At 40.7% G+C, this 72,089-nt stretch overlaps 1 protein-coding gene across 2 annotated transcripts; it reads left to right on the forward strand.

Moving 5' to 3' along the window:
- Positions 1–1,905: 1,905 nt before the first annotated feature.
- On the forward strand, positions 1,906–57,050 carry SENP1 (SUMO specific peptidase 1). 2 transcript variants are annotated; one of them, XM_045829426.1, is made up of 18 exons: positions 1,906–2,435; positions 6,063–6,110; positions 8,550–8,680; positions 9,681–9,765; positions 15,892–16,051; positions 20,238–20,409; positions 27,216–27,319; positions 27,401–27,684; positions 30,468–30,522; positions 34,064–34,102; positions 34,942–35,026; positions 35,259–35,414; positions 36,984–37,115; positions 50,926–51,129; positions 52,279–52,358; positions 53,273–53,357; positions 53,882–53,977; positions 55,014–57,050. In XM_045829426.1, the coding sequence occupies exons 2-18, from the start codon at positions 6,107–6,109 to the stop codon at positions 55,074–55,076; spliced, it is 1,935 nt and encodes a 644-aa protein (XP_045685382.1). In that variant the 5' UTR covers positions 1,906–2,435; positions 6,063–6,106; the 3' UTR covers positions 55,077–57,050. The 2 variants fall into 2 exon arrangements, with proteins under 2 accessions (XP_045685382.1, XP_045685383.1); XM_045829427.1 differs by lacking the exon at positions 1,906–2,435 and adding an exon at positions 2,439–2,490.
- Positions 57,051–72,089: the final 15,039 nt, after the last annotated feature.

Below are 72,089 nucleotides of genomic sequence, written 5' to 3' on the forward strand. Positions count from 1 at the left end.
TGAGACTGGGGTAGAAGAGAAAGCCAGTTTTCTTTGGAACTCTTTATTTGACAGGTTTGGGGATATCCATTACAATGGCAATGAGGACTCCCATAGATGAGCCCAGAAAGGTTGAAATAATTCATAAAGGACAAGAAATCAACTACTGGCTCATGTACTATAAATCTCATTTTCCCTCAATTCGCAAGTCCTCCTTATCTGCCCAGGGCTTATCCCCCACATATCAGGCCAAAATCTCACCTGATACTTGTACCAGGAAAAAAATGACTGAGTGATACATATTTTATCATCGTGAGGGTGAAATAAACAAGGTCAGTTGACACCTAAAGCCTGCGTTTAACTAGTAAGTCTCACATCCTGTATTGAAACTCTCTTCAAGAGAACCCATTCTGTCACTAGGATGATCAGGAGACAATGGTACCTGTTCTCTGAGGAGTCCTGACTAACTGGCGAGATTGAATCACACACATGAAAAATTTCAGATGCAATTCCTCTTTACGCATGGCTATCTCCTAGAAACAGAGAGAGTTTAATCCAAATGAACAGAGTTGTGAAATGATTAAGATGGACATAAGTGTCACAAACCAGGTATGCTCAAACCTAACAGCCTTTACAACCTGACAGTCTAAAACTCAGCATATGAAGTGTTACAAATAATCTATAAGCATACTTTTCAACATGCAAAATCCACTGAATTCAGCAAACATCTCCTTTTCCCAGCTACTAAGAGCAGCTAAAAGGCTGGGGGCCTCCAGAGGCTGCCATTCTTCAAGTCTGAGCTCAGACTGTGGTTCTCATCTGGGTCTAGAGTGCGGGATGAAACATTTCTTTCTCCTAGACATCTAGACAGGGTCTGGGTCAGAGGCCCAATGAGTTGAGAGGCTTGGTTAAAAGTCTGAATGAACAAACATATTTCTTCCGATTATTTTCTCTTAAAAAGTAGGGCACGGATTACAAGTTAATCAATTCGGTCACAGGGACAACATCAGGGTCATTTAGTTCTTCAGTGGGCAGACCCCCTTGGTCCTTTCCTCTCATTACTCTGAAAAGCAGATCTCTGGTGGACCCCCCAATAGCTTTCCTCACACCTACGCTTGAGTTTTAAACTCCTCCAGAGTTCTGCAAGGTTCTACAGGTTTAAAGTCTAACCAATGCCAATCCCGAGCTTTTATTTGTTTTCCTTTTCCCAAACGGCCAATCGAGCATGGTGTGGTGCAAATAGTGCAGGACTACAAGTTAAAGAAACTTGTTTTCTAATCCCAGATCTTCCATGCACTTTTTAACTTTGGGAAATGACTTCACTTTTCTGAAACTATTAGACTAAATAAACTATCTCCCAAAACCTGTACAAGCCCTAACATTCTGTGATTTTTAATAATACACAGTATAGCCTGAGCTCGATTTAGCTTTCAGGTCTTCTATCTGCCAAGGTGGCCACAGGTGCCCGCGGATAAAAGGCCAAGGAGAGCTGCCACGGAAACCCGAGCTGTAAGCAAAAATCGCCCAGCGGAACCAGAAAACGACGGGTAAGGGAGTGAGGGGAACCGAGAAAAGCGAAGGACTAAAGGCTCACTAACAGTATGTTCCGAGAACAAGAAAAAGCCCAACGGAAAGGGGAACAGGGAAATTATGACTAAAGCCTTAGATGCTTCCTTGGTTTCTGAGGCCTCGCCATACTGCGCAGGCGTTCCGCGGGCCCTTAACTGTGCTCTTTGACCTTCCGCCCAACCCCCTTCCTCCACAGCCACCGAGCGGCTCTTCCGGTGTAGTGGAGGCGATTCCGGTTCGCGGCCGTTCCCGGGTTTTGCGTTTCGCGCCCGGCCGGAAACCCCTTCGTATAGCAGCCGGTTCCGGTTCGGTGAGTGGCGGCGGGAAGCTGGGGGAGGGGTGAGGATGGAGGGATCCTTGGCCGGGAGGCAGTGCAGCTCCGAGCCCCGCAACCTGGGCTGGGCTAGGCGGAAGCGGGGACGGCAGTGGGGACGGGGTTTTTTCCTCTGCCCCGCCCCCTGGGACCACCTCCCCTCCCTCCTGATGTCCTCTGGCGGAGGTCTGGCTGGTGGTGGTTAGTTAAGCTCCCCGAGGCCGTTTCTTCAGGCCTTTTACTCCCGGGCGGCGGGGAGACGGTCTCCCTGCCATTACGGCATCCCCCATCTCAGCGTCCAGTTCTCCTCCTGGGGGAACGGGCCGATTGGGATTTCGGGGCTTTCCCGCCAGAGCAGGGTCATCTCTCAGGGGAAGGCTCTTTTCACCGGGAAGCTCAGCTTTCTGTTACACCTGCTTCATCTCCTGCCTTCCTTCAGACCTGAATGATTTGTCTCTACTACTTCTGCGTCTCCGCAAACATTTCTCCAACTCTTTCACTCTGTGGTATCTCCCTGAGATGTGATACTGCTAGTGCCACCACCAGAAAGAAACGTCTGGACCCTCCTGCCCAGGTTATGAAAATCCCCTTAACTGCCACAGTTTACTTACCTAGCTCATCGCCTTCTGGTAATTCCCTTGAACTGTCTCTTGCTTGGTGTACCCTAACGTGGTCTCTCTGGATGTATGCCCAGTTTCTCTTGAGCTTGGTGATTTCTGCTTATCAGTGCCTCTGCAGTATTTGCACTTATCTTCTTGGCAATAACTTGCTCCTTTATCACTTTCAAGTCAGCCTTGTTAAAGTCATTTCATTTCACGTTTGGTACACTTCTTATATTTGGGGTGGTGGTGATTCTTACAAAATTTATGTAAAACCTTTTACAGGCTACCAACTATTTGACTTAGGGTCCTTGTTCTAATTGGATATTCTGGATGGAAAAGACAGGATCATCGCCTAAATCTTTATTCTTTATAAAGATAATTTGTGTTAAGGACATATATTGAAAGGTAAATTACAGTAAACTTGAAATTACAGTTACAGTTACAGTAAGCACCTCTTTAAGCATGGTTCCTGAACTTTTCTCCAATTTAGAGATTCCTGCCCTTTCCCCTAGCCTCTAGTTCCATTGTGGAAGCCTCATTCATTTCATCTTCTGAAGCCTCATTCATTCTTACCTGATTCCAGTTAATTATCCCAGCTGCAAAGAAGGTCTTCATATCACCCATCGGATGAGTTAAGTCTAGAGGGAGGAAAAGGATTTAAAAAAACAGGTTCTGCTACTTCAGGCTAAGGTGATGTAATTCTTAACGACTGCTTTGGAAGTCTTTTCTTTACCTGACTCCCACACCTACCAATTGTACCAGCTTTATTTTCTTGCTGTAAGTATCCATTTATGGATCTGACTTCCTCCAGCAGACAGTAAGCTTCTCGGCAGCAGGGACCAATTCTTATTCTTTTAATCCCCAGTACTTGGTATGTAATTGTTCTTCAGTAAATGTTTGTGTGTGAAAGAAGTTGAATGCTTAGTGTTTAAGGTGCTAGAGTGTTAAAGTGTTTCAGGTATTTAAGTCTAATTGGGAGAGTTACATATAAAAATGTCAAAAGCAGAAACATGGTGATAGGGTATAAACTGTATCCCATACAGAGTTTTCCCAAGTTCAGAGTAGGGTGATTCAAATGCTCACCTCCACACCCTTTTCATATCATAAATTGTTCAAACCACATCTTGGTTCTGGATAAAGCTAATTGTACAGTAGTTCTCTACAGTATGCATTTTCTAGTAACTTTATACCTCTCAACATTCTCTTTTATAATCACCTCTTTGCATGCATGTGAGCTTCTAGATGTTTTACCATACTAGTTACATTCTGTTACTGTCAGGAAGTTGCCATTTTTTTCTTTCAGATTTCCTATTATCTTCTGTTCAGTTACTAACTTCACTTCACCTGAATATATGTAACTGCCTATGTTCTTTCAGTAAAATAAATGACCAATGTGAACTAGGAAATGAGTTACTAGAATACTTTCCTTTTTTAAAAAAGATTTTACTTATTTATTTTTAGAGAGAGAGGGGAAGGGAGAGGGAATTAAACATCAGTGTGTGAGAGAAACATTGATCAGTTGCCTCTTGCACACCCCAGCTGGGGACCTGACCCACAACCCAGGCATGTGCCCTGATTGGGAATCGAACCAGCAACCTTTTGGTTCACAGGCTGGCTCTCGATCCACTGAGTCACACCAGCCAGGGCTAGAATACTTTTCTTAAAAGAAAACAATTTTGATGCTTGCAAGAATGTGGTGGCATCAAAGGTTCCAGATCCAGCATTTCATGTTGAATCTTGGGATTAAATATTCCTTCTCCCAATGTAACTACAAAGTGGCAAAAAGAAGGTATCATAGGCACACTGAAGCTGTTTATATTAAAATGTAAATTTGGGGCTTTAATTATTAAAATGATGAAACAGCAGGGATTTCCCAGAGTTAGCTAGAGATTACTTTTATCTTGCTAAAGTGTATGAATCCTTAAACAGGATATGTTTAAGAATGTGAAGTTTTGTAATGTTGAAAGTGCATTTTCTTGGAAATCAAGATACCTAGATTTTTTAATATATATATTTTAAGATTTTATTTATTTTATAGAAAGGGAAAGGGAGAGAGAAAGAGGGAGAGAATCATCAGTGTGTGGTTGCCTCTCATGTGGGCTCCACTGGGGACCTGGCCTATAACCCAGGCATGTGCCCTAACTGGGAATCAAACTGGTGACCCTTTGGTTTGCAGCCCACACTCAATCCACTGAGCTGCACCAGCCAGGGCCCTAGATTTTTGCTTTCCCTTCTCCATCTGTGTAATTTTAGGCAAGTCATTTAACCTCTCTGGATATAATCTCTAAAATTCCTCAATTTCTTGTTTGCTTCACTTTTTACATCTAGCTCAGTAGTGCAAAAGAAGTTCAAATAGGTATTCTGCTGGACAATAGGCTTTTAAATTGGCATTCTTAATACGACAGAAAGGCTAGTGATGACAATTATGAAATGGTCTGATACAGTGAAATGTGGAAAAGCTACTGCTAGTTTATTAACTGATGGGATTTTTTTCCCCTTAATCTGAGACCCATGGAATTCTGCTTTATTAAAAAAGAAAGAAGGCGTGAAGAGCAACAGGGAGGATTTCCAGGTAGAAGCTTTATGCTAAGTAAGCATTTGCAAACATATATAAAGCCTAAATAAATCTAAGGCTCAAATTCTTTGGGAATCCTCCCTGGCAAGACTAGGTAATCAGATGATTACTCTGCTTAGTCTGTAGCTGTGCTAAAAACAGCTGAAGCAGCCTTTCTTTGTGTGTGCACTTTGTTATTGTGACCATTAAAAATGCGTGTTATCATCCACCAGTCTCCTTAGTAGATCGAAGCTCTGATATTGCTATGTGGTCGTTGAAGTACTCAGTCTTTAAAAAAATATGGTGATAAGATTATGAGTAGTATAAGTGTGCCTATCATCATCCCTACTCTCCTCTTGGAAATCTGCCAAGAAGCATGTGTACCACTGGGATGTTTATTAACCTAATTCCAAGGAGTTAGGCTTTTAACTTCCTTTTTCTGGAAAATTAGATCCATCAGAGGAGAAAGTAATTTCATATGGGCAAAGGGGCTTTGGTTTTTAGCACTGTGATTAATGATGGGGGAGAAAGGACTTAGTACAACTGCAAAGTATTCCTTGACTGTCCTCAGAATATCAGTAACTTTATGGTTGGCTACTGAGTGAGACGTGCATGGAAGACAAGTCAGTAGGACCACCACTAGAGCTGTGACTTGTTTATGAAATGTTTCAGCATGAGGTAATGGCAAGAGCAATGGATTGGGGATGATTTCTTGGTTGTAATTTCAGTGTAGTCACTAATCAACTTGACCATATGCAAGTTAATCTCCAAAGGGTTGGCTTTCCCAACTTGCCTCTTGCTATAGTGTTTTGTGATTCTGTGGGTAATCCATAATTGCTGTTTAGTATAGCACAGATTGCAGAACTGTTTAAAACTACTTCAGGCCAGTTTTAGTTCTCCTGCTTCCCATCAAGTCAAATCTTACCACTTTATGTTTTCCTCCACTAGAAACAAAAACATCACTTCTGACTGACTTCCTATTATGTAACTAAATGAAGGAGATATTTCAGTGTGTAACATTTCTGTTTTCTGTCTTCTTTTATAGGACTTTGTATCTCTGCTAAAGTCAGTGATGTGAAAAGACCTGACATGGGTAAGACTATGAAGTAGTCATTCAGTCCTTCTAGTTACTCTGGTTAGTTAACCTGGCGTGAAAGAATGGTTTTTCCTAACATTTTTTTTGTTTGGATTTTCGTGCTTAATAATTTTAAAGCAGATTTCATACTAATTATGTAATACAGCATACCAGACAATTTTCTTTTGCCTGATACATTGTTTATAGCATTGTTTGTAAGTATTTTCTCATTCATTTTATTGAAAAAGCCGAATACATGCTAGCAGACATTTACTATGTACCAGGCCTTGTTCTAGGCACTTAAAATATATTCATTTAGTTTTTTTGCAGTCGCCGTACAAGGGTATCTGTAACACCTACAAAATAGGTACTGCTATTATCTTCATTATATCAATGAGGAAACTGAGACAGAGGTTAGTAAACTTGCCTAAACTTGTCACACAACTAGAACTGTCAGAGCCAGAATTTAAACTCAGGTAGCCTGGTTCTGGAGTCCTTGTCCTTTAGTACTGTGTTATATTGGGTTGGCCAAAAGCCTCATTTATTTTTTTTTCTGTATGGCTATAGTAGTCCTTAGTTGTCTTTAATGTTATTTGAAAAAATTTGGTTAGATTGTCTTGTGATATCAACACGCATTTTTAAAAAAAAATTATCAAAGTTGGTGAATTTTTGTGTAGCCATTTTAATATTGAAGGTGGAAAAAATACACAACATTTTTGGCATAATTTGCTCTATTCAAGAAAGATAAAAATGCTACTGAAACACAAAAAAAAGATTTGTGAGGTATGTGAAGAAGGTGTTGTGACTAATCGAACATGTCAAAAGTGATTTGCAAAGTTTCTTGGTACTGTTGACATTTTGGCCAAATAATTCTTTGCTGTGGGGTTGTGTTATACATTGGAGGATGTTTAACAGCACCCCTGGCCTCTACCCACTAGAAGCCAATCATGGGAGATAGCTGTCACTAAGAATATCCAGATCAATAGAGTTACTGGTGAAAATGAAAAATGTGTCTTTTACTTTACGGAGAAAACCAAATGGACTTTTTGGGCAACCCACTACTTCCTTCTATATGATAAATAATTTGACTAAGAAAAATATTAAACTTTATTTAGCTAGTGGCACTGACTGGAACATTTTGCACTGTTCTTTAGTGCCTCATGTTTGTAAAGAGGATCAGTATAAGGTCAGTAGTCAAAGTAAGAATAGGTTGAAAATCTATACTGTTAGATCTTAAAACATTCTCTCTGTCCCTTGTAAATTCACATTAGTCTTAATCCCTAGGTTTTGTTTTTTCCTCTTGCTTTGTCTACCTTTTCCCTCTCTTGGTCCTTTGTTTACCATTTTTCTCATTGATGATATGTCATTGAGTTCCCTTACTCTCATTTCTTCCTGTGTTCTACCTCTTTTATAACAAATTAACAAAGGTCTCAAAAAATGGCTAACCAGTAAGATTCTGCCATAATATTACAGTGCTTGAGCTGATGTCTTTTAAGAGCCATATGAATAAATGTTGCTTTTTGCAGAAAAAATTTTTTGATTAATTTTTATTTTTTAAATGTTTAAAAAAATACTTTTAAAATTTATTTATTTATTTATTTATATTTAGAGAGAGGGGGAGGGAGGGAGAAAGAAATGGAGAGAAATGTTGATGTGTGAGAGATACATTGTTGGGTTACTTTTTGCACGCCCTCAGCTGGGTGGTACCTGTTTTGCAACCCAGGCTCGTGCCCTGACTGGAAATTGAACCTGCAACCTTTTAGTTTGCAGGCGGGTTCTCAATTCACTGAGCCAAACCAGCCAGGGCTGATTAAATTTTAAAGCACTTTTTTGAGTTAAGACAGAAGAAAAACTAATGTTAATAAGTGTTTTTTTTTTTAAGATTTTATTTATTTATTTTTAGAGAGGGAAGGGAAGGAGAAAGAGAGAGATAGAAACATCAATGTGCGGTCGCTGGGGGCCGTGGCCCGCAACCCAGGCATGTGCCCTGACTGGAAATTGAACCTGCGACACTTTGGTTCGCAGCCTGCGCTCAATCCACTGAGCTACACCAGCCAGGGCTAAGTGTTTGTGTTTTGAATGATGAAATTTTCCCCTCATTTTTTTATACTTAACATTTATATGTAGCTACAACATTAAAACTTTTTTGGGGGGGGGAAATTTCATTATTTTTAAAACTTTGAATTTAGCTGTTATACTTGTACAAGTTTTGAACTATTTGGTAGATGATCTCAATTAATTTTAAATGAGCCAGGTTCTGCACATGGGCCTCTTTTTTTTTTTGACAGTTTTGAGATTTTTTTTTTACCAATGTTTATTTATGAAGGGGATGTTTTATTTAACTATAGGGCTGGTCTTTGGGAATCATTTTCATTAGGTGAAGAGATTGGTTTATAGGAAAGTCGTTATTAAAGACCTGTGTGACCTGAACTAATCTTAATCTGACTCTTTCCCCAGATGATATTGCTGATGGGATGAGGATGGATGCTGGAGAAGTAACTTTAGTGAACCACAACTCCGTATTCAAAACCCATCTCCTGTCACAAGCAGGTTTTCCAGAGGACCAGCTTTCACTTTCTGACCATCAGGTTAGGAATATTTTCTTCCCTTAATCAATGAGTTATTTTGGCTTAAGTTTTCATTTGATGTAGTTTACATGCCAAACTCTAAAAGTACAAGCACATATATAAACTTTTTAGAATCAGTGATTCTAATGTTTGGAGCACTGTTGACATATTGCAGTTAAGACAAGAACCAGGCTATGCACGAGCTCTTTAACAGGAGTGCCTTTGAGAGAACGGTTGTTTCTCTGAGCATTATAATCACAGGCACCGAGGTCTGTGTTGTTTTAAACTAGTATCTTAAAATTGCTGGCCATTAAGTGGGGTGTGTATATTTGTAAATATACAGCAGCTCTGAGGTTTCTCTGTGCTAGAAAGCTACGTTCTCAAGGAACCACTATTAGAAATGCAGAATTTCAGGCTTTATCCCATATCTACTGAATAGGAATCTACATTTTAAAAAATCTCCACTGAATTATATGTACATTAAAGTTTGAGGAGCATATTAATAAAGCAGTCTTTCTCAGTAGGAAAGACATTACTAATTTGTATGAGGTGATTCTTTGCTGTGTAAATCTGGCCTAAGCATAGCAGAATATTTAGCATCCTTGGCCTCTGTATACTAAATACCTGTAGCATCTGCCCGCAATAATTATTTTAATAACTGAATATACATGCACACATTTCCAGATTTATACTGAGGTGCAGCACTATCCCTGATTGAAAACTCACTTTTCAAAAGAATCAAAACCAGGTTGATTTTGTCTGCCTTTCAATATATGATACAACTGGCTTTCAGAACAGGATATACCAAATGCATATTTACCTTCTAATGCCTATTTTTACCTCTTGAAGCCTCAGTCATTTCATCAGATTGTGTGTTTCCCTTTCTTATTAGTATGTTGTTTAATTTATAATATATAAAAATATAATTAATTAGATTAAATTCCGATATGTGTCATAATCTTGTTTAATGATACATTCTCTCTCAAAATGTGATTTAAGAAAAATCTTCTGCTTTGTTTAGATATTACCTTCCAGGCAAGGAAATTTGGGCCGATCTTATACATGTTCTACAAGAAGTACAGCTTATAGTCAAAATTATTATTCAGGTATGACACATTACTTGGAGTCAAGACATTTATACCTTTCAGATTTCCTCCTAGCATATCATTTGTGTTTACCATCTCTAAAAGTATGAAAGCATTGTCAAAAACAGCATAGCATTTTCTCCACTAAAATGTCATTTTAATTAGCTATGTGTGCATCTGTGTGTGTGTGGTTGCTATGATACTTTACTGTTCTAGTCTCAACTATATTTTAATGAAAAAGTTTTTTTAAATCTACTCCCCCTTTTGTTCATAATGCCATTGTAAAAAGTACTACAGCTTTTTGTTTTAGATATGCTTATGTGATATAAAAGGTACTTGTTTTATATTGATTTAAAGCTCAGAGCTCGCCTATTTCTGTTCTGCTCGAAACCATGAATTCTGAAATTTTAATTCTGCCCAAGTTTATCCCTCCATCAGGGCAGGAAGTGTTAACTACATGTCTTTATCTAGCACCTGCCACAGCCATGCTTGCATATTCAAGGGCTTGCCTGTTTAACTTGTGACCCATGACAGAAGTCAGCATTCTGTAGGCTGTTCTAGCCCTGGTCTGCCTGACTTTCATCCTCCCTTCCTAAGTTTGGATTTCCAAAGATCTTCTGGCTCTGTCTTGGGGAAATGAAGAGTTGTTCATTAGCCTCCTGGCTGTGTGACCCAGGAAGATTATAGTGTCTTCCCATGTCTTTCACTCCTCCTGCTTCACTCTCCTCATCTTACCACAAATATGGGAATACTAGTAATACTGCTGAACCTGCCTCAGTGGGATTTTTGTAAGGATAAACAGATGATAAATATGAAATGCAAATAATAATTATTGTTGTTATTTGGCTTCCTCAGGATTCTTTGTCAGCAAGATGACATCTCCTCCCCTAAAAAGATGTTAGTATGATGCTCTTTTAGATTTATATTGTATTTAAATGTCATTTAGGTGGGTAGTAACTTATCTGGGCACTAGATTTCCTTTCCTGAGATGGGAGATGGTCCCCACATAGTATGTGCATAATTTATATAGTATGTACATAGTATGTGCAGTTAATTTGATTCAAAAGTAACTTTGCCTTTATTACTGAAAAATCCTGGCCCTGGCTGGTGTGGCTTAATGGGTTGAGTGCTGGCCTGTGACCTGAAAGGTTGCTGGTTTGGGGCACATGCCTGGATTGTCAGCCTGGCCCCCGGTTGGGAACATGTGAGAGGCAAATAAATAAGAAAAATCCTTCCTGATGAGCAGAGAGCCTGAAGTCTGGCTTGATAGCTCATTATTAATCCTAAGGGAAGAACAATTGAGTGGATAATGAAATCAGATCATTAATATTTCCATTCGAACTCATGTTGTGTTTCCTTATAATTTCATATGCTAACTTACCACTGGACAAAATATTGGCTTTTAGTTAAAAATAATTGCTCAATAATAAACAATTATATGAGAAATTATACCCAAAATCTGTTGACCATAATTCAGCTCTTCCTTAACTCTGTTGCCTTTTCTTATATTTAGCTCTGTGTACAGGCATAGTATACATTGTATGATTTGATACATATAATCTTCTGTTAGCCCAATATTTTTATTTTTCATTTGTTTACATGCGATTCTTCATATTTAGCTTTTTCTATTGATTTCTAATAATCCATGGAATTGATATGCACATTCACAATTCTTTATATGCAATTCCAAATCTAAAGGCTCTGAAAACTTAAAATTGTTTTTCGTAATTATTTGGCATCTAAACTTGACCTTAGTTCATTCTTTGGCAAAACCTACATGAACTAACATGAAACTATATATATTTTGTCTTTTACCTATCTCTGTAACTATGAGTATTTACATATTTTATACATATGTATCAATATGCTTGATTATATCATGCTGCTTTAGATTATCCTTGGAAGTGCTATGTAGTATATTCCAGGTTATCTTTCTAAAATTCCAAAATTTTTAACTCAGAAATAACTGAACCCAAAGGGCTACGATTTAGGATAATGGGCCTGGACTTCATTTGCTTTATTGCTTTCTCTATAGCTTAGGTCTCTTCTACCCTTGCCATTTTCAGCTGTTATAAATCACATGATTTAAAAACATTTGTATGTATAGCATTTTTTCTTTTTCTTTTAAATTTCAGTAGACCTGTGATACTCATAAAGGTCTATCTGAGGTCATCTCAAATCATCATATTCTTGTCTATGGTGATAGTTGATCAGATTTTTGGCTTTCTTCTCAGTTATGTGATTCTTGAGAGTTACATTTTTCCTATGTTTGTCCTTATACCACAAGTTGACTCCATACTAAAATCTAACACTGATGGCCCTGGCCAGTGTGTGGCTCAGTTGGTAGAAGCGTTGTCGTGTAATCAAAAGGTTGTGAGTGTGATTCCTAATCCCTGTTCCTGGTGTATACTATCCCTGCTCTGGACTCATGTGGGAGGCATCCAATCAATGTTCTCTCACATCGATGTTTCTCTCTTTCCCTTCTATTCTCTCTAAAAGCAATAAAAAATGTTCTTGGGTAAGGATAAAAAAAATTTACACCTATGTTTCATATCTTCTTTAAAGGCCATCTTTTTAGGAAGAGAAACTATATTCAGGATGATGACTAAAGAATAAGGACAGTGAATTGAATTTGACGGTAAAGCCTAGTTGAATGTTGATGCTGAGCTATTGGATTTATTCACTAAACCACTGCCTGAAGCAGTTTGCCTCTACCAGATCTCATCTAGTCCCTGACAAAACAGTCACAGACCTCTAAGGTCACTCCCTAACAATCAGAATTTTAAATCTTGAATGCCAAGGGTCTGTATACCTTTTGTAATATCTTTAATTCGAATCTACTTTTTACTGTATACTTTTTAAAACTTTCTTTGCCATACCCATTCTAACTCATTGCACGTCCTACAGAATTTTGTCTGTGCTATCTCCTTTGGATGTATTCTTTTCTGATAATTCCCACATTGATTTCTATGGTCAGTCACTTCAACCTTACTTCTTTTTTTTTAGATTTTACGTATTTGGTTTTAGAGAGGGGAAGGGAAGGAGAACGAGAGGAAGAGAAACATCAGTGTGTGGTTGCTTTTCATGCACCCCATACTGGGGACCTGGCTCACAACCCAGGCATGTGCCCTAACTGGGAATCCAACCAGCGACTCTTTGGTTTGCAGGCTGGCACTCAGTCCACTGAGCCACACGAACCCGGGCTGACCTTACCTCTTGATTGGTTAGACATGGGTCCCAAGTTTACCTGCCTTAGTTTTCTCATTCTGACTTTATTGGTATTTGTCTCCTTTCTCACCTTGCTATTCTTTCTCCACCAAAATGAAAAGAAACACAGAAAAGCCCCAAACTTTAGAATGTAGGGTCCAGAGCTTCCTGCTTCCTGCTTTACTGGATCTCCTTGATACAGAGTAGCCTTCTCAATGGCATGTGACAGAGAGGCATGCCAACCTTTTAAAAAACCTTCTTCTTAATCCATTTAAGATCAGACTATTAAAAACATTGATTTAAAAAAAATTGGAAAGCAGAGAATATGCAGTACTTCAAATATGCAATATTAACTTATTAATAATTTAGTGCTGGTCAGACTTCAAGACCTCTTGATTTTATTAAGAGTGCAATTGAAAAGAAAATAAAACATTTTAAACCCTAAACAAAAAAGTAGAGTAAAATGATTTTGCTCATGCTTAGAATCTTTATCAGTGTCTTCTCTTTGGAAAATAAGTTCAATTATGTTGCCAAACTGGCATTTAGTAGGTGAGATGATTTAAAGAACCCTGCTATTTATAATAACTAAATAAATTCTAATGTTAACATAAGCTACTGTTGGTTACTTTCATTGTAAGTGATTCTCTGATACATGTTTTTTAAGATACAAAGTTTATTTCATATGTCCATAAAAGTATTGTCTGTTCTTGAAGAAAAATAATAGAGAAAAGTAGAAAATACCCATCATGTTATTATTGGAACACAGCCAAAATGAAATTTGTGGTGTAGGTGTATTTCCTTACAGTCTTACGTGTGTTTATATGCTCGTGATAATTAATCTTATTTGTGGCATAGGCAGCCCATTTCTTTTTTTTTTTTTTTAAGGTTTTATTTATTTATTTATTTAGAGAGAGGAGAAGGGAGGGAGAAAGAGAGGGAGAGAAACATCAATGTGTGGTTGCCTCTCACATGGCCCCCACTGGGGACCTGGCCTGCAACCCAGGCATGTGCCCTGAACTGGGAATCAAAGCGGCAACCCTTTGGTTTGCAGCCTGCGCTCAATCCATTGAGCTACACCAGCCAGGGTTCCATTTCTTAGTAATGACAATAATAGGCTAAATCATCACCAAAAAATGAGTGTCTGCAATCCCCCATTGGTCATCCCCTAGCTTTGTTGATCACATCAGCAGTGGAAGACTGTTCAGTAATTTCACTGAGTGGGGATGGAACCACTGTGTTCTGGTAGAACAGACTGCTTGGTCCCATGCCCTACCCTTGCACTGTAAAGCTCAGGTCTCTGTCCCAGGCCCTGGAGAAGGCTACTTTAATTTATCCTGAGTCTCAAATTTCATGAACCTGTCAGGGTAATTTGCATTTCAAATTTTAGTGAAAAAAGTGTGAGAGACAAAAATTTGTGTTGTTATTACGTTGCATTTAATTTAAAGATAATTTTCTGGTCCTTTCATGAGACTTTATTCTCATGAGTCACACACATGTCTCTATCCTTTAAGTAATGGTAATAGATGCTAAGCATAGGTAATGATTACAAAGGAAAAAGATTATAATTCATTTTGAAAATAAATTTTACTATCAGATTAGGTTCATCCACTGGTAAATCAACTGGTACTATTACCACCTCTGACAACTGCTTTTTAAATACCTTTATTACCCTGAATCCCAATAATCCTAATCAACTGAAAACAACAGCAACACAATACAAAACATATTTTCATCTGCTGTCTTACTTTTTGGAAAGAGTATGAAAAGCTACATTAAATAGTTTGAATAACAAATATATAATGTGTAAAGTTCTATAGTAATATGCGTTGAAAGAGAATCTTCCAAGTGATGCTGGCAGACCAAAATTAGGAAGTGGAGAGTTACCATTCTTGTTTCTCCACTGGTGCTCCTCAGAGTTCTGTACCTAACATCTGAGGTTAGTTTGAAGGCCTTGTTTTAAATGGTCAGTCCTGATGATTAGGAGAGGAGGATATAGAAATTATTCTACACTTAACTGAAACTTGGGAATTTTTATCACCCCTAGTTGTAGGCCACAAGTCAGAACATTCAAATAGTAATTTTTTTAGCCTGATTACAACAGTGAGCATTGGAGTACTGATATGTATGGGTTTTATTTTAATTTTTTAAAAAAGATTTTATATATTTATTTTTAGAGGGGAAGGGAGGGAAAAAGAGAGGGAGAGAAGCATCAATGTGTGGTTGCCTTTCGAGGGACCCCACTGGGGACCTGGTCCACTACCCACGCTTGTGCCCTGATTGGGAGTCGAACTGGCGACCCTTTGGTTCGCAGGCCAGCACTCAATCCACTGAGCCACACCAGCCAGGGGGATATATCTGTTGATTATGTCATTAAGTGACTGAAGGATACCATATCAGAACCAGATACATATGATGGGTCATTCCTGCCATAAGCTGGCCAGAATAAGCAGCAATTAGGTTACCTCTGCTCTTAGAGTCTCTGAATTGTGAACATGGTAATTAAAAACAGGAGACACCAGCTGCTTATTAAGCAATAACTGTTGTTCATTTGAATTACAATTCTCCTTGGCCCTCCACCTGCTTTCTTACTGGTCTGGCCTACCTTCTTTCAGGCCCAGGCCTGGGAGTGCTTGCAAGATATAGTTGGGGTAAAATGTTGACTTTTGGTGGACACCACGGAGTCACATTGATGCAGATAAGGCACATGGCTGTGGCAGGATTCAGCTCCTTCAACAATTTTCAGGTTAGTATGGCTGAATCAATTATAGTTTGTAGAAGTTCCCTTACTGCAGACTTTACTGGCAGTTGAGACTGGGATCTTCCATGAGAGACATGGTATTATGCCACATTACTTTGGAATACAATGTTGGATATGGTTGCAGTCATATGGAGAACCACTGTATGTATTTGTTTAATTTATTCAAACTTTTATTCCTTTAGATAACCCTTCTTCAGACAGTTTTCTTGGCTCAGGAGACTTAAGAACCTTTGGCCAGAGTGCAAATGGCCAGTGGAGAAATTCTACTCCAACATCAGGTTCAACTTTACAAAAATCAAGAAACAGCCGAAGTCTTTACCTCGAATCCCGAAAGACCTCAAGGTAGGTGTTTTGGTTGAGTAGTTCACAAGCCCCTCCTGCGACAGAGAAAACGGCTATAAGGTAGTTGTTATATTGGCATTTTTAAAAGAGTAAAAGAGTAATACCATTTTTGAACTTTAAACCATAGAGATATGGACAAGTCCATTTTAAACTTTCACATTTACTTGGTGGTGAATTATGGTGACAGCTAAATCTTATCATTAGAGGAGAGAGTTTGAGGGAAATCTGGGTGGATGTGAGTACATTGGGACCCTTCAGGATCTGTGTAGTATTATGAATCTAAAAGTGAAAATCAGTTTCTACTTCAGTAGCAAAGAAACTAGCTCTCCCATAACAGAGACCCGACTTAAGCGAAGGCAGCTCTGCACCTCATGGCCCTAGTTAGCTAGACCTGAGCTACTTCTGTTAGAAAATGGAGTCACAAAGAACTTCATCTTATTTAGCTTAACTTCGTAAGCCCTACCCATTCCCTCATCAAGCTTATACTGATTATTAAAGGCAGATGAAATTTGACTTAGAAACTTCTCCATCAAGCACTTTATTGTATTAGCAAAATATTTCTTCTTTAAAATAGTATTTTGACTTTTTAAATTTTACCGTGGTAATGGGTTTTTAGGAATGTGATATCATTTTCCTCTGAGTCAAGGCTCAGCTTTCTGGTGTTGATTAAAATCAATAAGATGGCTTTTATTTTGTTTTATGATGATCAGAACATGGACTCTGGAAACATGTTTCAGTACTCCCAGGGATCATCTTCCTACTTCTTAATACTTTAAAAAATTATACCAGAATTCATTAATACATTCATGTTGTAAAAATTAAAACATTGCTGATAAAGCTAAAGCTGGCGTGACCATGACCCAAGTCTTACTCTCCCTTCCCTTGTTGTATTTCCTTCCAGAGCTTTCCCTGTGCTTGTTCTTCTTTCACTCTGTCTTCCTCATGTGTTGCATAATGTATGTGCCATGTTTCCTGTGAAATCTATAATATTATTTTGTCTTCATTAAAGATATTCTATATCACTTGGCAGGTTGTTTTTTTCCCTCAACAATGCCATATTTTATTTTTTAAGATAACATTATTTCAAAAACAGTACATGCACTTTGTAAAAAATTGGTAAATACAGATAAGCAAAAATAAAAAATAAAAACCTTGCATTCCCACCAGCCAGGGATCTTCTGTGTAATATCTTAGTACATATCCTCCCAGATACTTTTCTCTGCATTTACATACTTTTTTTTTCAAAAATGAGTTCATGCTGTACATACTCTTTTGTAGTCTTCAATCATTTCCTTTTTTTCATTTAGTAAATTTTATCTTGTACTCTAAATTATGTTTAGATTTTCCTAGTTGACTCAAGTATCCTTTAAAGCTAATTTGTTCAAATCAGCATTCAATCTAGGATTGCATCTCTATAGTAGTTATTGCCCTTAAGTCTCTTATAATCTAGAACAGCCCCCACTCACCCCCCACCCCCCCTTTATTTGTCCTCACCCCAGGAAATTCTTATTAATTTGAGAGCGAAAGAGAATAAAAGAAGCATGAATGTGAGAGGGAAACATTGATTAGTTGACTTTCATATGCACCCTGACCAGGGACTGAACCCACAACCCAGGCATGTGTCCTGACCAGGAATCGAACCTGTGACCTTTTTTGGTCTAGGGATGACTCTCGACCAACTGGGCCACACTGGCCAGGGCAGAACAGCCCTCCCCTTTTTTTAATGACATTACTTTTTTCCTGCATAATGTTCTACTTTTTGGATTTGACAGATTTCTTCATAGTATTATTTTGTCTTCTATCTCTATTTTTTGTAAACTGGATTTTTGACTTGAATAAAAGCTGATGCTGTCTCATATCATATTAGGAAACCTACACTGACCTCTGGTCCAAATAAGGAACAGGTCGCAGTCTAGTACTTATTTGTACAGTTGGGTTTTTTTCCCCTTGTGACTAGAGTGTAATCTAAATGATATTACTTTGGCATTATATGAATGACCAGTTTCACATCATCTTACTAGTTATTCATCTCAATTGATAGTCCTTATCTGGTAATAATTTTTTAAAATTGAGGTATAATTGATATATTAGTTTCAGAGTACAACATAATTATTCCATATTTATATATGTTGTGAAATGGTCACCACAATAAACCTAGTTAACATCCATCACCATATATGGCTACAAAATTTTTATGTGTGTGTGCTGAAAACTTTCAAGGTTTAATCTTAGCAACTTTCAAATATGCAATATAATATTATTAACTATATTCACCATGTTGTACATTATGTCCCCATGACATTTATTTCTTTTAAGATTTTATTTGTTTTTAGAGAGAGGGGAGGGGAGGGAGGAGAGGGAGGGAAGCATCAATGTGTGATTGCCTCTCACATGACCTGGCCCACAACCCAGGCATGTGCCCTGACTGGGAATCAAACTGGCAACCCTTTGCTTTGCAGTCTGGCACTCAATCCACTGAGCCACGTCAGCCAGTGCCCATGACATTTATTTTAAACAGGAATTTTGTACCTTTGGGTCCCCTCTGAGCTTATAATAATTTATTAGAGTTAATGAGATAATACTTCTCTGATTTTATTATTTTTCTATATTTATTAATTGACATTCAGCTATAAAGGAGAGCTCTTTTTCCTCCATAGCTGGAGCTGTTTGGTTACCCTGAAATACACTCCCTACTGGGAAGGCAGGATATATGATCAGATCTTTCTTTTATTACCAGTTTTAGAGTAAGGTTTTTTTTTTTCAATAGCTGCTTCATGTGGTTTAAATGAATTTTTCTGTTCTTTTTCCTCTAGTGTCATTATGGATTCAGTGTGTTTCAGTCCACAACAATCATTTTTTATAAATCCTCACCTGTACAATCATTTTTTAAATGATTGCATTCTCAGTACTTTAGTCAGTGGGAGCTCCAGCTTACTTCTGTGTCTGACCCAACCTTCTAATTGTTGGTAGCACTCTTGCCTTGCTTTCTGGCATTGCAAAATGCACCCATACTATTTCTTTAGAAAAAAAAATCTTTTTCATTAAAAATATAAATGCAATACACTCTCTAGGAAGCATCAATACAAAGACATTGAAGGGAATTCGTTGTATCCTCACCAAACAAATACTATTGCCGTTGCCATCTTTTCCTGGTTGTGTTCACCCATCCTAAGAAAATAAGCTAGTTCCTTAAACTCTAAAGCCTTGTTACTTTCTCCACTCTAACACACATAGAAACTACTGGAGTTTGAAGAGTTGGAGTATATGTGCTTTTTATTTTCTTTAGGCCTAGTCTGATTCATTTGGACCCAGACCACATATACTGATTTAAAGAGCTGATTTTATTGAATTCAATTTAGTCCATTATGTATCTGTATTTTGCATTCTCAATAAAAGGAAAACAAGAAAAAAGAAAAAAGGAAATTTTATTATGTTGATAGCAAGTACCTCAAACTTGGTTGTTAATGATAGATGAGGAAGAGCACATAGAAAAAAACTTTGTTTACCTATCCTTAGAGATAAGACTGGATTTGAGTTTGCAAAAACATTTTTCCTGCCAAGTGTTCCCATTACTTGGGGTGCAAATAATATAAAGAAACAAAAACAAAATCCTACTTCAGAGGAGGTAAACATTGAGGCCAGAAGGAGAGTTTGCAGAGTGATGCAGCCTAATAAAAACGCTCTGGTTGTTTCTGATGAAGGATGGGAGCCCTCTGTTGGTGTTTCAGGAAAATTTAAAATTCAGTTTAAAAGCTTAGTTGAGAGGCTTAGTTTTTATCCACTTGCATATTCAATCTCAAAATAATTCCCTTCAAAGGGCTTGAGGCAGGGGGCCTGTAGGGAACAGAACTCAGGTTTCTGAAGAAGTCTTAATATACGCTTTTTGTCATATCACACTAGTCTGTAATTTCTGACTAAAGGAACTTGCGTAGATTATGAAGCTAAGACATAAATTTTAGGTGTTTGATAATTACATAGTTTGGCAGTCTGAAGACCTCTTACGTGGCAGATTCTGATGCAGCAACCCATGTATCATTTCTTATATATATCCCTTAAATGGTACATCTATCATTCTACCTGTTAGTTTTTCATTTTTTGTTATTTCTTGAATGTGAAAGTAATCACTGGGTTAGATTTTCTTACTGTACTGTTCTTATCTTTTCTTACAAACTTTTTTTTTTTTTAGTGGATTATCAAACACTTTTACGGGAAAGTCAAACCATCACTGCCATGTATCTGCATATGAAAAATCTTTTCCTATTAAATCTGTCCCAAGTCCATCTTGGAGTGGTTCATGTCGTCGAAACCTTCTGAGCCCCAAGAAAACCCAGAGGCGACATGTTAGTACGGCAGAAGAGGTAAGGAGAACCTGCAACGAGAGCTGCAGTGAGAAGCGTGCCCTCCAGTTTGGATGTTTATTAACTGTTCCATTTACTTAATCTTTTCTATGTTTTTTCTTTCTTACTCTTTTTAAGTGCTGTCGTCTGTTCTAAAGAAATTAAAGGATATTTTAGTGTAGGACTTTATTATTTTTCTTGCCATCTTCTGTTTCTGTTGGATATTCAATTTAATCTTCATTATTATCTGAATAGTTCCTCATATATCAAACTATCTCTCTTCTCTCTTTTTTTGGACCCTTTCTAAACTTTTGTTTCATGTGGCAAAACTGTTAACCTTGCTGGATTTGATAAAATACCCATGCTTACCTCTTACTAGGACAATTTTTCCTTAGTATAAAAGAAAAATCAAGAAGCAGCTAAATAATTTACATCCTTTTATTATAAGTAAGATCTTTGAGATCATGGGTTTTTCCCCCAAAAAACATTCTCTTAACACTTGGGTTGTTATATTCATTTAGTAAACCTAAAGGAAAAAATAAATTCTGTAAATATATTATAGCATATAATTTATACAGTAGGAAATGTACTTATACCTGTTCAATTAAATATTTATTATGCATCTAATTGGCTTTGGACTGAATGCTATGGAGATACAAATGAATAATAATGACCTTATATTTATACAGCATTAGAGTGTCCAGTGTGCTTTGCACATTATTGTTTTCCACATTATTGTTTTGAATCCTTTTAACCCTGTGATATAGGTAAAAATGAGATATATCCACATTTTATTGATTTGGAGAGTAAAGATCAAAGGTCATACAACTAGTAACTGGCTAGCCTGCAGCCCAGGTCTTCTGAAGGATTCTAGCCTGGTGTGCCTTCTGTTATACAACCTGGTGATGTGGTTCCTTCCCTTTGGAGCTTACAGGTCATGGAGTCAATTATATAATCTGGTAATGAAGATCTCTTAGGTGGCAAACTTGATTATTTGTGACTTAGTAAAAAATGGCTATACATTTTTTTGGTTTGAAGTTGTATGGAATATAAACTATTCAAGCAGAGGGTGGCAGAACTAGTAAATCACAGTAGGGAAAAGGAGAGACAAGAAACTGGCAAGAGTTGGTGATAAGAACTGAGCAATAGTTACAAAAAAGACTTAATTTTTCACTGAACCTTTTGTATTGGGTTCGCCAAAAAGTTCATTTGTTTTTTTTTTCCATAAGATGCCTCTAGTAGCGCTTAGTTGTCTTTAACTTCATTCAAAACAATTTTGTTAGATTGTATACTGACAGCTGTCATATTAGCGTCCATTAAAATAAAATTTATCCAAATAGGTGAATTTTTGTGTAGCCATTTTAATTTTGAAGATGGAAGAAGATATACAATATTCTTGGCATATTATGCTTTATTATTCTCAGAAAGGTAAAAATGCAACTGAATCATAAAAGATGATTTGTGCAGTGTGTGGAGAAGGTGCTGTGACTGAACGAACATGTCAAAAGTGGTTTGCGAAGTTTCGTGCTGGAGATTTCTCACTGGGTGATGCTCCATGGTCGGGTAGCGCAGGTGAAGCTGATAGAGATCGAATCTAGACATTCATTAAGAACAACCACCATTATACCACTCAGGAGATAGTCAACATACTCAAAATACCCAGTTCTATAAAGTTATTGGTGAAAATGAAAAATGTGTTTTATTTTACAGAAAAAACTAAATGGACTTTTTGGCCAACCCAGTACTATTGAATTTAGTACTGTGTATGTATTAGTTATTACATACATAATTTTTTTTTAAGTACTGGAGTTGTGGGTTTATGTTTCTGCTGGAGCCTTGGCAGCCTACTAGGTAAGAGAAGCTTGCAGGGAGGGAGACAACAACAATATGGCAGCTGGATACAGGCCTGCCAATACTCCCCTGTGCTGCGTGACTGCTCCTGGGATCACCAGGATTCTTTAGACTGCCTGTGTTCACTGTAAGCTCATCATTCACTCACAAGCCAGCCAGTCCTTTGGGGACCACTCAGCCTCTTCTCTGTTTGCCTTCACTTCTAGCCTGAGGACTTGGGCTGGCTGGGCCACAGGTTGGGACAATGGAGGACATAAAGATAGGGTCCTCTTCCTTCTGCAGTGTCAAGAAGATGCCAAGGATTGAACCTATGCCATGAAACAAGAGATAAAATTTTGCCTCACTTGTTTTGAGATCTATATTCCGCTATGAAAAGTGGTAGTGCAGAGACATGGAGTAACTCATATATAATATGAATAAGAACAAATATTGGACCAGACTTTATTAAATCAAACTTCCAACAGATTATTTAGGTATTTAGTCTTGATATTATAGGTAACCTGGATTAAAATACAATACTTTTTTCCCCTGGGACTAAATAATTTATTGATTGGAGCTTACACACTGGAGAAGTTATTTTCCATGGACATGTTAGGATCTCCAAGGGAAATGAAGTTGCTCATGTTAAAGAAGGAAAATGATGTGTTAATCTTACTCCTGGATTTGTCCATCACCTTCAGAAATATGAAACCATCTGCCAAATTAACACGACGATGTCACCACTACACTGTTCATTGTTACAACAGGGCTTTGAAGAGAATACATGAATAAGAATTTAGAATATGCAGGTGTTGGCTGTACTACCACTTGGCTGATGGCTGACTCAAGGGCACCATTAAAAAACTGTACTATCCAGCTCTGGTGTAACTCAGTGGTTTGAGTGCCAGCCTGTGAACTGAAAGGTTGCTGGTTCGATTCCCAGTCAGGGCACATGCCTGGGTTGCAGGCCAGGTCCCCAGTTGGGGGCATGTGAGAGGCAACCACACATTGCTGTTTCTCTCCCTGTCTTTCTCCATCCTTTCCCCTCTTTCTAAAAATAAATAAATAAAATCTTTTTTAAAAAATGCTGTACTATACAAAAGGGTAACCACTACACACATGTGCTATTTAAATTAATTCAGATTAAATTTTAAAAAATTTAGTTTCTCAGTTACACTAGCTACATTTTTTCGAATTCATTAGCTACATGTGACTGGTGGCTACCATACTGGGCACTGCAGATACAGAACATTTCTATTGCAGAAGGTTCTGTTAGTGCAGTTACAGAGGATGTGAATTTCAGCTTAGGAAAGAGAAAATACTACAGGACAGTAAGAATGTTAAGTGGTAAGTACACAAGCAGTTTCTTTTCGATTATATGTTGCTTCCAGACATGCTTTTCAGCCACATACTGAGCAACATTTTAAGGTGTTGGACTTTCTTAATGATGACACTGATGCTTTTATTCTTTTTAAAAAAATACTTTATAATAATTTTATAAATCAAGAATTTTGGACTTAAAAACAGAAAATTGTTGAATTATGCACCTTTCATACTTGGAATTTATATTGTATAAAGCCATCGCTTTAAACAAAATCTGGGGGGGACTTATGAAGTTATTTGGGTAATTTATAACAAAGAGATTTAGTGGTTTGCTAAAATTTATTTTGTGTTCTTTGTTAAACTTTTATAATTTTACAGTTCATTTTTATGATGAAGCCAGTTACAGAAGCATCTACATGCCAGAATCTGCCACATATTTTTCTTAATAGAATTCAGCACCTTAATTATCCTTACACCGTTTTAAACTTTCCTTGGTCCTTATTAGGCTTAAAACAACAGCCAATTTTCTTTACTTTAACGTACTATCCAGTTATTGCTTCCTTTCCTTTTAATTTCCTAATTTGCTTACTTAATGGAAAACAGTTTAATAAATGATGTATAGAGAAAGATGTTTTCTTTATAATACCAGGTGCTCCCCAAAATGATTATGTTTGCTGTTTCAAGTGACTTACCTCTTTACCTTTTCTTTTGGTAAAGCCAAATGTTTATGTATGTTCTTTTGAGAGTTGTCTAGACTAGTTTATCTTGGTCTGTAATAGTTTTAAATGAACTATAATATACCCAATATTTTTGTTTTAATGAAGCCCCCAAAAGAAAAGTGCTTTGCATAATTTTTTAAAAAATAAATTCTTGTGCCCTCCAAATTAACATGTAGAACAATGGAAAGTTCTTAACTTTATTCTTATAATTTCTTTTTTAAGCTGTAAATTAGTTTAAATTGAAAGTATGAGGAGGCTTGAAGAGACCTCAGATAAGTATTTAGAATATGGAACTTTTATTTCTGTTTATGTTGTCTAATGACTATGAGGTTTTTTGGGCTCTTGCAGAAGCTTTTCTTTGATTATATATTTCTTGGAGAAAATTACTTTGGGGGGACTTTTATGTGTGTTAAATTGATTTAAAAAAATCCATTCTCACATTGAATTATTCTAGATTTCTTACAATTTGTATTACCCAGTCATTTAATGGTACATTGGTACTTCATAAGTATAAATATTTATTCAAAGAAAACATTTTGCTGTGTGTTGTGAAGGAGAAGGGAATTATTTTTAACTTTTTTACAGTTGAGGTCTTTAAGGTACCACAAACAAAGGACCTTTCTGTCTCACTGTTCTCAGTGTTCTCTTGAGGTCTTTATATGATGAGGCTCTTTCTTCATATCCCTTTGTATGCAGAGTAACCTGTTACACCGTTTATCTGCTTTTCTTTCCTCCTCATGACATGATAATGCAGTCAAAGCTTTTTATTTTTATTTTTAAATTATACTTTATTGATTATGGTATTACAATTGTCCTGAACTTTACCCCCTTTTCTCTGCTCCAGCCAGCAACCCTGACTCCCTCAGGCAGTCCGCCCCCATGGTTCATGTCCGTGGGTCATGCGTATAAGGTCTTTGGCTACTCCATTTCCTATACCCTATTTTACGTTCCCATGGCTATTCCGTAACAGAGAACATTACAAATTTGTTTTTTCTCTTGGGTCTATTTTTTCACTTCATGAATGCTCTCAACTAGTTCTACCTTATCTTACCACTCAACTATTCAAATTTAAGGATAGCTTTCCCTTTAGGAATTGTCATACTTCACAGTTCAAGACATATCTTCTTAGATCAGTAACATTATACTGACAATACAATTGAAATTTACTATGTATCAAAAAATGAATCAAGAAGAAAAAAATTTAGTCTCTTTACTTTTGAATAGTTTCTTAGTTCATCCTGACTTTAACATTTGTAACAATAAAATGCTAATGTGCATATTGAAATGGCACAGTCCAAGATGCTGTTATCTCCGGCACAAAGTATTATAATTATTTTGTGAAGATTGGTGGTTGTATTAAACCATATATAGGATTTAAAGTGAAAAAAAAATAGAGGGCATATTATTTAGTGAATGCAGCCCATTGCTTTAGGGCAGCGATTTTCAACCAGCGTGCTACAGAGATTTTGACAACATGCAATCCCTCACTAGTCAGGGGCACTGACCTGTTTTCCCTTAGACTGTCAAATAAAAAAAAAATGACGACAGCCAACATAGTAATAGCTGTCTGGTGTGCATTCCATCTTGAACTATAAATATGTAGGTCATATAATAGAGTTGCATCTTATTGGCTACATCACATAATAAGGTTGTGTCTGATTGGTTAATTCTTGGTTCCAGAAATCTTTGGAGTAAAAAGGGTAGGTAGTTACTATTAGGGATTTTTTGGGTAAATCAATCAAAATTTTACCTATTCTTTTTCACATTGGGTATATATATATATTTTTTATAAATTTTTTTATTTATAAAAATGTATATATATTGGATGTGTTCATTTATTTATATATATATAAATAAAATTTCAGTATGCCAGAGAATTTTATTAATTAGTTTATGTGTACCATGAGATGAAAAAGGTTGAGAATTGCTACTTTAGGGGATCTTTTAGAGTAGATGTTTGACCATGGTTACAAGGCCTAATGCAATCTGGTTTTCTGCTAAGTGACCTCATTTCCTACTGGTCTTGATTCACACTGACCTTTCTGCTCTTTGAACACATTAAAGTACATTCCTGTCTCAGGGCTTTTCCATTTGCTCTTCCTTTGTCTGGCATACTGTTACAAATTTCTTTGACTTACTTCCTCCCTTTACTTAGGTTCTAATGAAATATCACCGTTTAAGAGAGGTCTTAATCTGTTTCCCTGTTACCCCCTCATTGCTTTCTATAATTTTGTTCATACTACTATGTATAATTTTGTTTATACTACCTGACTAGTTTTTTTTGTTTTTTAATCCTTTAACTGTAATATAAGGGCAGGAACTTTATCTTATTCAGTTCAGTATCTCTAGTGCCTATAGCATAGTCAGTATTTAAGTAAATAAATGAATAAATGAAACTTACGGAGCATGTGCTTTCCCCCAAGTTCAGTACTGGGAGTTATGAAAAGTAAATACATATGTGTTGCAGATAAAAACTATCTCTGGAAAATATACCCTTAAAGATCTACGGGCATAGACAACTGTCAGCAAGATGTCGCACTCAGATCTTGACTGTTCTGGTTACTTTTGATTTTTCTAGCAGGTATCAAGAATCAAGGTTTTTTTTTAAATCTCAATTTAGAGGTCCTCAAATGTTTTATTACTGAGACTCTATTAATTGGCTTAGAAATGGTTGCCTATTGGCCTTCTGGTTTCATATCCTATAGTTTCTGTGCATTATTTATATATAATGCCCCATAATTTTCCAAAATATGTTATCTGGTATTTTCTTCACTAAACTTCTCTTATATCCCCTTTATAATTCTCTAGAATATCCTTAGTGAACCATAATTCTTAATTATCTTAAGGACTCTTCCTGAGCTCTGGCAGGGCTTCTGGGAATCTAGATGCTCCATGTTTCTAGATGCAGAAACACTTACCTTATTGGGTGTGTTTAAGATTTTTTTCTTTTCATAGACAGTTCAAGAAGAAGAAAGAGAGATCTACAGACAGCTGCTACAGATGGTCACGGGGAAACAGTTTTCTGTAGCCAAACCCACCACACATTTTCCTTTACACCTGTGAGTAACAGAGACACATTTCAAATGAGTTTAATTCTGCATGTGTTATATGATATTGAAACTATATTCTTCTCTTGTTAGATCTCGATGTCTTAGTTCCAGTAACAATACTTTAAGAGACCCACTGTTTAAAAATGGAAACTCCTGTGCAGCTCAGATTATTGCCTCTGATTCTTCATCATCTGGATCTGCCAGCATTTTGACTACCCAGGAACAGCTGTCTCACAGTGTATATTCCTTATCATCTTATAATCCAGATGTTTCTTTTGGATCCAAAGATTCTGATCCTCTCTGTCAACTCCAGCATGACCACTCTCTTCCACATCAGCCAGATAATTTACCAGTTTCAGACACACCATCCAAAGGTAAAAATGGTATTGTATAACTATATTTTAATATACTCTAACTATATTTCCTAATAACCAATTTATTGGGTCTATGTGAATTATAATGCAAGATTGTAAGGCACATGTAACTTAATTAACATTAATACTTAAATACATATAATTCACTTATCCATGCTGTGAATAAACTTATAAGTAACTTTTTTCTTACATGGAGATGCAAATGATTTCATATAGCATTTAATTAAAAAAAAACATTTTATTTATTTGCTTTTAGAAAGAGGGGAAGGGAAAGAGAAAGAGGGAAAGAAACATCAGTGTGCAAGAATTGGGGACCTGGCCCACAACTCAGGCATGTGTCCTGACTGGGAATTGAACTGGGGGCCTTTTGGTTCACAGGCTGGCATTCAGTCCACTGAGCCACACCAGCCAGGGCTCTTACAGTATTTAAAAGTTTAACTTTCTAAGCAGAGTCTGGAGTCAGTTTAAGTTAAGCTCAATTACTTCAGTACTTTCTCTGTTTTTAGTACTTTTACAGTGAAAAGTACAGCTGACTCTTGAGCAATGAGGCAGTTAGGGGGAAGCAGCACTGACTGCTTCCACCCTGTGTACTCAAAAATCCATGCACAACTTTTAACTCCCCCAAAACGTGACTCCTAATGGTCTAGTGTTGACTAGAAGCCTTGCTGATATATAAACAATTGATTAACACATATTTTGCATGTTATATACTATATTCTTACAATAAAGTAAGCAATAGAAAAATGTTTTTTAGAAAATCGTATGGAAGAGAAAATACATCACAATATTTATTTTTTTTTAAATCCACATATAAGTGGACCTGTGTAGTTCAAACCCATGTTTTGAAGTGTCATCTGTACTCTGATGTTCTAAGAATTTTAGAAAATCAATTAAGTATTGAAGTAAAAGTTGTTTTTTGTTTTTTTGTGTTTTTAATTAAAAATAATTTTCCAGCCCTGGCTGGCATAGCTCAGTGGATTGAGCGTGGGCTGCGAACCAAAGCATCGCAGGTTCGATTCCCAGTCAGGGCACATGCCTGGGTTGCTGGCCACGGCCCCCAGCAACCGCACATTGATGTTTCTCTCTCTCTTTCTCCCTCCCTTCCCTCTCTAAAAATAAATAAATAAAATCTTAAAAAAAATAATTTTCCTAGCTGGTGTAGCTAAGTGGATTGAGTGTGGGCCTGCAAACCAAAGCATTGCCGGTGTGATTGCTAGTTAAGGCACATGCCTGAGTTACAGGCCAGGACCCCAGTAGGGGGTGCACTAGAGGCAACCACACATTGATGTTTCTCTCCCCTTCTTTCTCCCTCCCTTCCCCTCTCTCTAGAAATAAATAAAATCTTTTTAAAATTTTTAAAAAATATATATTGTTGTTCCATTACAGTTGTCCTTATTTCCCCCCTATTGCTCTCCCCTGCCCTCCCACCCTCTTGAAGTAAAAGTTCTTAATCAGGTAATACTTACAAAACCTGTACAATGCATTTATACATTTTAGAATGGTCAACAAGTTTTGCTTTTTCATAACTTTCAGCTAATGGAAATATTCTATCTCTTAACATTCTAGTTAATTAAGGTTTGCTATGATAATTTTCCTCTTAGTTTCCTCCTCTTTAGGTATTATTATGTATGTATTTTTTGGTATGTATTTAGGTATATAACTTAAAGTAAAGCTTAGGTTAAGTTAGACATTAGGGATCTTTTGATAGGTCTATCTTTAAGGTTCTCCTTCCTCGGGTCATTTGACTTTTTTTCTAATCTATTTTTCACTTTCTTAAAATTCTCACTGGGGAATTAAAATTGTTGGTGGTGTCCTTATATAGCTACACATATTCATGAAAACTTGTATTAAATTCTGTGAGGTGGTTTAACAAGAACTGCAATTTTTTTAAAAAAGCCTTCAACCTTAGAAACACATTACATGGCTGGTGCTTCGGTACATCTAAACTGGGACATATGTACTACATCAAGCTGTTCATTTACTTTCCTTATATTATTTAATAAGTATTTTAAGTGAGGTTTTAATCACAGTGCTTTAGAGCACATCCTTTAGAAGGATGTGATTCTTTATCACACAGAAAATAAAATGATGCAATGATAGAATTTGTACTTTTTATTTACTCTTTTTTTTTTAAAGACTATTTCTTTTCAGAGGGAGAGAAACATCAATGTGTGGTTGCCTTTCGTGCACCCCCTGACTGGGGACCCGGCAGCAACCTAGGCATGTGCCCTGACTGGAGATAGAACCAACAACCCCTTGGTTCACGGGCCAGTGCTCATTTCACTGACCTACACCAGCTGGGGCAGAATTTGTACTTTTGACTGCTACTTTTCCTATAGCTGTTTCCTTTTGCTCTCTTTTCCCTTGCACTCTCCCTCCCCTTCACCTCTTCCTTCCTCTTTGCTCTTTCGCCTTATTCATTGTCATGATAGTTCATGAACTAAAGATTTTTGAGATATCTTGGCATGTTCTTGTTCCCCAGAAACAGAAAGAGGACGTGCAGAGAACCAGCACAGCCCAAGAGTAGAGGCCAAAACAATATAACTTGTATTTCAGAGAGGCTGCTTTATTTGTGAGGCAAGCTTTCCACTAAGCCCATTCTTGGCTCAGGGAACATGGACCTGCTGCCTCTCTTTCTCTTCCATTTTATCTTTATCTTTATAGTGTTATTTTTATGGAAATAGGACATAACAAAGTGTGGGAACTTAAACTGTGGACATCTAGAATATGTAACTGTGTGGAATTTTATCAGTAATGACATGCTCTTGTGTTTCTTTGTTTAGGATCAGACTCTGTGATTTTACTCAAAGTGCAAGATTCCCATACTCCAACTCCCAGGTAAACTTTGGAAAAAGGACATTATTAGCATATATTTTCCCCTCTCTTTAATTATAGTTTCTTTACTAAGAGTTATGTAATATAAAACTAAAACTGCCTCATTTCAGACCTCTTTCATGTGTTGTTTGAATTATTTCAATAACTTTCTAGGTGGTCTTCCTCGCTCCAGCCTCCATTTTGTTCTTCATTCCATCTTCCACCACGTCCTTAAATCCGTTCTTTGCATTGTTTTATAATCCGTCTTTCATTCTGTAACCAGAATGATCTAAAATGCATAGCTGATCATTCATTAAACTCCCTCAAGGATGGCTTATCAGACAGAGAATCCCAAACTTCTTAATATTGTATACAAAGCACTTTCTTCATAAACTTCTCTTCCTATCACACATTCTTTCCTTTAACAAGTACTTATTTATAGCTTGTGTGCCAGATGCTAGTACAGACATTGGGGATAACAGCAGTGAACAAAACAAAATCTCTTACCTAAAACAGTTTACATTTGTGGTATTGTTCTAAGTTGATAGATTTTCCCTTGCTATCTACCCTTTAGACATCTGGCTAATTCTTGTCAACTTTTTACATTGTGTAATAAATGTGTTCTCATGTTTTTAGTATCATGCACTAAGTAGCTCCTTACTGCTACCACTGATCTCTGGCTTTCTCTGTTGGTTATGTCATTTGTTCACTGCATCAAAGGGATAGGCTCCATCCTCTTATGCTCTCCCTTTATTAACTGCAGTGATGGTGAGGAGGCAATAGAAGAGCATATTTATTGCCAAACCCCAGTCTAATGGTGATTAGGAATACTAATTCTTAAGAGCTAGATTAAGGAGCAAGGGCTACCTTCTGAGCCCTTGTTTTTACTTTCACTAGGACAAACTATAGAGATTTAAGAATTGAAAGGGATTCTAATCTGCAGATTTTACAAATCCTAAAATTAAGTTTCATGGTAATGACTTGCTCAAAGTCACAAAATATAATGAGGGACAGCTCCATGAGTTCTCGGTCTCTTAACTCCCACTTTGGTGTTCTGTTTCTTTGTTCTACATATCTAAAATTTTCTTTGGAAAAGAGTTTATTCTTTCATTTGTTTCTGTAAGAGATCCTTCACTTAGGACTTGGCAAGGAGATGAGGAAGTTTGAGAAGAGCAAAAGGCCCTAGGACATATAGTTAACATGCCTGTAACTTGAATGAAATTGATCTCTGTCTTTGGAATGGAGTTGTGTTGCTGATTCTCCATTTTGGTTCATTCATTGACTCATTAGCTGTTTGATATGGATTGTTTGGGGGGATTTTCAGTATCTACTTCATTTTGGTTGAAAAATATATATACGTATGTGTGTGTGTGTATATATATATATATATATATAAAGATTTTATCTATTTATTTTTAGAAAGGGGAAAGGAGGGAGAAAGAGGGAGAGAAGCATCAGTGTGTGGTTGTCTCTCACGTGTCCCACACTGGGGACCTCACCCACAACCCAGGCGTGTGCCCTGACTGGGAATTGAACCAGTGACCCTTTGGTTCACAGCTCATGCTCAATCCACTGAGCTAAGCCAGCCAGGGCTGAATATATATATATATTTTGTTGTTGTTGTTGTTGCAAATACACTATTTTAAAATGTCAAGCTGCTTATATTTTTCAATTACAGTTGACATTCAATATTAAATTAGTTTCAGCATAGTGGTTAGATGTTTATATAACTTAAGAAGTGATTCTTCTGATAAGTCAAGTACCCCCTTGACACCATATGTAGTTATTACAATGTTACTGACTATACTCTTTGTGCTGTACTTTACATCACCATGGACAATTTTGTAACTACCAATTTGTACTTCTTAATCCCTTTACCTTTCCCACCCATCCCCCTATTCCCTTCCCACCTGACAACCATCAGTTTGTTTTCTGTGTCTCTGACTTTGTTTCTCTTTTGTTTGTTGATTGGATATATTTTGATTCAAGTAAACTGACAAGAAGAATTCTAAAAACCTGTACAATTTGATTAAATCATTAATAAAGCTGTCAATCTGAACCATTTGGGAAGAGTAATATTCTGGCTTAATGTAGTATCTTGATAAGTGATGTACTCTTTCACATAATGTTGGTCTCTCATGCAAGTAAGGAGCTATGCTAAACTTAATTTCTCTGTTGAACTTTGTGTCATCTTTTTAACTATAGTACAGGTATAGAAGCAAATAGAAAAGTAAGAAACAGTAATTTGACAATTGCATTTAGAAGGGTTTCTTGACTGGAGACTGTCCAAGTACAAAAACAGTTTTGCTGAAGTCAGTAGGATGCAACACAAGAGAGAATGCCAATAATACATGCCAGAATATCGCCTGATGCAAAACTCAGAGCTGCCGAAGAGCACGAGTCATAAATAGTTTCTGAGACCTGATGGGAAACCTGTTCTATTGGATCTGACCTCATCTGTTTAGGAATTCCTCTTTACTCTGATGCCCAGGAACAGGACACATTTGTCAGGCAAATTACTGCTATGTTCTTACTTAGAGGAGCTGCATTTTATGCACATATGAAAATGTACCTGAGTATCATATTGGTGCTTCTGCATAAAAGCAGGGACATAATGCAGTCACCTGTCTGCAAGTTCAGAAATCTCACCCTTATTTCGTAGTGGGTTGGAGCCAGCTCACAGCAGCTTATAAGAGGTAATCAAATTTTGAGAGCTAGTTATTAAACAGCCTTTATTTGAAAACAAAGGTAATAAGTATTCAAAAGTCATCATTTTCTACTCATTTTATTGTTCTATGTTCTCAAGGTATCGTAACTCTGTGGTAGAAATACTATGGAACTGTGTGCTACTGCACATCTCTTCCCAACTTTGCATTCAGTGATGTCACGTTGGTAGGTTGAAATGGGCCGTGGTGGGAGCATTTACATCGTGGAGAATTCCCACACCATCAGTCAGGGCATGATTTATTGTTTTGTTGATGGACTAGTTCTAAGAAAGTGATGGAGAAAATATCAATAATGCCAAGTAAAAGTATGTCATGTCTGCAGGGATTACATTGTGAATAGAGTGATAGACTAAAGGTACATTCTTCCATTATTCAGAAGCTGTTATCTGATTCAGCAAAGAAGCTGCTCACATTATTATTGACAAGCAACTGAAGTGAAGTTATATGTGTCATTGTTTCACTATCATCTTACTTGTTAACATAAATGAAACTATGAGCCACCATGCATGTTGGATCTATACTCACTTGTCAGTTGCCACCAAAGGTTGCTATGGATACAGAAATTTGACAAAAATCAAGGAATGCATTCTGTAAGAATCAATTGTAATACAATCAATAAAGTATATTTTATTATGAAAAAAAATGATATGTATGCAAATGACTCATTTTATTTCTTTAGTTCCCAACTACGGTTTTATGTAATTCAGGTTCTTGTATTTATTCCATGCTTGTAAAGCATTCTTGTAAATTACTAAATGATTGTTTTTCTTGATAACAATATTTGAATTTTCTCAATAGCCTCCTGCTCATTTATCATATTTTTCTTTTCCCACCCATAGTCCTACTTTTTTCCAGGCAGAGCTGTGGATCAAAGAATTGTAAGTTATTATTTTTGGTATCATTTTTTTCTTCTCCATCATGTCCTAATTTCAGTTAGAAGAAATCAATTAGCCAATCATCCTACCTGTGTTTAGTCAGTAAAAATTCACTATTTATAGCCACTTATAAAACAACTTTTAAGTTATTGGGTTTTAAAATTCTCTTGGTGTTAGGACATTTCTATGCTCAGGTTTATTAAATCTAACAATTGTTGGAGCTAACTTGAAGTGAAAAATATTTCAAAATTAGCAGTTATTTAGAGAGAAAAATAAATGCCTTTATTTGCACATGGATAAAACAAATTTATTGACCAATTTCTATTTCTGGAGTTTAATAAAATCACTAAAAGTTTTTAGTCTTCAATTTTAAAGACTCACTTTAAGTTGTCCAAACCTCCAGTCTTGATTTTTTTTTTTAAAGAAAAATAGACCCATATTATTCCTTTGGTTCATAAATACAATATTTGAATTAAAACCTCAATGATATTTTATATTTTCTCCTTTGGGATTTAGTCTCATTTTTGGATTTCCAAAATAAAGCTTAATTTTCTCCATAATCTTAGAAGTATGTTTTTTTTAAAGGATTGCATGTTTACAAATATCCATGAAAGGCATCTGTTCACATTTGGCAACAAATAATTTTTATCATTTCAATAAAAACAGGATAATTTCAATAACACTGTGTGCTTTCACTCTGTCTCAAAATATAAGTATAGTGTTAAGTTAGTACAAGGAGTTTAAACTTTGTATATGAGGGTTTTATGTTTACTGCTCGGTGTTCATCAATAGTGGGCTGATGTTAAGAGAGTGGTGTGCATTTGTGTCACTTCGTTTTCTAGAACTAGTGTTTATGATTCTCGAGCACGGGAACGATTGCGCCAGATTGAAGAACAAAAAGCACTGGCATTACAGCTTCAAAACCAGGTAAATAAAAGTTGGGATAAGGCTCTAATTAAACAGCATATCCAAGTTGAAACTAATTTGGAAAGTTACATGTCTTTGGGGTCAAAGCTGTTGTAATTGCAAGATAGAATGATACCATAGCGTTGCATGATAAGTGGTAAATGTTCTTGATCTATCCTGCTAGTACTACTCAGTTTACATAGAGAGAGAACATATTTCTTTATCCCACTTATTCTGAAGTTCTGTCTTTTAGAGATTGCAGGAACAGGAACATTCAGTACATGATTCAGTGGAACTGCGCCTTCGTGTACCTCTTGAAAAGGAGATCCCTGTCACAATCGCCCAAGAAACAGAAAAAAAAGGTCGTAAATTAACTGATAGTGAAGATGAATTTCCTGAAATCACAGAGGTAAATTACATAATGTAAATTTTTGCACTAGTAAGTGTTGTGTTTAGAAACAATGTTTTGTATGAACTTAAAACATAAAAGTAATGGAACATATGGTATTTAAATTGTATTATGCCAGAGGGGAGGAGAATTGGGGGACTGGATAAGAAAAGTGAAGGATTAAAAAGCACAAATTGTTATTTACAGAATAGTCATGGGGATGTAAAGTACAGCATAGGGAATATAGTCAATAATATTGGAATAACTGTATGGTGCCTGGTGGGTACTGGAAGTATCGGGGGGTAACACTTTGTAAAATATATGATTGTCCAATGACTATGCTATATACCTGATATTAATATAAAATAATAGTGAATATAAATTGTAGTTGAAAAGTAAAATTTAGGCCCTCAGCAGTGTGGCTAGGTTGGGTATTGTACCACAAAGCGAAAGGTCAACAATTGGATTCCTGGTCACGTCACATGCCTGGGTTGTGGGTTTAGTCCCTGGACAGGGCGCATGAGAGAGGCATCCGATCGATGTTTCTCTCTCTTTCTCCCTTCCTCTTTCTCTAAAAATAAATAAATAAAATCATAACAGAGTATATTTTTAGAAAATGAAGAAATTATATTGCATACTCCTGCTTTCATTTGTATCACGGCCCAGTCTTGGCTTTATTTTTAAATGAGTATTGAGCATTGAGGAAAGAATTGTGGGTGGCTTTTAGCAACTTCAGTGAAAAATCATTTAATAAATTTGTGTTTCGCCCTGGCTGGCGTAGCTCAGTGAATTGAGTGTGGGCCGTGAACCAAAGTGTCGCAGGTTCGATTTTCAGTCAGGCCACATGCCTGGGTTGCAGGCCACAGCCCCCAGCAACCGCACATTGATGTTTCTCTCTCTCTCTTTCTTCCTCCCTTCCCTCTCTAAAAATAAATAAATAAAATCTTAAAAAAAAAAGAAAAGAAAAGCAGGCATTTGTCCATCATTCCTAAGCTAATCCTTTCACCTTATTAAAAAAGGAAATTTGTGTTTCATGTGCAGTAAGCTGAGCTTTACTATTAAGTAATAAAAACTTGGTATAAGATTTGGAAAATACATAAAGTCTATACATATTAAAGTAATCCTTAACACAGTCTTTTGTTTGAAAAACTCACATAGTTGGTGAGTATAACACATACAGTGCTGAATTCCATGTTTTACATTAAAAAGAACAAAAAAAATTCAGGAAAATGTATCTAAAAGAGACCATCTCTACTCCCTTCTTACTTTTTGGGAAACATTCATTCTATTTCTCAGGAAATTGGATCAAAAATATAAAATATAATTAGGTCTTCTCATAGACTTAGAAAAGTTGATAGTGGGAACAGTATGAAACAAAGATCTGAACTGTTGTGCTGAAAAAGAGAAGGGAGGCCAAAGTGGGATGAAAGTAAGTAATCGAAGATTACTGCTGGAAGGACTAGAAACCAAAATGTGTTAGAAGTAAACAGTTGATTAATAATAAATAGTCTGGGGATTGTGTGGGGCTTGGTGAGAAACATGTGTCTAAAGCTATGTATGTTTAATCTCCAATCCCTCTTGGTTCCCTAGGAAATGGAGAAAGAAATAAAGAATGTATTTCGTAATGGGAACCAGGATGAAGTTCTGAGTGAAGCATTCCGCTTAACCATTACACGTAAAGATATCCAAACTCTAAACCATCTGAACTGGCTCAATGATGAGGTAATTGTGCACCTGTTTTTATATTCAAATAGTAAGTGAACATTAAGTGGAAACTAAAGGCATGCCTTGGCTGGTGTGGCTCATTGAATTGAGTGCAAGTCTGTGAACTGAAAGGTTGCTGGTTCTGTTCCTGGTTGGGGCACATGCCTAGGTTGCAGGCCAGGTCCCCAGTTGGGGGCATGTGAGAGGCAACCAACTGATGTTTCTCTGGCACATCGATGTTTTTCTCTCTCTCTTTCTCCCTCCTTTCCCCTCTCTCTAAAAATAAAATCTTTAAAAATGTATTAAAATATATATATATATATATTTATATGTAACTAAAGGCATTATCTCACTGTTTCTTAAAGTGGATGGCCTGCATCAGAATCAGCTGTTACAGGTTCTCAATTCTGAATAAGTATGAAGCAGTGTGATAGAAATGTACATTTAAAAAAAGGTGATTTTTATATACTTCATAGTCTGATTTAACTTAAAGTCTGAGAACTGCTGATTTACTTTTTTATATATTAACAATTTGGACACTGAGGGAGAGGCCATTTACTCATTAGTATTGTCACTGTCTTTATGGCACTTATCCTGCAATTCACGTTTGGAGAAAATAATTTATAGCTGACCAAGCTGTAGCATGAAGGAATACTTTCCATGTAGGATTCCATTTCTACTTCCCCTCTATCTCTGCTTGTTCTAAGTCACTTAGGTTATCAGTTATAAGCTTTCTAAAATAGCCTATTTTTAAAACTACCATTGAAAAAGTTACATTATTAAATATTTAATGTGTTGGGTCAAAAAATGTTATGGCCCTCAGCTTTTAAGAGTTCTAATTATTTTAAGTAAATTGATTACTTAAACTGATCTGTCCTATCCATAATACCTATAAGAGTTTGTTTTATTTGAGAAGGATATTTCCACAGCAAAAAAGGAAAACAGTTTGCTTTCTTTCCCTAAGTACCTGCCTCCTTTTTTAGGCCCACTAGCAGCATTCCTGCCTGTTATTTTGAGTGCACTCAAATTTCCCAACTGTGGAGAATTTTTATATACTCAGTATAGGAAGCACTAAGTAGTCTGTCTACATACCTATATCCTGGTTTTGTATGCTAAGGACCTTCCAAATACTGGGTTGGCTAAAAAGCCCATATGTGTTTTTTCATAAAATAGAAGACACTTTTTTCACCAGTAACTTTATTGATTTGGATATTTTGAGTATGTCAGCTGTTTGCCACATGGTAGAACATAGATTTTTCTCAATTAATTGTCGATTTGATCGCTGTCAACTTCAACTGGTCTACCTGACATGAAGCACCAACTAGTGAGAAATCTCCAGCACGAACCTTCGTAAACCACTTTTGACACTTTTGATCAGTCACAGCACCTTCTCCATACACTGCACAAATCTTTTTTATGCGTTTCAGTTGTATTTTTACCTTTCTTGAAATAATAAAGCATAATGTGCCAAAAATGTTGCATATTTTCTTCCACCTTCAAAATTAAAATGGCTACACAAAAATTCACCTATTTTGATAAGTTTTTTTCAAATGCATGCTGATATGACAGCTGTCACAATACAATCTAACAAAATTGTTTTGAATGAATTTTTTTAAAGAAAACTAAGTGCTACTAGAGCCATCTTACGGAGAAAAAATGAACTTTTTGGCCACCCCAATAATAATATTGGCTAACAACATCTGTTGAGCATTTACCTCATGTTAGGCACTGTTCTAGTGTTTTTTGTTTTCTGTTCATGGAATGGTCACCACAACCCTTGGAGAGGTAGATTCAATAATTTTATCATCTCTATTTTATAGATGAAGAAAATAGAGATGATAAAAATCTCGAATCTTTCTTGTAGAAGGCATAGAAAGATTAAGCATAGAAAGATTAAGAAACTTGCAGGCTTACGTGGCTAATAAGTAGCAGAGACAAGACCCAAGCATTGGGTCTTATGTACTATATCATACCACCTCAGAATGTTAAATTGGATCCTGTTTTAGGATTAGAGGTATGGATTTTGAGAGCCATATATCATGTCCAGCATGTTGATTTTGTTCTGGGACCAGTTTGATTAGCTCTGTTCTCTTTGCCACTCGTGAATTTATAAGATACAAATTTTCATCACTCCATGAATAGTATCTTTGACCAAGAATAGTAAGGAAGGTATGGTTTGATACCGTCTTGCTTTAGGGGAAACTGCCCTTACTTCTTTTGGAATCGTGATATTAGAATATTGGATCAAATAATAGAAAAGAAAGAGCTTACCGAATCAAGGGGCAAAATGAACATCAAAGACAGTCAAAGGTATCCACCAATTGAGTGTTTTTGATTTAGAGACATTAATTTACTGTCTCCTGCCATTTTTTGCCTGCTCTTGCTAAATGGGACAGGGTCAGTTATTCCACAGGAATGCAGCCTGTTTATTGTAAGTTATGCAAAACCTTCTAGGGGGCAGCAGTGAGTAGGCTATGCACTGAGTTCTTGCTATTTACTGTGACAGTTACCTCAGTAAGATCCCTTACAGAGGCAGCATTCATCAGGACATATTTTCCATTCCCTGGGCCCATCAGAGGTTGGATTTTTAGCAAGCAGAGTTAATGGAAATTACGTTATTTAGAAGAGATGAGGCGAAGGAAAGATTCTTTCTTCTACTTTATCTCTGTCAAGCCTACCCGTAACTTATGGGGAGTACTTGTCTTCTGAGTTCAGAATAATGGTAACCTTGAAAGCAGGTACCAATTCACATGTCCATGATGATGATGAGAACCATTTTTAAAAGCACTATTTAAAAAATAAATAAAATGAAATAAAAAGCACCATTTTCAAAGTACCTTACCTCTCAGACTTATAAAGTTATTGCCTGTTAGAAGCTAACATCCTGATGGGGAATTAGTAGGTATCCTTAAGTATTTGTACTCATTTAAAAATACTTACTTCTGTCTCTCAATTGTGAACTCTCAGTCTTTTTGCAAGTAATTTGTCTTCTCTTTAATCCTATTCTCCTTCCCTCAAATAGATGATTTCACTAATAACCATTTCTTTTTGTACCTCCTGTCACTTTTATAGGCTGTGTTAAAACTTTCTCCAAAATAAGGTGACTGACAAATTATTCTTACCATTTTTTTAGACAAGGAATATAAGATCCTAGAAGTAAAAGGGATCATAGTTAGTTTATAAGGAAAATAAAATCCAGAAGTTTGTATTCGAGTTATGTACAGAAATCCATTAAGCTACCCTTTCTCTGGTCTCTTTCCTAAAAGAAGAGTGTAGGGCACAGTGCCTGTTCATGCAATAGGCATTTTTTTCTAATCCTCACCCAAGGATATGTTCATTGATTTTGAGAGAGAGAGAGAGAAGGAGAGAGAGAGAAACATCGATGTGAGAGAGAAGCATTGATCAGTTGCCTCCTGTATGCACTCCAACCAGGGAATGAACCTGCAACCTAGGAATGTACCCTGACTGGGAATCGAACCTGGACTTGTTGGTACATGGGACAGTGCTCCCACCAACTGAGCCACCTGGCCAGAGCCACACAATAGGTTTTAAAATATGTTTTTATGAATTAGTTTTTGTATGGGTCAATAGTTAAATTCTTTATTACTTCAAAGAACTAATGATTGACAGGATTGACATTTTATCTTACAATAACGAAAATGAAACATTGCAGAAATGGAATGTGGGGACTGGCTGCCTTGTAAAGAATACAAAAGGAAGGCTGGTAAACATCAGGGACGTTGTAGATGGGGGTTTCTCTACTGAGTCTGGTGACCAGTTAAAAATGTAAATAATCTTACTAAGGGAAGGATAATAGGGTTAAAGAGAGGAGGAATTAGTTGCAAAAGTAGATTGAAAGTTATGAAGAAACAAATGGAAATATTTTTAAATGGGTATCAGTACTAAAAATTATTTATTAATTCCTGGAGATTGAATTGGATAACTTCTGGAATCCAACTCCAACTCTAAGATTCTAGGTTAATCATCCTGAGGAGAGAACTGCTTTGGGCTTTGTGTTTCTCTTTATGGCCTGATGATTCTGCTGCTTAGAGGGCCCAAGAATTGTTTTAAAAGGCATCAGATTATCTTAGAAATACAGACATACAAGTAAATGGATCTGATTTCTGCCTCTGGTCATGATAGAATAAATTAGATTAGATTTACCCTTTCAACTTAACTAGAAAACGAGACAAAACATGAAAACATCAATTTTCAGACATTGGATAACAGTGATCCCTGAGAGAAGGGGGATGAAAGGGATGAGTCTGTGATTTCCCCAGTTTACTGGAGTGGTACACTGAGGGCAGAGAGCTGGTAAAACCTAACAGTGCCTGACAGTCTTGCTGAGAGAAGAAGACAGACTTCAGAGTTTGGGAAGGAAAAGTGGCTAAGATTCGTGAGGTCAAATACTGGAGGGGAGGTTACTGTAGAGAGAGAAAGCTCCAGAAATGTGCAGAGGGCCCTCCTTCAATCTTCCATTGAGTATCCATTTGGATATATTTGGGAAGAAACTACCAGAGACTGGGAACTGTGAGGAAAAACGAATCAGAAGAAACTTTGGAGCTAAAACAGGCACCAAGAGTAATCTTCCAACCAGCAAGAATGGAGAAGTCAAAGGGCATCTATTGACTAGAGTCCTCAAAAGAGGATTGGGGCCAAACTGGCCCTAGAATAAAGGCTGCTCTGGACCTATGGCAAAAAAACCTTGAAACTTCCAAGTAACTTAACTATATCACACAAGAAAACCCAACAATATTTAAAGGAATACAACAAATTCTGGTAACAAAGCTCAACAACATGAAATTCTCAGTATCCAGCATCCAGTCAGAAATTACCAGGCATGCAAAGTGAAAGGAAAATGCAACTTATTACAAGGGGAGAAAATTCACGAGAAATACCCAGAAATGACAAAAATGATAGATTTAACACAGAGAAGATACTAAAACAGATATTATAAACATATTCCATACATGGAGGAAGGTAAGGAAAAATAGACATTATGAGAAGAGAAATGGAAGATAAAAAAAAACTTGTAGAAAAACACAGTACCTGAATTATAACATACATAATGGGGAATTATTAGTAGATTAGACACTGCAGAAGAAATGAATGAACTTGAAGATAGAGCAAAGGAACCATCCAGGTGAAACTCAGCAAAAAGGCGCTAAAGAAAGATTACTAGAGCATCAGTGAACCGTGGAACAATATCAGGCAATCTGAGCATGTAATTGGAGCCATAGAAGGAAAGGTGTGGTAAAAAGGCTGTCACAAGAAATTAAGAAACAATGGTGGAAGATTTTCCATATTTGAAAATTTATAGTAACAGGTCCAAGAAATTCAGCATACCCCAAGTAGAAAAACACCACACCAAAATATATAATAATCAAATTGCTGAAAACCAGCAATGAAGAAAAAAATAATAGACTTCTGGTTAAGATGGCAGTGTAGGTAAACATGGCACGACTCCTTGTACAACCACATCAAAATTACAGCTAAAATATAGAACAACGATCGCTCAGAACCATCAGAATTCAAGTTGAATGGAAGTCTGACAACTATGGAATTAAAGAAACCACATCCATCCAGACTGGTAGGAGGGGCAGAGATGCAGAACAGGCTGGTTCCACATCTACATGTGGTGGATAAAAATCCAGGAGGGATATTTCAGGATTGAGGAGACCCAGCTCCACACCAGGCCCCCCATACTAGGGTTCCAGTATAAAGAAGTCCTCATAATTTCTGCAAAACCAGTGGGGATTGAGTGGGTAGAAGAAACTTTTGGAGTCCCAAGCAGTTCCGCTTAAAGAACTCACACATAGACTTACATTCACTCCATCTGAGCTCCAGCACTGGGTTAGCAGCTTGAAAGGCACCTGTAGTGTACAGGGAGGAACTGAAGTGACTGGCATACAGGCAAGAACTGGAGGGCAGCTTTCTCCCAAACAGAAAGGCAGGCAGAGGCCATTGTCCCTTTTCTGAGCCCTCCCCACACAGAGCCACAAAACTGGCAGGTGGCTGCCATATCTGAGATGCTGTCAACCTGGCTAACACTGCCCTGCCCTGGAGATCCCTTGAGACTCTATCCCACAAAACGTATGGGCCTGCCCAAATTGTTTACTGTGACTTTTCCATATGAATGGCTGCTCTTGGATCATACTTCACAACTGTCTAACTCCTCTCAAACAACCAACACCTGATCTCAATAAAACCCCAGTCCACGTACCTCATGCTAAGTGTCTCCAGGCCAGGCACCAGCAGCAGCCAGTCAAGATTCACAGCTTGGCTTTGCCTGGGAATCTCCAAGCCCAGCACAAGTAGCAGCCATTTCAGATTGTTTTATAGCCCTGGAAGGGCGGCCCCAGGTAGGGGCTGGCCTTGGATTGCACCACCTGGGAAGGGCCAGAGCCTGTGCACACAGTGGACAGCTATGGACCACATTGGAGCACCACCAACCTGCCCTTGCACAATTGATCCTCCCCAGAGGGCAGAAGTTGGTTGTCAGTGGTCACAGCCAGTCCTTGCAGTTGACTGGCCTGGGTAAATCCCTCCCATTGACCTGCCAGCAGCAGGAAAACTTAACTACAAGAGGAGGGTATACTCAGCCCACACAAAGGGCATACCTCAAGTACCCAGCTTGGGTGATAGGGGAGGCTATGCCACTGGACCCTATAACACACCTACTACATTAGGCCACTCCATTAAGACAGAGAGTCATAGCAGCCTACCTAATACATAGAAACAAACACAAGGAGGCCACCAAAATGAGGAGACAAAGAAACATGGCCTAAATGAAAGAACAGACTAAAATTCCATAAAAAGAACTCAACAAAAGGGAGATAAGCAATCAGATGCAAAGTTCAAAACAGTAGTTATAAGGATGCTCAAGGAACTTAGTGAGGACCTCAGCAGCATAAAAAAGATCCAGTCAGAAACAAAGGATGCACTAATTGAAAGAAAGAACAATTTACAGGGAAACAACAGTAGAGTGGATGAAGCTGAAAATCAAATCAATGTTTTGTAACATAAGGAAGCAAAAACCCCAGTCAGAACAAGAAGAAAAAAGAATCCCCCCCCAAGAAATGAGGATGATATAAGCAGCCTGTGGGACAACTTTAAGAGGTCCAATATTTGCATCATAGGGGTGCCAGAAGGAGAAGAGAAAGAGCAAGAAATTGGAAATCTGCTTGAAAAAAATAATCTACTTGAAAGAAAACTTCCCTAATTTGGTGAAGAACATAAGACATGCAAGTCCAGGAAGCCCAGAGTCCCAAACAAGATGGATACAAAGAGGACCACTCTAAGACGCATCATAATGAAAATGCCAAAGGTTGAAGACAGAATCTTAAAAGCAGCAAGAGAAAAGCAGTTAGTTACCTACAGGGGAGTTCCCATAAGACTGTCAGCTGATTTCTCAAAAGAAACTTTGCAGGCTAGAAGTGATTGGCAAGAAATATTCAAAGTCATGAAAAGCAGGGATCTACAACCAAGATTGTTCTACCCAGCAAACCTATCATTTAGAATTGAAGGGCAGATAAAGAGCTTCCCAGATAAGCAAAGACTAAAGGAGTTCATCATTATCAAACCATTATATGAAATGTTAAAGGGACTTATTTAAATAAAAGAAGATCAAAACTATAAATAATAAAATGGCAAAAAATACATATCTATGAACATTTGAATCTAAAAAACAAACTAAGCAAACAAGAAGAGTGGCAACAGGATTGTGGATACATTTAATAGTTGCCAGATGGTAGGAGGGTATGGAGAAATGGGTGAAGAGGTGAGGGGATTAAGAAATACAAATAGGAGCCCCTGGCTGGCGTAGCTCAGTGGATTGAGTGTGGGCTGTGAACCAAAGCATCGCAGGTTCGATTCCCAGTCAGGGCACATGCCTGGGTTGCAGGCCATGTCCCCAGTGGGGGCCATGTGAGAGGCAACCACACATTGATGTCTCTCTCTCTTTCTCCCTCCCTTCCCCTCTCTAAAAATAAATAAATAAAATCTTTAAAAAAAGGAAAGGTGACTTTCTAAAAAAAAAAAGTACAAATAGGTAGTTACAGAATAGCCATGGGGATGTAAAGTACAGCATAGGGAATCCAGTAGCCAAAGAGCCTATACACGTGATCCATGGGCATGAACAGTGGTGTGGGGATTGCCTGAGTGTGGGTTGCTGGGTGGAGGGGGGTGAAGGGAGGAAATTTGGGACAACTGTAGAAGCATAATTATTAAAATATAATTTTAAAAAGATAAAAATAATAACAGGAACTAGAGGAAAATAGATTATTAATATACAGAGGGACAAAAATCTTTATGAAACCATGTAAGTCAGAAGACAGTATAGTTACATCTTTAAGGTACTAAAGGAATTTTTAAGAAACTTGGCAACCTGGATTCTATACCCAGCAAATAACTTTAAAAAAAAAAGCTATACTGTTCAAACAAACAAATGCTGAGATAACTGATCTCCAGCAGACCTGTACTATAAGAAATATTAAAGGATGTTCTTCAGGCAGAAGGAAAACAGGTAGAAAATTTAATTTATACAAAGGAATGAAGAACAGTGGAAATGCTTTCAGTTTTTAATATTTCTGAAAGACATTTGATTAGTTACTTGCAGAATTAAACAAGGTACTATGGGGTTCATACCATGTAGAGGTTGTTTCCAAAATGCAAAAGCATTAGACTCTTAGAATACGTTGGAATACTGTATATCTAACTTTACTGGTTGGGGAAAAGACATGAGGGAAAGACTTGTAACAAATATGGGTGCAGAAGGAATTAAGGTAGAATCTACATAGCAGACTGTAACAACATGAATGACACAGCTACAGGAAGACTAGTTGCCTATTTTGTAAAGTCTCATCTTTGAAAGAAAAGAGATATCTTAGCTATTAAGCTTAGCTATACAGCTAATTCATCATAGCCTTGTGTATAGAGAAAGAATTCTTCCTTGATAGCAGAGAAGTAAGATGACTTTAGCAGGGATGTACATATCTGTCCAGAAGGTGTCTAGCCATGTACAATGAAAAAATAGAGGCATTTATTGAAGAAGATACAAGATACAAGTAGCAGTGTACATAGGACAGTGATGCCTCAGTCCCTGTCAAAGTAGGCACCTTGGGACCTCACCCAATTCTCCCGGTAGCCATCAGCTGCCCCATTGTATTTTCCTGAATCTCATCGATGGTCTGAAGTCTCTTTCCTTTCAAAGGTGATTTTAGTTTTGGGGAAAGCCAGAAGTCACAGGGTATCATATCTGGGCTGTAGAGGGGCTGAGTCACCTGGGTGATTTGATGTTTCACCAAAAATCTCTGCAAGAAACATGATGCATGAGCTGGCATGTTGTTGTGCTGAAGCTGCCAGTCACCAGTTGCCCATAGCTGTGGCCTTCTGAAACATCGGAATAGTTTCCATGAAGGAATGTTCAAGCTTAATGCAAATTTTGATGCAGGTTCATTGTCTACTCCCTCAGTCATTTTGAATGCAACAGCCACATAGTACATATTTTCACTCAATGGCATCTACTGCCCCCACTGAGTAGTACAGTGAAATTGTCATTGTTCACACATGTGCATTCCAGTCTACTCCTTGGCTGCCAGGTTACATCAATGTCATGCAAACCATTCTTATTATATAAACAATGGCTGGACTTTTTCCAGACAGGCCTCATATGGCAAGGTCATCTGATTTATACTGCAGAATCGGGGTCTAGAATCAGAGCACATAACTCTTTGTCTGGCATTCTGACTTTCAGAACACAAATCTTTGATGGAAATGGGAAATTGGTAGTGGTCATAGCTTTCTAATTGTTTCCAAGAAAGAGATAAATTTAAGTGATACTTAGTAAAGAGAGGAAACAGCTTGCAAAACATTAATTCCATCGAGACAAACCTAACACAGGAAATAAATTTTCCTTAGGGAATAAAAATTGATTGCATAAGAAGGGATAAAAACTAGGCAAAATGAGATAACTTAGTTAAGGAAATATGTTGGGTCTGCCATATGCTGTGCACTCTTTCTTGTGGAATAAAATGATCAGAATGGAAGTTTTAGTGTTTCTAACATGAGTCATTGGCAGATTCCACATCATTAAAGTGTTTCTTAATAGAACTAGTCCTTTTAATTAACCAGGGATTCATGTGGGATAACACAGAATTGTGATTAACAGTTGTCATGACTCCATAAAAATAGGTGTTACCTGCCTGTCTTTCTCTAAAACTTCAGCAGTAATTCTAATGATTTTTGCTTAAATTTGCATGTGAAAAAATTCTGTGTACATGTTCACAGAGAGGGATGCAATACACATTACTTTCCTGAAGTCTGCTGTTTTGGTTTTTATAATATTATTAGTTTAAATCTTAGAAGTGAATGACCTTCTTGCTCATGATATTCAAGTGCTGCTGCTTGGTTATTCTTTTGGGCTTTGTGGTTGGCTAGGATAGATTTAATTTAAAAATCAGAACGGAAGATCAAAATGAAAAATCTAAAGAGGTAAAATAGGGGAAACAGCTTTGTTTTCCCTAAAATTACATTGGTCTCTGCTCAGGAGCACCATCATGCCCAAGACTCCAAGAACATTTTTTTCTTAAGCCAATTATTATGGTTCAGAATGTAAAATTGGGAAGGGTTAAAAGTGAAGACTACTAAGGGAGATGTTTTACTTCTAATTGCATGAGAAAACAATGGCTTGGCTGGTTTACTGGGTAAGAAGGAGATACAAATAGTAGTGGCCATTTATGTCATTGTGGTAACATACAGGAAAAGGATTGAGTCCTTAGTTTGAAAACATTGTAGGCTTTTCTTTTAAAGAGAAGCTTTGTTTCAGCTTGGGCCTGGCAGCTCTTCAAATAAAATCACAAAGGAATAAGACACTATAAACAGCCGTCCTACCCCCAAACGGGGCTGCATAGACAAGCAGGCGCTCATGACTGAGGCCGCGAAGGCAGCAGGAAGGGCAGCTCCTTAGGCACCAGGAGCCGCAGCAAGCAACAGAGGCAAGTGTGGGTTCCAGAGAGTGACAAGTGGACTAACACCTGTGGTCACGCTCAGGTGCTGATATATTGGCAAGACAAATCAGCCCTGTGCCTGATTTGCTACTTTTAGCTCCCCATTTCCGAAGGAGCTCAAAATCTTCTGGAGCTGCGAGCCTTGTGTGCAGCAAGGCTCTTGCTGTGGGAGGGGAGGGACCGTTGCCTTCATAAAATACAAGCAAATGCTCTGACACATCTCTGCTCAGTTTTCATCTTAAGCACTGTGATCCCTTCTCTCATTTCTTTTTCCTTCATCTTCAGCTCTCCTCTGTGAGATGACATGTAGGATTCTTTTTGTTCTCTAATTCCTAGCTTTTATTATTATTTTTTTTATGTAATTGTGTCTTGGCTGAACTATGGCCAATTTTCCTCGTTTGGACAGAGTAATAGCTAAAAAACTGAGGGGAGAAACTTGGATCTAAATTCTGCCTCAGATGTCAGATTATACATTCTCAGCTAATGGGAGGGAACATTGAGGCCACCACACTCCCTCCTACTGGGATACAGGGAAATGAAAAAAACCCACATTATTCCTTAGAGCTAATTAATGAGCTGACTTTGGAGGAGGCCATTTCCTTCTCCGTGGAGAAACGTCTGTTGGAGGCAGAGCTAAAGCGTGGAAGAAGGCTCCTTATAGGTATGCTGACTGCTAGGTCTCTCTTTCTGTTCACCTGGGTTGGTCTTTAGCTTTATAGTCAACTCTTTAAAAATAAAAAATAAAAATAAAAGTAAACCAAACAAGTCTGGCTAAGTCTAGCTAAACTTCATTGCTCTGATAACTCTTTCCTTGTAAAAATTGGGCCAGTCGTGTAGAGATGGTGTTTATTCATGTCATCCTTTTTTACTTCAGAGTAATTATCCCAAAGGTCATAATTACTTTTATGGGCACCTGGGGAAGAGATATCTTTGTGGCTATCATGTGCTTGACTGTCCTTACCCTCTGCCTGATTTCCTCCCACCTTTCCCTTGAGTCCTTACTGCCTGTTAAAATAGATAATTTGTCTGCCCCATGAAAGGTTTGGCTTCGAGTGACTGGCAGGTATCTGCCTGTTCACTTCACCCCTTGGACTGAAGGGTTTAGCCTCATAACATGGCTAATATTGTGGGGTGGGGAGAATACCAGAGGAATCAGTGGCCTTGCTGGTACTTTCTCTCACTGCGTAATGTAGTTTACAGCCTGAAAATGTGTGCTTGCTGGGCGGACCCTCCTGTATTCCTGGCTGCCTTCATTCCTAGAAGTATTAGCACCATTATCCTTGGGGGCAGAGTTAGATTGGAAACTAGATTGGGAAATCTGTAATCCTAATTGTGTCTTGATCATTATCATTATTTAAAATAACTGAGTTCTAGTTATCAATTGGGCATTACACTAGACAGAGAATTAGCCACAATCTGAGTCCTGGGCCTGCTGGGCCTATTGCGCAGTCTTCAGAGATACAGACAGAACAGTGTCTGTCTTCACCCCTAGCCTCCCCTCCCCACCTTGTTCTGCCTCATGGCAAGTGTGGTTTCCCTGCAACTGCCTAGGCATCCCCATCTATAGGCCCTTTCTCTAGTCTAGACCATGCTCTGGTGTGTTCCTGGCAGTGGTCCCTGCTGCCTGCCGGGTATGTAGTTGCCTACTGTTGGGCAGTAGCTCATTACTCTGGCATCCTAATGTGTAAATATTTGTCAAAGGCCGGGGGCATTTTCCCATTCCCCAAAAAGCATTCTGAAAAATGTGCCTGTTTTCTTAGTCATATTTCCAAGCTGTGGATCAGTTAGCCCATTCATTCCTTGCAGTTGACAGACACTGGCCTGGCCTCATCTGACCACATAAAGTAAGGATGCAGTAACTTCCGGCCCAGTAACTTTCAGACCTCAGCACCAAGGAGTCCTGGACCTAAAGGCACCGTAGACAGCATAGTCACTATTAGAGAACACATTGCTTCATTAACAGAAAAAGTCACTTATTTCCTATATCAAGCATTTTAATTTCTTTCACTTACACTTGACATTGAAGTCATAAATGGAATCAACAAAAATGAGAAAGCTAACTATATAGATTCTGGGGTAATTTTAATCTTCATGTCTGTGACTTTACTTTCAGGTCTCGTGTTACATAGGTTTTTATACTACATTCAAGTGTGTCTCTATAAAAGGTGACATTGGTGAGCTACTGTCAGTTTACAGGTGTTTTGTCCGGTATAATTGATGACTTCCCCTGTCACTCAGGTCTGCTTGAAACCAAAGCAGTTTGCCTCTGCAAGGGAGCTTATTGGGCTAAAAGGCAGTCTTGAGCACTGAAGCAGTTTTCTATCTTTGGGTAAAACCAGGTGACCCACATAGAAGAACTGAACTCTTGGTCTTAGTCTTTTAACACTAGACTGTAACTAATCTCAAGATTTATTTAAATTGTTCACAAAGTCCCAGAAGGTTAAAGTTACTACTAATGTACTTCATTAAACTGCTTGTCCTCCTTCGTTTTCCTCTAAGTCTCACCTTCAAGGATCTCTTCCTCCTCGTTCTGCAGTCTTTTAAACTAATCCTCAGTCTTCTGGCCAGCATCTGTGTCCCTACCCCATCATATATATCATCTCAGCTTTTTGTTTTCACTAGTTATAACCATCTCAGTTCTCCTCCCTGCTAGTCAGAATTCGATATAGGAACATGAGGCTGTTGGGTGTTCGAGTCTGAACTGAATGATGAGGGAACAGTGGCATATGCTGTACAATACAGCAGCTGCTTTCCTTTCATATAACACAACTATTAGGAAAGGCCTGCGTGTCTGTTTTAATACATATGATTTCTTTCCACAGATCATCAATTTCTACATGAATATGCTGATGGAGCGAAGTAAAGAGAAGGGATTGCCAAGTGTACATGCATTTAATACCTTTTTTTTCACTAAGTTAAAAACAGCTGGTTACCAGGCTGTGAAACGCTGGACAAAGAAAGTGGATGTATTTTCTGCTGACATTCTGTTGGTGCCCATTCACCTGGGAGTGCACTGGTGTCTTGCTGTGAGTACCCTTTTGTTTTTTATAAAATTTAAAAGAAATTTGTGTAGTTATAGAATATACAGAGTAGTGAGTATTAGTTCTACATCTTCACTTGGTGATTGAAAGAAGAGTAGGGTTTCCTTGGCTAAAAATCAGATAGATAAATACTTAGAACTTTTAAGAAAGCTGTGGAATTTCCTTTTCTGGAAATATTTAAAAAGGACTTATAAGTCTAAGGAGCCTCAGGCAAAGCATGGGGAGAAAAAGTGACTTTTCTTATTTTACACTACCATCCTCTCTATTATGCAGAGCAATTCAATAATCCCTCTACTGGATCTGTCTTTTCAGCCTCTCTGTTCCATCTTTTAAAACCTACATGTGTCTTCACGGTATTTCCCTAAACAAAAACAATTCCCTCCATTAGAGGGATTTCTACGGAGGACTTTTTAGTTAGATCCCTTATTTCTTTCACTTCTACTTAGATGATGCTTGGCAATTTTGGAATTATTTTTAAGAACATCAATAAACTACAAGGCAGGAGAATCAAAATAAAACCTTAGCTCAGCTTATTAAAACTTGCATAAAAAGTGACTTCTTAATGATGCTGCCAATTCATATCCTGTGACTATTACTTTCTCCCTAATCATGACTTTCCTTGCATACTTAGTAACTTAATATTTTTATGACTCTGAGAACATGGATATATTAGCTTAAAGTATTAATGAAAGTATAAGAGTTGTTTCACAGACTATTGTGAATTACACTTTAAAGAGCATAAAGCCAAAGGAAATTCTCCAGGTGATTAAATAATACCCAGAATCTGTTACTATCTTTCTGAAACTGTGGAAATAATCTTAGTCAATTTACATTCTTTGGAGAACATATTGTGTCTTCACTGTTGCCCACATTGTAGGTGGGGACCCTGAATACAGAAAAAGGTTTTAGGGGAATTAATGGGGCCACCAGTTGATCAGCCCCCACTATAGTTCTATGTAAATAATCCCCCTGTTCTCTGTCTTCTGCAGATTAAGCATGGTGTGATGTGAAGTGTCAGTTAATCAAACTTGTTACGATTTCACAGGCAATCTGGCGAAAGATTTCGGGGAAGGAAAAGCTGAGAAACCAGTCTTCTTCACATCGTCAACACTGTTTGTTTGTTTGTATTCCTAGGTTGTAGACTTTAGAAAGAAGAGTATCACCTATTACGACTCTATGGGCGGGATGAACACCGAAGCCTGCAGGATCCTCTTGTAAGTAAGGAGTTGAGGACAGAAGAGTTTAGTGTAGGTGTATATGGTTTTCCAGCTGTTGAACTCAGCTCTTTTGGGCCTTCAGTGGACTGATTAATAAAGGAGATTTTCATGTTAAGTAAGACTGGATATTTTATGTCTAAGTAAGTAAAGTTTAATGATAATGTAATAATACCAAATATATGCCCTAATGCAAACAGTTACTATTCTAGTACACTAAAATATAGTAGGTATAAACATCGGTGTAGAAACTACTTAGAAATCATCTAACCCACCTACCTAATTTTTCTGATGAAGATACCAAGACCCACAGGGTGATTTTGATTTGCCCAGGTCCTATCAGTTAGTGGCTTACCTGTGAGCCAGAATGCAAATCTCTTTATACGCCATCTGTTTCTCTTTCCAAAATGCTTATCCCTTGCTGTACTATACAGGTGGGTAGGTTCCAGAATGGTGAGCAGTTTGCACTTAAGAAGAGCACTGTATGAGGCATGCACTCGACAAATTGTTAATTTGGATTGCATTTTTGCACAGGAGACTCAAGACTAAAAATAGTAAATAAGTAGTTCAATATTGCTAGAGGAACGTTCTTCTTCCATTAGATTGATTTCTAAAGGACCATATAAACCAAGAAAAAGAATGAAAACTCGTTCTTCAGGAGGAACAGTAGGTAGAAGGAACCTGGGTGTCAGAGGCAGAGACCATGTGTCTTTTGGGTTGACCTGTGGTGGGTGTGAATTGTGGACGTTCGGAAGAGGCCCAGCAGTGTACAGATGCTCCAGCCAGCATTATATACTCTGTTCCTCGGAAGCACCCATGAAAACTCTTCCTAAGGATTGTCAGTGCCACTTTTTGGGTGGCAGCGGTCTTCAGAGTTCTCCACAGTTCAGCTCATTCTCTCCCAATATCTTTAGGCAATACCTAAAGCAAGAAAGCATTGACAAGAAAAGGAAAGAGTTTGACACCAATGGCTGGCAGCTCTGCAGCAAGAAAAGCCAGGTACATTTTATCTTGATGGGATAAAAATTCCGACATTAGGGTCATTGGCAAAAAAGGATTTAACTGCTTGATTCCCAGGGACGTTCTCTATCTTAGTGTCTAGCCTGACTTTGGCTTGGCGTGGTTCCTTGGGGAAGATAGAGTAAGCTGTGGGAAAACTGGTCATGTGTTTCTTATGTAAAGCTAGGTTTTCTAAATGCCCAGCTGTTTTGCTAAGCATTTCACTCCTGCGGGACATGTTTGCTGATTGCTTGGCCTTTGTGGGAGGGAGCAGCTTTTACACCCTTAGGTGCTGTGGAAATCTAAGATAGTTGCCTGTGCAGTTAAGGTGAAGGACACAGGCATAATCTGAGAAGCTATATTTTTTCTCTGAGCCTATGTTGTTCTGAGTGGGAAACAAGGGGCATTTCTTCAAAATTCAGAGAAACCTATAAAATCTATATCCTTTGGTTCTTATTTATAATCTAATAAGAAGGAAGGAATCTTGGGAAGGTGTCATCTTTTTGTTGTTTTTGGTCTTTCAGGAAATTCCACAGCAGATGAATGGAAGTGATTGTGGGATGTTCGCCTGCAAATACGCTGACTGCATTACCAAAGACAGACCAATCAACTTCACACAGGTGGGCTGAGGCTTCAGGAGGGAGGGGGCTCTGTGTCTACCCTGTCTTCAGGTGTCCGATAGGGGTTTTTCTCTCCACTTGGCTCTGTTTAGGGAGCTCTGCTTTGTCCTATAGCTTATAACACCAGTGGTTTCCGCCTGCCACATCACAAGAAGAAGAAAGATGATAATAGGTCATGTTCTGGGTTCCCATATATCACATGTTAAAGTCTAGGAGTTCTGGTTAGTAGCAGAGCTTCTTCTCTGCCCATCACACCCTGTGAGAAACAGAGAACTGGAACCAGAGCTGTTTTCTTCAGTTTCCCTTTATTTGGTTAGCAGTCAGGTTTGGTAGCCTTAACTAATTCTTTACTTCTGTTTGAATGTAATGGCTTTATTGGATTTTTCCACCATAGCCCTTTAGTGGAACTGACTCTTGTAGTTTCCATAACTCTTCCTCTAAAAAGTGACTGGTAGATTTCAGGCCTCAGATCTTGCATCATCTTACAATTTCAGTGTAGAGGACTTGATAGACATCATTCTCAGAATTCTTAGAGACATTTTGGTATAGCCTGGGGATGCCTGGCAATGCCCAATAAAACTTCTAAGGCGACAACAGTGGAAAAGAGCAGTAGAGATGGCAATAGAAAAAAGCAATGGAAAGGAAAAAATATCACATGTAATCAGGAATGAGAAATTTGAAAGACCAGAAATGCAACTGAGACTATTTTAATTGAAAACCTCAAGGAGGAAAGGAGTATGGGGAAGGAATATTGGGTCTGGACAGAAGAAATGAAAATTATGCCCTGGCTGGTATAGCTCAGTGGAACGAGTGCCTCCCTGCAAACCAAAGGGTCGCTGGTTCGATTCCCAGTCAGGGCACATGCCTGGGTTGTGGGCCAGGTCCCCAGTGCAGGATGCATGAGAGGCAATCACACATTGATGTTTCTCTCCCTCTCTTTCTGTCTCCCTTCCCCTCTCTAAAAAAATAAATAAATAAAATCTTTTTTAAAAAGAAAAAAGAAAAGAAAATTAAGGGTGTCTCTGTGTCCCTACAGCAACACATGCCATACTTCCGGAAGCGGATGGTCTGGGAGATCCTCCACCGGAAGCTCTTGTGAAGACTGTCTCAGCAGACATTGACATTGTAGGGGACCTGCTCTTTGTTGTCTGCAGCCAGAGACGGTGGAAACAGCTGCTCCCAACCCTCTGTTCTTGTAAAGCCCTTGATCCTGGACCAGGCCCTGGCGAGATGCATTCACAAGCACATCTGCCTTTCCTTTTGTATCTCAGATACTATTTTTGCAAGAAACTTCGGTGCTGTGAAAGGGGTGAAGGACATCCCTAAGCTGAAGAGAGAGACTGCTTTTCACTTCTTCAGTTCTGCCATCTTGTTTTCAAAGGGCACCAGCCTCACTCAGTCCCCAATTAAGGGGGCTGAGAGAAGCTTGGAAAGACTCTTGGTTTCATATAAAACTCTTGTTGTTAGGCCTTACTAAGAGGTTGCAAAAGGGCATGGGCAAAAAAGTTAGGGATAAAAACCACCAGCATACACACGCACACATACACACACACAATTTTCAAGGTGTTTTATCAGGAAAGTGACTGTAAACCGGACTTTGGGGTGTGTGCATAAGTCCCTCTTCTAGGACTTTTCCTATTTATATGCCCCTTGGTGAAATCTGTCTGCTAGAAAAGGCTGTTTTATCATCTGTAGCTTCCTTCCATCCTGAGGCGCAACATATGAGCCCTGGGTGGACCCCAAAGTCCCAGGCAGTCCTTTCCTTAAAAGCAGGGGTTTGCATGTGCTCACAACACATGATATGGGGAAGACCCACCCAGGGAGCGGTTTAGTGGAGCAACAAGGCACCACTTTCACTGCCGCCTACTTCTGACCAAGAAGAAGGACCTCAGTCTTTAGCATAAAATTCCAGCATTGGATGAATGCAAGTCTAGTTTGGTCTGTGGCTAGTTAGTTTAAATATGTTTCTAACCACAGAGAATTTAATATATATATATATTTCACAGGGATTTTTTTTTTAAGGCTGAATGTGTTCACCATTTCAGCCTGTAGATTTATTTTCATTTTCCAAATTTAGCTCCAGCACGCACAGATCCCAGCCCCTGTGTGCAGGGTGTTGGGACTTCCTAACAGAATATTTTGGGACCTGGGTGAACTTTGGCTTAGGGATAAAGGTCACAGAGGCAGGTGAGATTTTCAACTGGAAAACGGGTGGAATTTGGACTGATCAACTTGAGATTAAAAAACTGCTACTCCTTTTGTTCTTTTTAAGCATCTCCCCCACCCTCTGGGCGTTCCTCAGGCTAGATAGTGAAATGATCCAATGCCAGTGTCATTTTTGTACTTAAGTTCCAGAGTAGGAACATTTTATACTTTTTTCTGTATTGTAATAGGTAGTTTTGTATGAAATCTTTTCTCTTCCCTTGTACCCCATCTCTTCAGCATCGTGCTTTCTCCCTGGGCTCATTTGAAAATTTTACTCTGTTTTATACCAGGCCGTTTAGTACATTTTTCTATGTTTTACCACAGGTTACAGTTTGAAAAGAAAACTATTTTTTTTAATATTCCATTGTTAACGATGTTCCTGTTGCCACTCCAGCAACTAGATGTCCTGCCCTGTTCATAACTGCCTGCCTTGGGGGGCACCACCTTCTGTTTGTTTTCTTTCTGTTTTTAAATTTTATTTTATTTTATTTTATTTTTTTGGTGTTTTCTATAGGAAATAAATAGCTTCCTATATATGAGTTGCTGGGACCTTTCAGATTCTCTTTTAAAAAGCAATGATATTCAGCCTCATGGTAGGACTCCTGAACATTCACTCCCGGTATTTAATGTATTTAAGTGACAGCTTGAAAGGTGATAATATGGCATAGATTTGGACTATGAATCAAAAGACCTGAGTTGTTCAGGCTCTCGCTGTTGTCTGAGGGACTCAGGACCAGATAGATAGTTTTCTGTATTTATTGTTTGTTTGTTTAGATGACATCTGTTTTACCTCCCTCACAGACTTTTTGTACAGACCAAAGCAACAAATATTATTGCCATGTATAGCAGAAAATGAAACATGCAACAAAAGCACTTTGAAAAATACATAAGGAGTTGTTGAGCCTGTCTGATCCATGCCGTTTTTACCCAGGCAGGAGTCAGCGACCCTGAGACGGCCCTTCATGGTGGGAGCGAGCCACACAGACCTAGGTGGTAGCCTAGGTGGCTCCGAGGGGCCCAGGCACGCTTTGTTAGAGTGGGCCATTCTTTCTAGAGGGCCAGCCAACAAGGGCAGGACCAGCACCTGGACATTTAGTTTTGCCTTCATTTAAGGGTGGGCTTTGATGACGGGGGCCAGGGTGGAGGGAGAAGACATTCCTGTATTCCATGGCCAAGAGCATGTTTCCAGTATCTTGTTGAGAATGCTTTAAAGTAAATAAGCCTATTGCTTTCCTTCTCACCTATTTTACTCTCTCCCCTGTGCTCAGTGCTCATAGTCACCTACCCTAAAAAATGAGTACTTGAGGGATGAGATGCCCTACATGCCAGATACAGAGCCTTCACCAGAAACCATAGCCCAGCAGTCACTCCTGGGCCCTGTACAGGGCAAGTCAGACCACTCCTGCCCTTTGCAAAGAACGTGGTCTGAGGCATGGGGGTTAGCTCCACCCCATATGTCATCTGGGACCCGCTGTTGGTCCTGGGAGTCCCGTTTAGGGTAGAACGTAAGTGCTTTCTCCTCCTCAAGCCTGGGGACTATATAAATTGGCTTTTCTATATATGAAGAGTTTCATATTTCTCTGTAATAGCAACTTCTCTCTCTAGCCCCTATAATCACACTGTCCCTAGCAATATTAGCCCCCAGTTTTAGTGACCTTGGGGTAGAAACATTATTTGAGAGACTACTTCCAGCAACCCCACCCCATAGCCTGTCCATCACCACCTGGTTTTACATGCCTGTAAAAGGCTCTAGTGGGTAGAGAGGGAGAGGGTTCGTGTAAGAGTCCCAACATTTTTAATGTCTCAGCCTCTGGTCCTCTGCTCTCCCTTCACCTCTCAAACACCTCTTGCCGGATTGAGAGAGATGACCAACACCTGGCCTTGTCTTCTCCCTGGCTGCCCCTGGATGGGCCAAGGTGAAGTGGCATCTGGTGCTCTCACCCGGTGACGTCACATACCCAAGAGAGTTGGAGAAGGAGGTGAAGTGCTGTGAGGCCCTGTTGTTGACTCAAACGGGGTACATGCTGAGCTCATGACACAGTTGCCATGTTTCCCTAGAACAATCTGTCAGGAGCTTCAAATTCATCCTAAAATTTCGGAAGAGATAAGTAAGGCCCAGCCCAGTTCCTTCCATACAGCCCAGGGCCTTATTTCACCTGTGCTGAATCCTAGCATCAGGTCTCTTAAGAGCCTGTAACCACCATTCCCACCCAGCCTTGGAGGCAGGGAAGGACATAAAGACGGGTCCCGTCGTGCTAGTGCTAGTCAACCACCAAGATAAGGAAGAGCTTGCATATGCATTCCCTGGGGGTTAGGAAAGAGAAACTAGGGTACTTTGAGCTAGAAGATAAACCTTGAAGAAATATTAATGTGAGCTGCCTCTCTGGCCTGTTAGGGATAGGGTGGGGATGATCCCAGCTGTGAGAGTTTGGGTCAGATGTCTAGGGTCTTGTCAAAGTCTAAGATTCTGAAATGGTGAGGGCCACCATGCTACTTAGAATAGAAATCAGTCAAGGCAGATACTCAAAGTTTAGGGTCAATGTTATCATCAGCTTGGTCTTACAGTTAAGGCCCAGGTCAGTCTTACCTTAATGGGACCGATCATAGCTGCTGACTTGATTCTCAGCTGAGGAGTAGCCATCCACTGCTTGGCTTCTGAAGATTGTCCTTCCACCCTCCGCAGAGCACGAGTGCTCGGAGGGAGAGGCGCGTGCCCGAGGAGCACAGCCTTCATCCTGCTGGGCGCCCTCATTCAGTTAATCACTCTTCTCTTCCTTGCACAAACACCCACAGGGAACACGCACCCCAACCCCATCTCTTCAAAGCCTCCCTTGATCACAGTAACTTAACATCTCTTATCTGGACATCCTTGGCTCTTATAATCTGAAAGTAATGTAATGCCACGTGGCACTTGTACTGTAATCTGCCTTTTACATCAGGAATGGGCCGAGACATGTTGCCACTGAGGGCAGGTCAATGACCTGGTGCTTCCTTCCCAAGCCAGGACTGTAAGCAGTCTCTCTGGCCTTCCAGGGAGGAGTTGAGGGAAACGCAACATTTATTTAGAAAGACAGTACTGTGGGACTTGGGGGAAGAAGGACCACTCTTGCAGCCTGCAGTGAGGTGGTACCTCCTTTGTGGGCCCCAACAGTTCATCTCAGGTTCCAAACCTAATGCCCCACTCTGCTCCTAGCAAAAGCTCCTTGTCCAGCCATTCAGCATGCCAGTTGGAGGCCTCAGCCTCTATCCCAAAGGGCTAATGAAGTATCTCTTCCTAACCACATGTATTCCTATTAAGTACAGTGTTCCCCATCTTTTTTAATTTCCAGTGATACTGTACATCACTTATACGTTGAGACTGTGGGTCCCTTTCTGTCTGCTTTGTCCTTTAAGTGGACTGTTGTAGAGGCTGCCTGGACCGAGTCTATTAGCCAGAGCTAAGTTCCTGGAGGACATTTGCCTTATACTTTGGGGGAGCCCGTTACACTAGGTTTAAGCATGTTAATAAACATGTGTTTAAATACCGACCTTAGGGACCCTGAAGGGTGGAATGAAGAGATGGTTTGACCAAGGAAATAAAAGCCTCAAGGACATTGTAGTCTTTGGGAGGCCAGGAAGACACCAAACAGTGTATGTCCTCGAGAAGGCACACTCCTAGGCACCTGGTCCACTGAGAAGCTGGGTGAGGGTGATGGAGAAGCAGAGGTGGGGACAAGTTAGGGATGATGTTGGCTTTATCTGCCTCTGTGTGTGTGTGTGTGTGTGTGTGTGTGTGTGTGTGTGTGTGTGAGACTCCCTTGTTTTTAAAAGGTGATTTATTTAAAATAAATTCTGTGGATTTTGCTTTCTTGCTTTGACTGGAAACTCCCGGGTAAAAAAGACTCGATGGTGTTTGTCTCTCTAAGACTGTCTCTCTGTCTCTTTGACTGTTTGTTCTGTCCCTGCCTGTGTCTGTGTCTCCTGATCCAAGCTGAACCAGTGATTGGACCCTCAGTGTGGTCTGGATTCCTGAGTCCACCCCTTAACCAGGAGTCTGAATACTGTTCATTCATTCATTTCATTCCACATACCTGGAATTGAATCCTGAACGCAAATAACATGCAAATCTGTGGCTCTCTGGCGCTTTTTAAAACTGGGTCTGTCTGTGGGGCTGGCCAGGGAGCCCTCCTGAGCCAAACACGCCAGTCAAGACTGCACCCACCCCGCTCACAGCAGCCCTTGTCTCCTCGCCCCTGTCCTGCATGCCTTCTTACAATCCCACTCAAAGAAACGCTCTCTCTGCTCCACCTGTAAAGCTCACACTCCACAGAATAAGTCATAAGAAAGCACAACTTCTGAAAAGTCTCCCAATTAAGCTGGTGAAACAGTTTTATCTGTGTTAGAAGAGTCCCTTGTAGTATCCAGGACATCCTTGACTTCTAACATTTGTCTAGGCATGGTTGAGATGTTCCAGCCATTTGAAAGTGGTTGGAGTGAGGAGGGAGAGCTTCGAGCCACCCTGGGTCTGCACGTCTGCTAGCAGACGGATGGGGAGAAAACGCCCTCCCAGTGGGGACCCGGGCTGGCTGTGAGTCTGAAGCAGAGGCAGCCCCTGTCCCCAGCTGCTCCCCGAGTGCCTTGTCTGGCCTTAGGTACTATGGAAGATACAAAGGCAGTTGGGGTGGGTGGGGTTCGTGTTCCTTAAGGAACTTGTGTTGTAGACCCCTGGAAAAATACGTTTTGCTTCCTTGTGTGCCTGTGCCCCATTTCCCATCAGTGGTTCACTGGTCAATTTTCTCTGCCTACAATGGCCTAAGAGGCCCTGCACGGTCGCCCTGCACCCCTCCACCCCCACCCATCCCCACCCCTTCTCCCACCACCTCTCTAACACTGTCCCTTACCACTGTGCCCAGGCTCCCTGGTCTCGGCCACCCAGGCCTTCTTAGGTGTTTGTCTAACAAACCAGGCTTGCTTCCACCTCACCGCCCTTCTACTCGCTGCTTCCTGGGTCTTCAGGGCTTTTCCCTGGATACCCTCCTGACTCAGTCCCTCTCTTCCTCTGGGCTCCGGAGGAATACCATCCCCACACCCCAATTCTTGCACTCCCTAGCTCTCTTGTCTTTATTTTTAATCCGTAGCATTTACTACCTGACTATATGATTTACTCATTTGATGTGTCTGTCTCTCACTAAAATGTCTGTTCTCTTCATGCTGCATCCCAGGCACCTAGGACCGTGGGAGAACTGCGGGAGCGAGTGAATGGCTGTTATTCAGTGGCTCTGAGCTGTGCATCCCTTCCACTTTGATAGCCCCCACCTTTTCTCATCCTCCTTTCCTCATGTCTGGTTTTCAGGGTTTTCTCCCCCAGGGTCTCTGGCGTCAAATTCATCATCCACCTAGCAGTAAGAGTCTCCTCCCAATAAGTTTAATAATAAGAGTAAGCATTGTTTGAGGCCCTGGCCCCAGCCTTATGCACCATGCACTTTATGTATACATCATGTACATAACCCTCACACATATATTGTTATCCCTGTTTCTCAGATGAAAAAACAGGTAGCACAGAGATGGAATAACTTGCTCAAAGTCTCACTGATTGTCAGTGACAGAAATGGGGATTTCAAGCCAAGAGCATATGTCTCCAAAGCCTTTAAAAGCCCTGTGTCCTGGTGCTTGACACAGCCAGCATTTTTCACGTCAGCAAGGCAGGTGTCTAACCTTGACATCATGCAGCTCAACCAGTGTGAAACCAGAGAAGAGCATCTTTGTTAAGTCGCAAAGTCCGATCCTCCATCTTTTCTCTCCTGAGCAGGATTGAGGACCTTAGTTGTTTCTTCACCTTAGTTCAGAAGGTCAAGGGGAAGCTCAGAGTCCCTCTGCCTTTGGGTTCATTTCCTCTCGGCTTCTCCAGAAAGGGGTATCAGGAACTCCCTTCACCACTCCCCTGACAACCCTTCCCTCCAGCTGTCCTTTTCTTGTGGCCTCCCACTCTCCTCCCCAGGCCCAGGCTGCCCACATTAACAAAACTTCCTTTGAGGCCTCTGGTTCTAACACGGAAAGGGGAAGGGCTAAGGATTGGGAGGATGGGGAGCAGGGAGACTTAGGAATTGAGGGTGTGTGGGTGTAGGGACGTGTGAAGGCCGCTCTGGTGCCCTGCAGTGTTCCATTGTAGCTTTTCCCTTCTGGGTCTCATGCTCTGTCCCCTCAGGATGCAGCTCCCTTTGCCGTTCCATCCGGGCTGCTTTGAGAATCTCAGGAATGCACAGCCCTGTGCCCTCCTGCTCCCCCTCCCACCTCCATGCCCCGAGCCCCTGGGGAGGTGAAACCCAGTTCCTGCCAGAGGGGAGGGGGCCTTCTCTCTTACTGGAAAAGAAAGACACACAGTCTCAAGCCTCCCACCTTCACTCTCAGATTTCTTCCCCCAAATCAGCCTGCCACTTTCAGCTTCCTCTTAAACAGACGGTCTTTCCCACCCTCACTGAGGGCCTTTGATGGTAATTACTCTTAATTGTTTTCCCTGGGCTCTCAATGACCTTCCTTGCCTGCTCTGAGCCAACAGTTCTGTGTCTGCTTAGGAAATGGACTCGACTCAGAGGAGAAGCAAACCCTTCGGGCCCCCAAACGCAGGCTTTCCAGGTCTAAGTCAGCTTTGTTCATGGATGAGCTTTAACGGAAGGCTCCCTCTGGGACTCTCCCGAGGCAGACTGCGCGGGGAACAGTGGTCAAACTTCAGGAGCACTTCTCAGCGGCAGGGCCCCTCGGGAGCCCCGAGCATTTCAACCCATGAAGGTCTCAGCACCAGAAAGTGTCTGTTGGGTTTGGCCTGGGGGACAGGACTCCTAAATGGGATCTCTGAACCCCATAATTCTGTCCAGACCTGGTGGTGTGGAGCTTCCTATTGTATTGCCAAGCCCTCTCTGCTCCAGAAGAACGGCCTCCACACACCAAACCCCCCAGCGCCACACATCATCCTATGCCCTAGACAGTCAGTGGGGTGAGGGGGACTTTGCCAGAGCTTGAGACCATCAGCTACACGCACAGCTTTGTGTTATTCCCTCCCCTTGGGTGGTAGGTCTGAAGAAGGAGGACGAGGGTGAGGAAGGGAGGCTGTGGGGAGTGGGGTGCAGACGCATTCATCGTCCCTTCTTCCCTTGGCAGGGATGATGACCCTGACCCATTCTACCCCCGGAGGAAGGTCCTTGGCAGTCCAGAGCTCTTGAGAATCTATATACGCCTTAGAAAAGGATTTTGAGAAAAGAGGACATGGAATGTATTCTTCATTCATTCAATAAATACTAAGCACCTAGCACTTGCCACCCCCCTGCGTTAGGTGCTGGAAACGCCCTCCACCTTCTGGTCCAAGCACACAGCACTTTGCTCCAGCCTAAATGGTTCTGTCTCCAGGGGCCTGCTCCGTGGCACCCCCATCAGCCTGAGGCTCATCTCTTTCCACCCTCAGTGCCCCTGCCCCGCTGCAGAGCCCCTGTTCTAGTAGGCAAATAAGCTTCTACAAGAAGGGACCTGAGGAATGGGCATGAGGATGGAGAAATGGCCAGTTTCATCCAACCAGACCTCCAGGGGAGTCTCAATGACATGCTATAAAAGGTCTGGACTGAGAGACTTCCTTCAGATTCAGGGATAAGATGGCTGTACCTTCTAGACTTGGGTCTCTCCTTTCTTCTTTCCCATGTTTGGACCAAGGAACCAGATTAGGTTTTAATCAGAGTGTCTCCTTGGATCTAAGAGTCTTCGTTTATCTATCTATCCACCATTCACCCATTTACTCATCCATCCATCCACTTAACCATTCACTCACATGTTCTTTTAGGACCTGCTCTGTGTCAGGCACTGGGTGTGGGGAGAGGGATGAATGTGGCACCATCGCCGGTTCGGTGGGCCTATGCTTTGGTGCCCATGGTATCTCTCTCAGCCCCAGCTACTTCCTCAGATCCCAGATTTTCCTTCTCCCCTTACATGGGGGGCCAGACTCCAACTGATGGGTCTCCCAGTGGGTAACTAACTAGAAGTCCTGAACCAGAGGCCACTGGTAATCAGGGCCAACCAGGGGAATGGGGGCCAAGTTAGTGGTTGGAGGGATGAGGAAGGTACCCAGCCAGGCCACTGAGCCCATCACTGTGGTTTGGCTCCTTTGGTGAAAAAATAGCAAGTTTGGACAAGTGTCTCCCTGTGTCTTGAGCTCTGGATTGCTCCCAGACAGGAGTTGCTCCATTAAACAAACCACAGCCAAGGGCAACAGGGGCCCAGAGGGGACTAAAACAGGGAGTGGAAACATGGGGCTCAGGACAGGACTTGAGCCAAGCTTGCCCATTGCAGGCATAATGGTGGGAGGAGGCCTGCTGGCCAGGCTGGAGGCCTCAGCGTGCTCTGCAGGAGCTACAGGTGAGGCGGGGAAGAGAAGCTGCACCCAGACTCATAGACACACGTAGTATGAAACTGGAACAGCCTCAGGAGCAAACGGAGTCCAATCTCCAGAATCTGTTCTAGGAAATTAGCTGAAGGTTCTTCCCCCAAAGTACCCAGATGAGAAACAGGAGGTTGACCATAGGTTGACAAGAGAAGGCGAACGCAGGGCATCAGAGGGGGTGTGTGTACTCTATTCATGTATGAGGTTGGGTCCATATAATTCCTTTCTTCTGTGTGTTCTACTTCATTCTCAAATCAGAAGGACTCAGCGGTTTGGGCTTCTCTGGGTCTCTCCTCCCCTTTCCACATGTGGCCAAGGGCGAGTTAATGGGACCTTATGCACACAGAGGCTCACACAGCCTTGAAGACAGAGGCCCATTCATACCAGGACACTGTGGCACCTCTCTGCCAGGCTGGCCTGCACGCTTGGTCCTGTAGCACCAACACCAGTGAGAGACGTGCACCTTGGCACATGCACCCTTGCTCTCCAGCACACCCGCACAAAGCCATACTCAGCTGTTAACCCTTCATGTGTAGAGGCTCTCAAATCTTAACTTGGGCTCTGGCTTTGACTTTCTCAATGTCTTTTACCTAACACTGCACGCACCTGAATTAACCTTTGAACAACCTCCTCGGGGCCCCAGCAAGGCAGCCCACTGTGAGCTTGCAAAGCCTGCCAGAGTCTGGGCTGAGGGTGGGGTTGGGGGCGGGGGGCACGATCTCAGCCAAAGAACAGGGTGGAGGCACTCCCAGTGAAGGAAGAGAGGTGACTGTTAAAGTCTGGGTTCAAGTAAGTCACGGCTCTGCTGCCTGCAAACTGAGGGTCCTCAAACAAGTCATTTAGTGCCTCTGGGTTTCAGTGTCTGGCCTGTGGGACAGACAGGGTTAAACCTGAGGTCCATAGATGAACCTCCTGAGGTTATATGCAAAGCATGTAGAATTCTATATTTTGCTGAAAAGAGATTTCATAAGTTTAGCCAGCTCCTCATAGGTCCCTTCAACTCCCTCAAAACTTAAGAACCAGTGAACTGCTTAAATATTCCAAACTCCAAAGGAGCCCAATGCTCTGTGAGTGATGCAGACATGGTCCTTGTAAGTCCACTGAATCCTCTAAGGTCAGCATCAACCTCCCCTGCACCGGGTGTACCTGGTGTCTAAAGTTCTCCCACATGACCCCCACCAGTATACCCCCAGGTTGGGGAACTTTACACCCCATCGCCTCCATGAAGAGCCGGGCTCGGAGTCCGCTGAGGTTGTCTCACCTGATGGACCCATTTGCTGGGATATGATCAGACTGGGGTCAGCCTGGAGGTTCAAGCCCAGCAAGGGTCAAAGAGAAGGACCATGGAGGAGGGGGTGGATATTAGGAATATTAACCATGATACTAGAGTCTACTGAGTGTTTACTATGTGCCAGGCATTGTGTAATTGCCGATGAAGTGAATAATATCATTAGCCCCATTTTACAGATGAGGAAACTGAGGCTCAGGGAGATTGTCAGTTGCTTAGGATCACTCGACCAGTAAGTGGTAGAAACTAACACTGAATGGAGGTCTGTCTGACTCCAAAGTCTTTAGTTTTACAAGACAAGGAATGAGAGGACATCGAGGAGGTGACTTCCTCTCTGGTGACATTTCAGATGAATTGGGCACCACACTGGAGAATTTGGGGCACAAGGCTGCCTAAGGAATCCCCTTCTGGGAGAAGTGGTCAGAGCCAGCAGTCTGTCCAAGCCAGTCCTTGGGGGTATGAGGGCAGTGAGGAGGCTGGGCCAAGGGCTCCGGCTCTTCAGAGCTTACACCAAGGCCTGGCTCAAAGGCCCCTTTGTTCGCTGCTCTGACTTCTGCAAGGAATTCTCCACCCCAGGGTCCTCCACCATCTATCTCCATCCTCAGAGACCTTGGGCTGCTCCAACCACACGCAGTGGCTCTTCAGGCCCTCCCACCCTCTGTTCACCCAGACGCCAGACAGCTCCCATCACACCGTGGGGTCCCTGAAGGGGGGTGGCTCAGGGGCCAGTGCAGGACTGCTAGGGAGACCCAGCGGGCAGGAGGGACTACATCGGGGGGTCAGAGTAGAGGGGCTGTATGCTGGCTGCTCCCCAGATAATCAACCATGTTTTACTTCTTTTGAGACAGAGAATCAGAGACTTATTTGCCGTTGTATTAATATTTTTGCAAATTCTTATCGATTTGCTGTTAGGGCTCAGAATTCTCCCAGCCACTTTTGGACACCAGCTCTTCTATTCTCCCCATAATCCATCCTAACGCCCCCTTCAGCCTCTGTGGGATCAAGAGGACCGGGATGGGGAATCATGCCGGCTGGATTATTGATGGGTGCCCTTGAACTTAATTCCAGCTCTTGGTCCTCAGACTGAAGTCTAGAAGGGAGCAGAGAACGCAGGAAGGTAGCCCAGCCCGCAGGTGTTCTGGGGTCAGCTCCCCTAGGGAGCGGGGAATCAGGGACGCCCCACCTCCTTTCCTAGTCCCCATGAGGACACTCCGGACTCCATTCTTCTCACACTTTGTGCCTTGACCCTCCTGGATCTGGGCTCCACTCCTTCCTGCGGGCAGGGAGTCATCATCGCCTCTCCCAAGCCTGGGAAGAACGTGACTTACAGCTGTGCAGGAGCCTCCATTTCTGTGGCCTTGCTTCCTTGCCCCACTTTTTCTCTCAAGGGAGCGCATGAGGCGGATCCCAGACAGGCTTTGCTCCTCCTGCTGACCTGGGCCCCACTTGTGCAGCACCTTTCTCGGGTGCCCCGGTGTCTGCTGAGCAGTCACCTGCTGTTCCACCTCAGGCATCTTCCTGCTCCAGAAAAATCAACCCTCCCTGGCCTCAAAAATGGCAGCGGACGGACGGTAGTGCACGATAGGCAAAGGGTGTGGGGCTGGGGGCCAAAGGGCTGAGGTTCAAGCCCCAGGCCATTCATTGCTTCCCGAGGGACCTTAGGCTTACCCTCTCTGAACCTCCATGTTCTCCTCTCAAAGATGCACATAGTACTTATCTGACCATCTACGTCTGTGGATTGCAATGAAGGTCAAATGGGACCACAGGTGTCAAAGCGCACTGAAAATCATTACCACACCAATGACAGTCATTGCCTGAGCTCACGGTGGAGGGAGCATCCTGGAGAGACCACCAGAAGTGTTAGGATGGTGTCTTGTCCACCTCTTGGGCTCCAGTCCGGCCCAGAGACACCCGGTGAGGAGGGAGGAGGCCTCCTCAGTCTGAGTCTGGCCTCGCGGCTTTGCGAGGGGGTCTCCGTGTTGCTGAAATGCACACCTTGGGGTTATATGAACAACTATGGTTTAAGTTTCATTCAAGGCAAATGTCTAAAAGGACTCCCTTTGCTAATTACAAACACAACCCCACCAGACTTCCAGGAGAAGTGGAACCCACATTAGGGATCACGACCAGGTAGGGCTTCTTGTCCCTGTGGTGTCAGTGGGGGCTGCTGTCTCCAAGCTCCCCGGCTTCCTCCTGGCCGGGGCTGAGTGAGTGCGGCCTGGCGTGATGCTCCTGTCATTTGGACTCACTGTCGCAGCTGACGCAGTGAAAATGGGCTCTCCCTGGACAGCCCTCAAGCACTGCATTTTTTAAAGCTACTCTCAGCAGACCCGCAGATGAATTTATCTTCTCCGCTGCACCGTTTGGCTGTTTCTGTTTCAGGGAACCACGGGCTCAATAAGCTCCACTGTTCTACCAAGCTGGCCCAACAGCCGCGTCTCTGTTCTCTCAGCCAGACCCTGGGGCCTGGAGTCCTGCCTCCGGGAATTCCAGAATTCAAGAATGTTAGAGCTGGAAGAGACCTCAGTCCTCACCTAGTCCCGCCCCATCACTGTGCAGATGGGGAAACCGAGGTCCAGGGAGGGAAATACAGAACACTGGCCTTTCCTTTAAGCCCAGCATCTGCCTCGGGCAAGCATCACTTGTCTCCTGGCCTGTTGGCCGCTCAGCCAAGGAGAGCTCAGCCTCCCAGGCAGCTCCCTCCCTTGCTAGAACAGTAGGAACTCTCTTCCTACTATTGGGCAGAAATTCCTGCCTCCCTTTAAAGTGCTCACCTATTGGTGCAGTCTCCATGGAGAGATAGTACTAGCCTGTATAGAGCAATTGGAAATTGGTTCATCCTCAAAGGGAGTGGAGCAGACCATCCCAGGTCACTCGTGGGCAGCTGCTGCCCACCAGACTGGAGAGGAGGCCCAGCTTCCTGGTCACAGAGACCTGGATCCAGCTGCGCTCTGTTGCTCAAGAGCTATGCTATGGTGAGCATGTCACTTAGCCTGCTTAAGCCTCAGTTCCCTCGTCTGTAAAATTAGGTAAATAGTAGTTTGTGTCTCCAAAGGCTTTCATGAAGACACACTGAGACAACATGTAAAGTGACTAAGCATAGAGCATACGGTCAGCACACAGCTGACGATAGTTTGTCGGTGCTGTTGTACAAGGGTAGGCTGTAGGTTTGTGTTGCCTTTGTTTGAATCCCAGCTCCTTCACTCATTGTGGCTATTACTTGACCTTGGACAAGTTACTTAACTTCCCTGGGCCTCATATCCTGCATACTTTTCATTGCAAGTCACAAACAAAATATTCCAACTCAACTCTCTTAAACAATCGTGGACTTTATTAATTCCCATAACTGAAAATCCTAAGGTCATGAGGGTTTCAGGAATAGTTTGATAAGGGCGTTAACTTGGTCTCTGTCTCTTTGTTTTGCCTTCCTGATAATTTATCTCATCCTCAATATGGCTCACCTGTGATCCAAGGATCAGTAGTTCTAGGTGTCATACCTGCACATATGTCTAACACAAACAGAAAAGAGAAATCTTTTCTTCTCTCATCATGTAATTGTTTGGACCAAACTAAAGGGGTTCCTCTGGCGCAGGTGATAGGATTACCCTGGCTGGCCCAGACCCACCAGGGCCTGCCCTTGGAGCTGGAACTGGGGCCAACCCTACCAAGCTGCAAGTCTGATATGCAGTGGGGGTGGGGTGTGATGGATGGTGGGGGTGCAAACACCTGTCCTCTACAGAGGACATTTGTAAGGGCTAGTGTGATAACGTATGTAAAGTGATTAGAGCAGTACTTAACACATAGTAAATGCTAGCCATTTTTTTAAAAAAGATTTTATTTATTTATTTCTAGAGAGGGGAAGGGAGTGGGGAAAGAGAGGGACAGAAACATCACTGTGTGGTTGCCTTTAGTACACCCCCAACTGGGGACCTGGACCACAGCCCAGGCATGTGCCCTGACTGGGAATCAAACCAGCAATGCTTTTGTTCACAAGCCAGCACCCAGTCCACTGAGCCACACCAGCCAGGGCCATTTTTTTAATGAACTATTATTGTGGTGAGTATCCTGGGCACACACCATGCATCAGTCACTTCTTAAGTGCATTGCCGAGGGCCGGTTTGGGGTCCACACCCAGTGGCATTGCCAGGCCTGCCCCTTCCTGCCTCGCAGCAGCCTGGCCGCTGCAGCCCCACTCCCTGCTCCTTTCCCTCTGGGGCCTCTGCTCAGCCTCATGCACTGGGAACACTTCAGTCCCTGCAGTGCTGGCAGTCTGCCTCTGATCGTGGCCCCTGTGGCTCCTGAGCCCTCTCCTAGGCTCAGTGGGCAGCTGTGCTGTCCGGCCCTTTGTCCTCCAAGTAGCGCTTCCTTTATAGTCTCTTCACATTTTAATTTCTGCCTCCAAAAATTGCTTTAAGGTATCATGGACCCCAGCCCCAGTCTCCGCTTTGAAATGTGTCACTCAGCAGCAGCTCTAAGCCCCAAGGGAGCTGATAGGGAACTGCTGGCTCCATAAATTATCCCAGGAGAGATAAGTCTTCCCACCTGGTTTCTATGTGGATTGATCCCAAGTTTCAATGATGAAAAAGTATAGGAGATTTGTTCTAGCCAAGGACTTGGCTTACATGGTTAATACTGGAATCTACTCTTCTCCAGTTGGCTGATGCTGTGATCTTTTCTTTGACTTTCTTGCTATAGCAGAGAGAGCCTCTCCTGCAGCTTTCAGGATAGACTAAGACTCTGATGACTTTCAGGTCAGTGCTGGCCCCTTGCCTGTGCCTGGAGAAATGTGTCTCAGTGGGTCATTTGCTCTTGTTGTCTCCCTGGCACTATCCAACTCGGAGAGCCTAGTTGGATACCCTTCCGCAGATCCACCCACTGGCCCTGGGAGGTGGGCCGGGGAGGGCTAATTATTTACAGTGTACAGGTAAGAGAACCTGGCTGGAAGACTATAAATGGTCTGTATAAGACCACCCAGCTAAAAAAGAGTGAGAAACAGGACTCGAATCCAGGCCTCCTGAATCCAATGCCTGTTTTTTTTTTCATGGCTTGCCTTTGGACCTTGCTCTCGGGGAGGATTAACTGGGGAAACCAGAATCATGCTGTGTCTTCATGCTTAGCCCAGCCTGAGCCAGAGCACGAGCTGGGCCTTGCAGCTGGGTGGGAACAGTCCCTAAGACCCACCCTGACCTTCAGGCCTTCTCCCTCAGCAGGGGCTGGGTGAGCACAATGGGGATCCCAACAATGGGACCAAATCCTCAGCTACACCTAGAACACGTCCGCAGTCTCTTTCTGATCCCTTGAACTCTGCGACCCTCTGGGTGGACAACTCTCTCTGACTTTTTTCTCCCCTGACTTTAGCCTCCTCCTTCTGTCTCCCTTCTCTGCTGGACTTGATTTTTCTGTCTCCTGGCCTCTTTGTTTCTCTCTTGATACCCAGTGTGTCTCCCTTGGGCTTTATCGTTGGTTAATTTCCTCTTTCTCTCCCTTCATTCCTCCTTAGGAACTTCCTGGGTCAAGCAAGCAGGGAGATGCTTAGCAGTGCTTTCTCCTTTCCCTCCCCCTCCCCTCCCCCCTGTCCCTCCCCTCCCCTCCCCTCCTCCTCCTTCCCTCCCCCATGCCCCCACCGCCACCAGCAGCTACCCTGCCTGCCTCTCACTTGGGCCTTGGCCCCTCATCACCTTAGCCAGCTCCTGCTTGATGCTTGGGGCTGAGACAAGGTACAGGGAGGCCGTTAGAGCCACTTCTCTGGATACAAAAGCCTCTTTCTCCCCCTCAGAGATGAGGTTTCCAGGCAGGTTATTTTTATAGCAGGGCTCAGGCAGGATCCTTCAGAGAAAATAAACAAAGTCACACACACCAGTCCTTCACACTCTTCAGCCCCCTCCCCAGAGAGGGGCCCAGCCTGGCTGTGCCGACTCAGGGACGCCCACCACCCCAGAGGGGCCGAGGGGCTGCTGCCTGGATGGGGAAAGTTCAGGAGGTCGGGCTGGGGGGAGGGCACCCGGGAGGGGGACAGACAGAGGTCCTCTGCTGCTGTCCCCAAGAATCTGGGAGGAGGTTGGAACTCTGGGGCCCCATCACATACTCTGGGCCAGGGTCTCAGGTTCTGCGTCTGTAGGGGAGTCAGATTGAAATCCAGATTTAAGTCAAATTTTCAAAATGCCTACCAAGAACTTTCAAATACAGCTCACTTATTTCCATCATTCAATCAGTAGAAC

Source organism: Phyllostomus hastatus, unplaced genomic scaffold (assembly GCF_019186645.2).
Source record: "Phyllostomus hastatus isolate PE091 unplaced genomic scaffold, TTU_PhHast_1.1 phas_scaffold_93, whole genome shotgun sequence".
Taxonomy (NCBI): Eukaryota; Metazoa; Chordata; class Mammalia; order Chiroptera; family Phyllostomidae; genus Phyllostomus; species Phyllostomus hastatus.

Coding starts and splice junctions, on each gene's coding strand:
- SENP1 (XM_045829427.1), top strand. CDS start 2,439: ATGAAAATCCCCTTAACTGCCACAGTTTACTTACCTAGCTCATCGCCT. Junction 52,359..53,272: donor GAAGCCTGCAGGATCCTCTT/GTAAGTAAGGAG, acceptor CAATATCTTTAG/GCAATACCTAAAGCAAGAAA. Junction 53,358..53,881: donor TCTGCAGCAAGAAAAGCCAG/GTACATTTTATC, acceptor TTGGTCTTTCAG/GAAATTCCACAGCAGATGAA.